The sequence below is a fragment of the Acomys russatus genome, chromosome 17, assembly GCF_903995435.1.
Source record: "Acomys russatus chromosome 17, mAcoRus1.1, whole genome shotgun sequence".
Lineage (NCBI taxonomy): Eukaryota > Metazoa > Chordata > Mammalia > Rodentia > Muridae > Acomys > Acomys russatus.
Genome location: NC_067153.1, coordinates 10,058,209 through 10,130,297, shown reverse-complemented (window position 1 = coordinate 10,130,297; position 72,089 = coordinate 10,058,209). Strand labels below are relative to the sequence as shown.

At 37.7% G+C, this 72,089-nt stretch overlaps 1 protein-coding gene across 1 annotated transcript; it reads right to left on the bottom strand.

Moving 5' to 3' along the window:
• Positions 1-17,724: 17,724 nt before the first annotated feature.
• Positions 17,725-50,838, bottom strand: Emc2 (ER membrane protein complex subunit 2). Its single transcript, XM_051159541.1, has 11 exons — positions 50,765-50,838; positions 43,535-43,648; positions 42,240-42,304; positions 41,769-41,854; positions 39,909-39,966; positions 30,056-30,141; positions 29,858-29,917; positions 27,400-27,481; positions 26,506-26,616; positions 23,793-23,897; positions 17,725-18,091 (listed from the first exon to the last, which is right to left on the bottom strand). Exons 1-11 carry the CDS (start codon positions 50,802-50,804, stop codon positions 18,005-18,007), a joined length of 894 nt encoding a protein of 297 aa, XP_051015498.1. The 5' UTR covers positions 50,805-50,838; the 3' UTR covers positions 17,725-18,004.
• Between the last annotated feature and the right edge of the window lie 21,251 nt (positions 50,839-72,089).

Below are 72,089 nucleotides of genomic sequence, written 5' to 3'. Positions count from 1 at the left end.
ACACCTTCCAGCCTACTTTTAAAATGATGATGGGAATTGAAACAAACACCATTTGGAGTTTGATTCAAAAGTGACAAGCCAGCCACTAGGAAAGAAACTGGCCTTACTTCAGCTGCAGACAGCATGCTGTCCAAAGGGAAGTTGACTACCATGCTTTGCCAAGACAAGGTAGAGAATCCTTCATAATTCCTGCTTCTCAAAAATTCTCTGTCATATATTGGTCCAGAAGGCAAAAACAATGCCCCAATGTTGCCAAGGAATCTTGGGTGACTGTCCAGGCAGTCATCTGTCTCTGTCATTTCTATACTTTTGGAAGTTGCTTGCTCTGCACTTCCTGCATATTTGGGTACTACTTATTCCCTCTTGGTTCTTTGATGCGGTTGAAAACTAGATAAAGTTTCACATGTAAGTGTAAATTGTTCAGAAAGACAAATGTTTTAAAGTCTAAGTAGACGTTTGTAGGTTGATAAATGTAAGTTATGATAGAAATTGATTGAAGTACAATACTCTGACTTCACCAAGATAGGATAGGTAGTAGAGTACTTTCTCCAAGATTTCCAAATACAAATGGACTAGACATTCTTAATGTAATTCTTACCTGATAGTTTTCATAATTTTTTTAACTTTTAACTTTTAAAAATTTTTTTTTATTAATTATTCTTGTTACATCTCAATGGTTATCCCATCCCTTGTATCCTCCCATTCTTCCCTCCTTCCCATTTTCCCTTTATTCCCCTCCCCTATGATTGTTCCTAAGGGGGATTTCCTCCCCTGTATATGCTCATAGGGTATCAAGTCTCTTCTTGGTAACCTGTTGTCCTTCCTCTGAGTGCCAACAGGTCTCCCCATCCAGGGGACATGGTCAAATATGAGGCACCAGAGTTCATGTGAAAGCCTTCACTTACCAGGAAACTGGGACAGAAGGGAGGATATCTTATTGGGACTCTAGATGAGAGAAGCATGGGAGAATAGCAAAGTACAAGGATCCAGAGGGTCCTAGAAACCTACAAGTAGAACATTATGATAGGCAGATTTGGGCCCAGGGGTCCCGCTCAAACTAGGGCACCAGCCAAGGACAATACAGGCGGTAAACTTTAAACCCCTACCCAGATCTAGCCAATGGTCAGAACATTCTCCACAGCTGAGTGAGAGTGAGGTATGAGTTTCATAATTGTTCTTATTGCATATAGTTTGTTATTGTGAGGGAAAGAGTTTTTGATTGGACTAAAAGGGTAGAAGTTGGGGGATGGTTGTGTGCACTGTGTATTCAGATGTTGATTTCTGTGCCCCTAGATCTGGTGGCAATCCGGACATGGGCATTATCATTTCTATGAAGAATATCTTATATCAATGTTGTGTAAAACTTGTTTCCCAATTATCTCTGGTCAGTTATAAAAACCTAAACAGATAATGACTGGGCAGAAAAGATAGAAAGGTTAAAGAAACTTCCATTTCCAGTTAGGGGTTTTTAGGTAGGGACCAGAGAAAAGCAGGAGAAAAGATAGAAGATGCCAGGAAGAATTCACTGTGAGAACAGAAAGATATGACAAAAGGCCAAGGTGAGACTGAGATGGGAGGTAACAATGGGCACATGGCTGGGAGGGAGCACAATTGGACTAGAATAGATAAATATCTGCCCCGTTGTAGAACTTAAATCTTGTTGAGTAAATCTAACAGGTCTCTGTATCAATTATTTGGGAGCTAGGATGGGTAATAGAAAAAACATATATTATTTTTACACAGCAGCAGCAGTAACAATAATGAAATTGCTGCACTAACAAATGAGAGGCAAGGCAGGAAATTTATTTTCCTTTGCAATCTACCCTGTTCACTGCCCATTCTTGCAGTGTCTTCATTCTCAGGTAATCCTTCCTGGAAATTTCCTCAGAGAACTACTAATAGGAAAACTACTTAGTGTGTGTTTCAATCCCATCAAATTGGCATCAAAATTACTAATTTGAGTATAAAAACAATAACTATGAAAGTTTGTTTTTGCTAAAATATCTTTATAACATGCCACAGCAAACCAGAAAGTAAGTTTAAATTCTTGAGGTATCAAAATCATGCATTATGAAAAAAGTTATTCATTCAAAAATAACCATCTAATCAGTAGCATATAAAAGCAATTGCAGGGAACTTTTAAATTTTAAGACTATTATATTGTTCCAGAAAATGATGAAGGTAGTGATCTGCACCTAAGATAACTATTATGAATTTTTCTGAACACTGTCAGGAAACTTGAAGTGTACTTCAAATGAGAAAGATAAATATTTTTTATGAATAACCATGGTTATTTAAAGTAAAAATGCAGAAATAGAAAACCAACCAATACTCCTCCATAAAAACGTGGTCAATGAGACAGGTTAACTCCTGGCAACACTCAGCCTACCTCACAGAAGATGATGAGCATCAAAGACCCTCCTTATGGAGATGGCTTCAAATATGGCAAACAAGCCACTGGGCAATATGTTCTTGTTTCTACAATGGGCAAGCTTGGATGCAGGCAGAGTCATCATCCAAACGCTGCCAAGACAGAGTAAGCAAGTCCTCAATAGTTCCTGCCTCAGAAATATGTCTGTCAGACATATTGGGCCAGGAGGCTGAAGATGATGCTCCAACGTTATAGAGAATTTTGGGTGACTATTGAGGTAGCAAACTTCTCTGTCATCTTCTCATTTGGAAAGCTACTAACCTACACTCCCAGTATATTCAGGTAATCAAGTTTATTCCTTCTCAAGTCTCTGATGCAGTTGAAGACCAGATAGTTTAGTTTTACAGTTAAGTTTAGTTGTTTAGGGGTTAAGATGTTTTAAGTTGATAATGATGAGATATGATAGATATTGATTTACATTCAGAAATTTAGATGTACCAAGATAGAAAAGACAGCTTCTTCAAGGCTGTCAAATACAAAAGCCCAAAACAATAAGAATGTAACATTTCTATAGTTCCTGTTTTGTCATGATTATTCTTGCTGTAGGTAGTTTATTGTATATATGTTTAATAATATAAATGTATATGTAAAATATTAAATAAAAAATAAAATTAGAAGAAAAATATGGTTGGTAAAACATTCTTACAAGATAAGGAAAAAACATAAGAATTGATATCACTTTTGAAATCACGTGTTTTATCTTTAACACAAATCTTATCACTTTTATTTAACTTTCTCTTTAAGTCAACAACAATAATAGTCTATAACAATAATTCCCAGTGCTTTTACTTATATATTTAAAAAACAGTAGTTATACACATGCTTTCCCACAGGAATAGATGAACTGAAAATTACACAGCTATCCCTTATACATTTTAACATGTGCTGGAAAGATCTGTTTTAATATACAAATGCTCTGCCTCATGCTGACCATTCCACTGCTTTTCTAAATGTTTTATCATAACAAGAAAGACATAAAGTCCATGCCTTTAAAATTTGTTCAGTTTTCTGGGACATGCCATGCACTGGAGGAGGATGCTGGGCTTTGTAGTGCACACTTTTAATCCCAGCACTTACAAGACAGAAGTAGAAGAATCTCTGAGTTCACGTCTAGCCTGGTTTACATAGCAAAGTCCAAGACAGCCAAGGACCCATAGAGAGACTCTGTCTGTTAAAAAAAAAAAAAAAAAAAGGCATAACTCTTTCCACAAGGAATGCAAGTGATCACAAAACCTCCCAACCTTAGGTGCCATCTTCATTTGAAGGTATTCATTACACATTATGAACACTAGTCCTCAAGACATTGGACTTTCACTCTTACATTGACATCCTGGAAAGCTGGTTATTTATAATAAAGAATTCTATTTCCCATTAACTGTCTTTCAAACTAAATGAAAGCTTCTTGAGGGCCAGATCATTATCGGGTACCATTTTTGCATATACGTACCACCATAACTGAGACAGAAACATTCTAAGTACATGTTTAATCAAATGCTGTCTCAAATATTGCAAACATTAAGATAAAAAGAATACAAAAGTTACAATGAACATAATTTATATATCTACAGATTAGTTCCTTATACTAAGGGCCCATGTTAAAGTGCTTCTGTCTTCTTGCTGGTTCTTGGGAAGCCAGATGGTAATCCTATGTAGTAGACAAAGACAGGTTTGTAAGAGTGGATTGAATTACAATCTATGATAAATCCAAAACACACACTAGAATTTGTTTTTAAGAAAAATTACCAGTCACTAATAAATGAATGGTTCTTTCCTATCTTGCTTCTTTCATTAAAACTGTAGGCAAGTTCATTTAGACTTTCAGCTGTGGTTGGATGCTGTAGCACATGCCTATAGTCCCAGAACTTGGAAGGTGAAGGGAAAAGGATCGAGCATCCAAAGATAACCTCAATTCTAGGGAAACCCTGCCTTTAAAAAGCTGGAAAAAAAAAACTCTCTTGTTTTAGGTAAAAGATACACTACATGATATTGATGATTCCTCTTCCACAAAACAAACAAAATTCAGGTATCCTATGTAGGCTCGTTTCTCATATTAAAGTTCCAATTAGAAGAAAGTGCCCTGTCAACTGACAGAGTGCAATGCCCTTTACCTTCTGAGATTTTAAAGAATTATAAAAGCCTGCCATATGTATAGAACAAGAGATCATGGCTCCAGTTACTTCTTGTGTTTTTGGAATGAAGAGATGCAAGTAACAAGAAGCTTCAGCGTCACTGCCAAGAAGTCAAGTTTAATTTGCTTTCCTTTCCCTTCTCTTCAACTGGCTGAAACACAAGTTCCACTGCAAATGAAACAACCAGCAAACACAGATGCCATCATAAATATATATCGCGCCAAGCAGAAAACCCAACATTGACGAACAACAGAGCTCCCCATGGCAACTGCAAGACATTCTGGGTAGCATGAAGCCCTAAGGCTATATTATAAATAAAATCTATATATCCTTTAGAACTGAAAAGAAGTAAGTTTGAGTTTAAGCTTTTTTTTTTTTTTTAACCACTGACATTTACTGTAACTTAGTGGATAATTTTTCTGTCTGGTTCATATTCTTAGCAGATTGGGAAATTTCATAAATCTTTCACTCTGAATTTCTGCAAAACGTAGCTGCTGTCAAGGAGTTCCTGCTATGTTTTAAACAAAATTTGTCATACTCAATTAAAAATAAACCAAACACACAACTTTCAAATGTTGCTAATTAAATTCATAGTCTGATAACCTCATTGTGAGTGTTGAGAAGTTTAGCACTTTTTTGATACTCCTCGTGGACATCAGTTGGCACGGAGACAAAACGTGCAATCAGCGCGCTTCCCTAGGTATTCACTTTGGGAGCAGTGGACGTTAAAGGACAGTGGAAACGGAAACGAGAGACGTTCTTACTGGGGGCTTTTGCTCTAGTTTGCAGAAAACATGGAGAGCAAAGCCCAGGGAGGGAAAGCACAGTTTCAGCAAGGATCTGAACTCTAGTGTGGATCACCTGGTAAGCAATAGCACTTGCCCTCAGTTGTTCCAATCTCGAAGTAAAAGATCCCAGTTGTTACACAGTGCCATTTGCAAGAACTATACGGAATAGAAATATTTTTCAAAGAAAGGACCAAGGCTCTTGGGAGACCTACAGAGCTTAAGTGCCAATTTTTTGATGTTTATGAAATTTTTTTTTATCACAATCACAAGTAAATATGAACGCTCTTTAGCATGGCCGAACAGCCTAGAAACTCAACAACTTAAGCAACAGTGTCTTCGCTTGAGACCTCTATTCCTACCACTCGAGTTTAAAACCACTTCTCTTTAGGTTTCGATTTGTTCCAAGTCAACATGTGTATCATGTCTGCCTGCATATTCGCTACTTTTCTCATTGCTGTGATGAAAGAAAATTCAAAAAAGTTTTTGGGCTTTTTTTTTAAATGTTCATGTTTTAAAAATAAATACAGCTCATCACAGCAAAGGCATGCCAGCAGGAACAGAAGGTGACGTCACCTAAACAATTAGGAAGCAGAGGACGGGCAGGAAGTGGATCCTGTCTATGGAACCTCAAGTTCCGCCCCCCAGTGACCCACTTCCTGCAGGGAGGCCTCCACAACAGGTTCCATGAACTTCTAAGGTAGCACCACCAGCTGAGCACCAAGTGTTCAACACATGAGCCTATGGGGGTTGTTCCACATGTAAACCACAACACTACTTGAAAAGCCACAGGGATCAAATAAAAGGGGTTTTAAATTGACATTGTATAAGCATTCGAAAACCTTTCCTACTGGAATACAGGCTGATGTGCATCCAATATGCAAATTCACATCAAAGCTTATTCAATGGCTATGGCCTCAATTAATACAATTACACTTATAAATCCATTGAACACACTAGGATAAAGGATGCTGCATTTGTTGGACATACACATATGTATTGTTTTATACACATTATTTAACTAATAGTCAATCATATATTAAAATTAGTCTAAAGTTTATTGAATTAAGCTTTAAAACTTGTAACTCTTGAACATAATTTGTTATTTATTTCAAGTAGGCATCGTAAGCGAATTGCTGAATTTGGAATAATTAAGTAAGAAAATAACCATCAAATATATAACAACTTTAAGAAAGTTTGATCTCAAAAAGCAAGAATACATATATAACAATACTCCATAATTGTTCTAACATCTGGCATGATTTTGAATAAAGCATTTTGTAAAGTAATACCAACCTAGACTGTGGGTCCTATATTTAAGGCATCTAACCTCTAGGTGGCGTACTTCTACAGGCTTGTGAAAGAAAACCAATAGACCTGAACATGAAGGTTTGATTATTTCAAATCAATGACTGTTAAATTATGAGTTTAAACTAGTCAACTAAGTTTCAGATTTGTTAATAAATTAATTACAAATATGGTGCTATTTACCTAAGTTAACACCACAAATACGCTATACTCAGTATTTTCCTGTAGAAAATTAAAGAATGTGATTAAATACGTGAAGCCTATAGCAGTTCCCATCTCAAAATGAGATATATCTTTTTCAACACCTTTGACTGTCCTATTTTAAACAGTTCTCTTTCTGTTCTATACAACAATGATTTTGTGCAGGCATCAGTGGAGGCAGTCATGTGGAGTACACTTCATTAACTGCTGCATTTTAAAATCATTCTGCAGATTCACAGGTAGCTGCCAGACACACTGTGTTAGAGTTTCCAATACTTCAGGGTGCTTCAGGGTATGTTTGCAACCCATACTTTGGATTGTTACTGGTGACCAACCATTTACTTGTTACCATGTAGAAGGTACTATTTGAGGTTCTTTTTAGTAAGACATTCATATATGTATATATGTATATGTGCATATGCACATGAGCATGCGCACGCGCGCCACGTGTGTGTGTGTGTGTGTGTGTGTGTGTGTGTGTGTCTGTGTTCGCGCGCGCGCACACACACACACACACACACACACACACACACACACACACACTACATTTTGTAACTGCCCTGACTCCCTCAATAAAATTTTTAATTAAAAAAATCATAGGCATCTGCATTCCGGTAGTTTGCTTTAAGTCACTGAGGAGTTCCCAAACACTGGGGCTGTATTGTCTCTGAGCCTCTCTGACCTACTAAGAATGACGTGTAAGCCAGGACACTGAAATTAGATCCAAAGTCAGCTGTCATTTGAGCCCAGTGTTTCAAATCAGTGGTTCCTCATGACCATTCTGGAGACTTTCAATTTGATTTCAGATTGATGTGGACAGCAGACACTGTGACCAAGGGGCTTCGCAAGCTGTGACACGCTCACCTTTTCACAGAATTCTTACCCATTTGCCTAAGAGGTGTTTGAAAATAAATCATAATCGCAAAGGACACTCTTACCACTGTATCTTAAGTTAGCCAGACGGTTCTTCAAATTTCTAATTTGTTCTGTTAGATTCTTATTTGCCTGTGACATGTAGATGTTTCTCTGATAGTGACTTTTTTGCAAAAGGATTGTCTCCAAAGTTACATGACAGCAATTTGTTGAAGTAAAAATGTGTTCACGTATCTAAAAATCTTAAACATGAATTTTATGACCTGGAGAGATGGCTCTGCCATTAGGAACACTGGTGCTTCTTTCAGAGGAGCAGGGTTTGATTCCCAGCATCCAAAAAGGCACCTCATAACCCTATGCAACTCCAAGAAGGGACATCTCTCGTGCTTTCTTCAGGCTTCCCCGGCCACTAGACATGTACATGGTGCACAGACATACATGCAGGAGACACACACACACACACACACACACATACGCATGCATGCGCACATGCACACACGCACACACGTAGGCACAATTTTTAAAAATAGATTTTAAATTCTTAATGTGTTTAACTTCTTCTTGTGAGTAATAGGAATGTGATATCTACTGGAATCCACTAATTTTTTTTTTTAATGAAAATGATTTTTCGCAATGAGCTTCTCATTTAGTTGTTTGGGTATTCAAATCCATTATAAACCCTAGAACAATGACTAAAGAACCCGATATTCTTGCTTTCTGCTGCACTATTGTTATGAATTACACACTGTAATACAAAGTATTTAGCTTCGGTACATCATGGTGATGATTACAATTGGTTGACAAAAATGCAAATATGAATGTATATTGATGTGTACTTATATACATGTAGACGGATGTTTACATACAAACCCCAGTATCTGCTTTATAAATACCTAAGGTTAACTATGCTATTGAGGACAGTCGACATAAGTCAAAGCAATTAATCTCAACTTCTGAGAAAGTAAATACCAATAAACTTACTTATATATGTTTCCCCGCCAAGACAGGGTTTCTGTGTGTAGTCCTGGCTGTTCTGGAACGCACTCTGTAGACAAGGCTGACCTGGAACTCTGTCTCTGCCTTCCCGGTGCTAGAACAAATGGTAGGACTGAAAAATAATACTCCAAAATATAAAATGCATAAACTTCATTTCTTATGATACTATCTAGAGTGAAAGGCTTGTGGCAACAAAGTTTGAGTTGAAAAGAGAAGGGAAAAAGACAAAAGCCAGAAAGAGAAACAATACAATGAAGACAAACATTAAAAAGTATAAGCAGCAAAGGATGTAAAATACAGATAGCTACCGCTTCATGTTCCTTCGGGTCTTCAACGTCCAACAACAGTTTAGTGTAACAATGGTCTTTCAATATCAGTGGCTCTCAAGACTAATGTACAGACATATTGAAACACAAATTGCTGTATTAGTAGGGTGTGGCTCACCTGATAAAGCATTTGCCCTAGTGTGTTAAAAGCCCAGGCTCTGGCTTCGAACCCTACCCAACTCTCCCCCGCAAAACCGCATGTAAACTACTGAACTGTATTTCTCACCTAGTAGATCAAGGCAGTAGGGTCCCTTCCGTATTCTCACATTTCTGCAGTAACTACAAACACATCCAAGAACCACCAATTAAGGTGCTTTTAAACAGTTTTAGAAGTGACTTCCCCTTGTCGTATCTTTTGATAGGGAACAAGTGAAGTGATTTTTTTTATTACTTTATACTTAAATGTGAATAAAGCATCTTATTGTTATTGCTGTGTGTTGAGTGCAGGGCTTTACACAGGATAGGTAAGCGATACAGGAGAGCTACCTCCCCTGTCCTTTGTTTTGTGAGAGAGAAGGTCTTACTGAGATGCTCAGGCTGACCTTGAACACAAGATTCCACCCACCTCCACCTCCGGAATGTTATTTTCCTAATTTATGCACATACGTACTGTATGCAGGCACCACTCTGGAAGGATATCATGAACAAAAATAAAAACTATCCCCAGTCATGGAATTTGGCAAAAACATTAAGGTGTAAATGCTCCAAATGAAATTCCGCTGGACATGTTCTTTTTTTACATTTTTTTATTATTTAATTAATTTATTCAGATTACGTCTCAATTGTTCTTCCATCCCTGGTGCCCTCCCGTTACTCCTTTCCTCCCACTTTCACCCTATTCCATATTCTTATTGGATTGTTTCTTCTTGAGTTGTGACAGTTCTTTATCTAAGTGGACACAAGCATTTTGACTACATGTTGCAAATTACATTTTTTGTTTATAGCTTCCATTATCATTCTACTTAATAGGGTCTTTTACAGACCAAGGTTTTAGTTCTGAAAAGGTTTCAATTTTTAAAAGGTATTTTGCCATCATTTTAAAGTATCTTAGCTTACTTCTTGCTTTGGTTTATTTCTTTTCTCCTATCCCAGAGATGCTCCCCTACCTATTTCCGGTCTCTCTTCCAGTCCTCTTTGCTCCCCCTTCCTGTCTCCCCATACTTGAGCCTCACCCCAGTTACCACCACAGCTCCTGTCCCACACAGCTCCCTCCCTCTGTCTACTTCAGGTGTCTATTTTATTCCCTCCTCTGAGTGAGATTCAAGCATCCTCCTTTTGGTCCTTCTTAGCTTTAATTGTTGCATGATTATCTTGTATATCATAGCTAATGTCTACTTATAAGTAAGCGCATACCATGCATGTCTTTCCTGGTCTGGGTTACCTCACTCTTTTCTAGTTCCATTCATTTGCCTGCCAACTAAACGATGTCTTTGTTTTTTAATTGCTGAGTAGTATTTCATTGTATAGATGTACTACATTTTTTTTTTTAAATCCATTCTTAGGTTGAGGGACACCTAGGTTGCCTACAGTTTCTGGCTATTACAGATAAAGCTCCTATAAACATAATTGAACAGGTGTCCCTGTGATATGCTGGGAGTCTAAGGGGTGACCCTAGCTGAGATTCCTAGCTGGCAGAATGGAACCTGGAGCTACAACTTCCTATAGTCCCCCTGGAGGGCTTCCAGAAAAGGGAGGGAAACACCAACCCACCCATAAAATCATCAACCTCAAATTTGCCCTGCCTACAAGATATATAGGGATAAAGATGGAGCAGAGATAGAAGGAATGACAAACCAATGACTGGCCCAATATGAGACCCACCCCATGGGAGAGAGCCAACCCCTGACACTATTAATGATATTCTGCTATGCTTGCAGACAGGAGCCTAGCATAGCTTTCCTCTGAGAGGCTTCATCCAGCAGCTGATGGAAACAGATATAGTGACCCACAGCCAAAAAAGAGACAGAACTTAGGGAGTTTTGTGGAGGAGTGGGAGGAAGGATTGAGGGAAGTAGAAGGGTCAAGGACACCACAAAACCAATAGAGTAATCTAATCTGTGCCCGTGGGGGCTCACAGAAACTGAACCACCAACGAGCTTGCATGGGCTGGACCTAGACCCCCTATACATATGTAACAGATGTGCAGTGGTCATCATCTGAGTCCCCTAATAATGGAAGTAGAGGCTATCTCTGACTCTGTTGCCTGCCTATGGATTCCTTCCCTCTAGCTGGACAGCCTTGTCTGGCCTAGGTGGGAGAGGATGAGCTTAGTCCTACTGTGAGGTGAAGTGCTGCCGGGTGGTGGTGGCGCACACCTTTAATCCCAGCACTCAGGAAGGCAGAGGCAGGCTGATCTCTGTGAGTTCGAGGCCAGCCTGGTCTACAAAGTGAGTCCAGGACAGTCAAGGCTACACAGAGAAACCCTGCCTTGAAAACAAAACAAAACAAAACAAACAAACAACAACAAAAAAGAAGTGAAGTGCCAGAGTGGGTTGGTACTCCTTAGGGGCTCCTCTTTGCTGAGAAGAGGGGGACTAAGAGGAAAGGAGGAGGGGTTGGTATCAGGCTATAAAGTGATTAAAGAAAAAAAAATACTAAATGGAAAAAAATTCTGTATTTTCCTCTAAAAGTTTTCTAGTCTCATATATATATATATATATATATATATATATATATATATATATATATATATATATATATATATATATATATATATATATATATAAATAGGTTTGGGCACAGGGGTCTTGGCTGTTGTGTTAACTGTCTAACTGTTTCAGCATACTTTTAAAAATTGTTTCCAACAGAATAGCTCTATAGTTTTGAACAGTACTGACTGTGAAAAATGTCCACACTACTCTGGGTCTATTTCTTGGTTATCTGTCCCATTGACCTGTGTTTCCCACCATGAGTCCTGTTTACTGTGGCCTCTCTCTAGTATATAGGATCATGTTTACTGTGGCCTCTGTCTAGTATATAGGACCACGTTTACAGTGGCCACTGTCTAGTATATAGGACCACGTTTACAGTGGCCTCTGTCTAGTATATAGGACCACGTTTACAGTGGCCACTGTCTAGTAGATAGGACCATGTTTACTGTGGCCACTGTCTAGTAGATAGGACCATGTTTACTGTGGCCACTGTCTAGTATATAGGACCATGTTTACTGTGGCTTCTGTCTAGTATATAGGACCACATTAACAGTGGCCACTGTCTAGTATATAGGACCACGTTTACAGTGGTCTCTAATATATAGGACCACGTTTACAGTGGCCTCTGTCTACTATATAGGACCACGTTTACAGTGGCCACTGTCTAGTAGATAGGACCACGTTTACAGTGGCCACTGTCTAGTATATAGGACCATGTTTACTGTGGCCACTGTCTACTATATAGGACCATGTTTACTGTGGCCTCTGTCTACTATATAGGACTATGTTTACTGTGGCCTCTGTCTAGTATATAGGACCATGACTCCTCAGGCCGTGGCTTCCAAGTGCTTGTGCTCCTCTCCTTCAGGCCTGCCATGTACTTTAGACTCAGCTTTCAACTGACAATATGTGTAGGGCTGTGGCAGAAATTACGTTAAACCTATAGAACCACTTGGGGAAACTGTTATGATTTTTTACATGTTATTTACACAAGTCATTTTCATTAAATACTTTTTTAAGTTTTTTAATTATTTTGATTTGGGGCACTGACCATCACTACTGACCTTACTGAATTCATGTGTGAGTTCAATCCATTTTTGGAGGTTGTTTGGAACTTTGTCTGTGAACAATCTTATTAGTTGGAAGTCGATGCAATTTTCTTCCTTTTCAATTTATAAGCTCTTTATTTTTGTATGCTAGGACATGGTTTAATGTTAGAAAACTTGTCTTTGTTCATTGAATAAAATTTGCCTTTGCTCTTAATCTGACAGAGAATATATTGAGTTTTTCACCATTAAGTTGCTATAGATTCTGTTCATCAAGTTGGGAAAGGTTTTTTGTTTGTTTCTGAGTTTTTATTCTAAATCATAAATAAAATCAGAAATTTGTCAAATGTTTTTTCTATATTGATCTAATATTTTTCTATTATGACAAGATACAATAACTTTCAAAAACTGAATCACACATTTCTGTTGTAGTTTTTACTCAGGTCCTGGATCTACATTTACAACATACTGGTCTTTAATTCCCCCATAGTAGTGTCTTTTTCTTGTTTTCTTATTTAGGTATCAGAAAAAATTTTTTTGCTGGCTTTATATAACAATTAGGAGATATGCACTACCATATTTTTTAGAAAAAAAAAAAAAAGATGACTTAAAACTGGTGCTATTCTTAAGGGACTTGGCAGTCTCTAGGAGTACTGGTCACACGCTTATCATACAACCCAAAATCCCATTTCAGGTATTTACACTACAGGAAAAAAAAAAAAAAAAAAAACTATGTTTGCCCCACAATTGCTAAGTAAATGTCCACAGGGACTCTGTCATAGCAGAAGCTGGAAACAACACAACTGTTCTTCCATGGTGAAGACAGGTAGTACATAATGTTGTTTAGGAGACCAAAAGGAACAAGTCATTAAAATGAGCAAGGTGAGTTTCTAAAGAGAATATCATGAGTCACAAAGAAAGTGAGTTTCAAGGTTACCTACTTTATGAATCCACATTAAGAGGACAGAATTAGTGGCAGATAAGGGCTTAACTATAGAACTACAAAAACTTTATAGGAAAGTTCTGGATCCTAACTGAAATAATGGTAACATAAACCAATTTGTATTATTTTACAAACAGTAAAAGGCATTTGAATTGTAAAATGTAAGGTCGGCACCTGAACCGACAGTTCTGTTGCAGTATCAATTTCTCGGTTGACAATCTACTGTCATCCCAATCAGTAATAGGGAGAATTCTCTGCCTATTTTTCCACAATTTCTTGTCTTTTTTTATTTGTTCACTTTACATCCCGATTGTAGCTCCCTCCCCCGTTGCCTCACAATCCCACTGTCCCTTCCTCCCTCCCCTAGTCCGGAGAACTATCATCCCCTATCAGCTGACCTCAGCCTATCAAGTCTCATCTGAACTACCTGCATCCTCTTCTGTGGCCTGGGAAGGCTGCCCCACCAGGGAAAAGTGATCAATGTGTGGGGGTTAGAGTCCATGTCAGAAGTAGTCTCTACTCCCCATATTATGGGACCCACAAGGAGACTGAGCTACCTATCTTGTACATCTGAGCAGTGGGTCTGGGTCCTCACCATGCACCGTCCTTGGCTGGTACATCAGTCTCTGCAACAGCCCCCTCTACCATCAGGACTTGTTGGCTCCACTGGTCTCCTTGTGGAGCTCCTGTCCCCTCCAGGTCCTTCTATTCCCAACTCTTCCTTCCATAAGACTCCCTGAGCTCCACCCCACTCTGGCTGTGAGTCTCAGCATCTGCTTTGATCCCTTGCTCGATGCAGCCTTTCGGAAGACCTCTGTGGTGGGCTCCCTTCCTGTTCCTTCTCTTCAACTGCTTCCGGTGTCTATTCTATTTGCCCTTGTGAATGAGAACTGAGCATCCTCCCTAGGGTCCTCGTTGTTATTCAGTTTCTTTAGCTCTGTGTATTTTAGCGTGGTCATCCTGTATTATTTGGCTTATAAGTGAGTATATACCTACCATGCGTGTCTTTCTGGGTCTGAGTTACTTCACTTAGGATGATCTTTTCCAGTTCCATGCACACCTGCCTGCAAATTTCAAGATTTCCTTGTTTTTAATAGCTAATGCTACTAAAGAAAATTACACGTAAGCAAACAAAGAAAAAAGTAAAAGACAGATGAGCATAGAAACAGTATGGAAGGAGAAGTGAGAAAGGCTTTGGTCCCCACAGAGCTCCGGAATGACAACAAGGCATGGGAGGAATGCATAGGGACTGAGATGGATTTGGGGGAAGACAATTCACTACAAAAGGAAGTCAGGGTGAGCGGGCAAATGGTGACCATAGGCTCAAAGCAAAGCGAGAGCCTAACAGTAACTACTTGATGAAATACTTAACTGATAATTTAGTTTAAAATCAAATAAATGAGAATTTTAACTTTATTATTCAACTAGAAATATTTTTACAAGTTAGAAAAATATATCTGGATTCCAATGAACACATTCTCTCTCTCTCTCTCTCTCTCTCTCTCTCTCTCTCTCTCTCTCTCTCTCTCTCTCTCTCTCCTAGATTCTATTTGTCATCCTAGAATAGGAAATGTGTTCCTAGGCAGATACATGCATCAAATATCACACACAGTGGTGTTCTGAGAACTTAGGACACCATGTTCTGTCACTGATTACATTAATTTTTCTGAGTTTCCAATTTATTCCTGTTTAATATTATTTCAATTTGTGTACTGGTGGTTTTCTGGCATGTATGTATGTGCATTCCTGGTATCCACAGGAGCCAGAACAGGGCACCAGATCCTATGGCACTAATTTCTAAGTATGGACTAACTTGTGGTGCTTGGAACTGAATTTAAATTCTCTGCAGGAGCCAAGTCTCCAAACCCCAAATTTCTTTCTTAAAATGGGTCACAAGTAAATCACTTCTAAAATATTAATTTTATGAGATGAAGTTAATTTGATAATAGATGAATACCCATTTTACACTAAAATTCCTTGAAATGTTTACTAACCTGTAGTTCAGTAATATGCTTTTAACATATGGCAACATCAACCTCACACGGGCTTTCTATTCCTCCTGTGCCCTGAATTTGATGTTCTCATTATTTAAGGGCTCAGGAAATATGCCCTGAAAAAGAATCCTCTCTGCTGGATTAGAATGCTAGCGGCTGATAAGCTGAGATACTCTTGTGTCATGTGTAACCGTCTTGTTTTAAGACTGCACTGTGAAGCAGCATTCCTGACATGTCAAAGGCAAGTTTCCATGAGCAGTGGGTAGGTCAGATGGGAACCCACCCACGCTCAGCGTCTTAAAGAAGCAAGTTTCCTGTTCTTGTGCAATCGTAAGCCCAGCAGGTGCAGCAGCCATGCTCTCAGGAGTGGCAGCACTGCCCACAGCGCTCCCTAACCCTTATGCCCCATCTCTCACCTGGAGTGGTCATTCTCACAGTCTGCGGTTCTAAACAGCTACTGTAACTCAAGGCATTTTCTCTGACTTCCGAGATCAGGAGGAGGGGGGAAACACGTTATGAAGCTTTACGTCACAAAGCTTCCTCTGAAGTAGAAGCCTTCTCAGTGAGCGTGCTCGTCTCCCTGGCCTAACCCATCAGCGTGTCACACCTACGATTGTTCCCACACGTCGTTTGTGCCTGTGTCAATGCTAAAAACGTGAGCACTTAGACTCCTCAGCTGCACTAGGAGTCCACACGTATGATAGTGCCACACTAGCAGCAGAGGCTGCCTAGCAATGGCTACCTTCAGGTGACTGCTGACCAGAAGGGACGAACCGTTTGATTCCTCAGTTACAACGCATCCTCTGGATTGTGTTCTAATCTTGGGGAAAGGAAATTTTGTCACTGTCTGAACAAAACAGCTCACTGTAAATAATGAAGAAACAGAAATCAGTATACTTCAGCTGAAAGTTATAAATTACTTCTATTAACAATGTACTTAAAGTTCTTGGCAGGAAGTTACTTTAAAAATCCCTTTAAAAATTAAAAAGAAGTCAAAGCTAGTAGCTACAGGAAGAGCTAAATTACTTACTACACAAATACAACTCCAGAAGTAAATCCTCACCCTGTGACTGGTGGGGAGGAAGTCAGAGGGAGAAAAGGTAGTGGGAGAGTATGCAGGCACTAGGTTCTTTATGGCACACATAAATGTTTCATAATGCTGAACATGCAGCTAGTAGGTTTGTATATATAAAGGTATGTCTTTGAGCTAACAGATGGGTGGTAGAAACAAACTTCACATGGGCAGCATAGCTCACAGGACAGCAGGCTTCTGTGCATGGCTCATGAGCTAAGCAATGAAAATACTTGTAACATGGAAGATCAGACTAAACACTGGAGACAATTTACTGCTACAAAGAAATATTTATGTGGTTGAAAGTAGCTGATAATGAAGATAGTTGGCAAGCTTTTCCACAGCACCCCACTCACAGGCCCCTAGCTCACAGAGCTGTGCACATGCTGCTGGAGGCAGAGTGCTGCCTACGCACTACACAAAGACGAAGCCAAGGACCCACAGTAAGGAGGTGACTGCAGAGGAGAACCACAATCATTTTATTTCTAGAGATAGTTTAGATTTTTCCTTTCCCCCCAAAACTAAAGAGATCCCAGTGATAACAATGTCTTTCACTGACATTTTTGTGATCCTAAATATATGTTATATAACTCACAATTAGAAGTTTTAATAAACACAACATTTAAAAAGGTTAATTCTAAATGTTTATCCCCTATCACCTTTAAAGAATTTTATGGATTAAAAATGTCTGCATCAAACAAAAATTTCACAGAGTTGTCACAAATTTTAAAGAATGACATGATTTAAGTAAGACTTATTATTAGAACAAGTTGGAAGAATAAAAATCCAAACAGCCCACTGAAATGTAGAACAGAATCCATCATGACACTATGAAACACTCCAAGTAACTTGTTTCCACAAGCTATATATTTTTTCTATCTCTACTCACCAATGAGAGCTCCTCGCTGACAAGTGAGCGCTACAACACACTAGTTACGGTACAACAAAAGAAACTGGAATTTCTATATATGAGTTTAATAAATCACGGTTTATTTAATAAAGTGCGGGGGGTGAAATGAGGACTGATATACAATCAATAGGTCTTAAATCTTTCTTCCCCGGACTACCTCCATCTTCCTGCTTATTAGCAGGACAAGGCAAGCTGAGGTTTATTTTAACACATTCTTTATAACTGCCCTCTCCAGAGAAAATTAGAATACAAATAGCAGTAGGCATTTAGTAAATACGTCACAGGCAAAGAAGTTCAACTGTCCAGTTCTGAAGTCTAATGCCAAGGAGCTCTGAAGCCTTAAGACTGAGTGATCTGCAGTGTTTCCAACATGTCTTCAACTGCCTTGAGAGAGTATTTGGTTTCCTTCTTACTTCGACCTGCAAACTAATTAAAAAGAAAAAGCAGTTCAATTAGGCTCAATTTCATCAAAAAGTTTAACCACCACACCTCATCTTCATATTGATGGTGAAACTATTATTGTATTATTTGTGTGAAATCACATGTGCTTTTCAATATGAGCAAACTGAGTTGTGTGGACATTTGTCTTAGGGTTTCATCTGTAATTGAAGTGTACAAATACTTCACTACATACTTGGGCAGTTTAACCTGATTTTAATTAGTATGATAACTTACAAAAGCTTAGGCTGGACTTTAAAACTACCTTAAATACAGACTCCCAAACACTTATGAAGTACTGCATAACTTAGATGAAGTTTAACCAGATACATAGAGGAATATACTTGATATTTACTTGTCTGCCAACACATGCTTGGAATTTCAAGCAAGGTGCAATATAAATTAAAGTGCTTTAAACATTTAAAAGTAAAAATGTACATACATTGACATTATTTATAACAGGTCCCATATTTAACATTTCAGATTTGTTGGTTAGCTGGATGATTCACAACTTGTCTATTAAGTTCTAATTTAATTTATAAAACTACGTGGGATTAGATTTTATAATGAAAGCACAAAAATAGTACATCTAGTCCCAGGTTTGTGTATAACAACGCAAATTAGTAGCATATAAATTCAAAACTCATACACTTCACCACTGGGCAATCAGTGCTGAATACCCCATGCTGATTTCAAAATGAGTTTTCTAACTGTGCTGACAATCACCAGCATTTGCATCAGGTCTGGTTTAACACAACAGACTTATCAGTTAAGTCAGTGTTCCTGTGAGGGTAGGGGTCCATCTATTTTATCTGTAGTTCTTTCTTTCCCATGGTCTATGTATTGATTAAAATGTGGTATTAGCAGCATCTCGTATTTCTAGTTAAGACATTTTCCAGCAACTGTCTTTTGACAGTAAGTGCTTAATAAGTACTGGATTTACTATGTGTTTCTTTTCTTCTGTAATTACTGATTTGGCAAATTACTCATGACCTGTGCAGAAGATGAAATTAGAGCTCAGGTAACAGGAGCACAGGCCTCATGACTGGTACCCTCCTCCAACCTGACTACACTCAGCATGGTAATTCCTACAGCATTAATTGCTGCAGCTCAGTGACTATTTGATGGGAGACAACACAAGATTATCTTAGAGACAGAGTGGAACACAAGGCACCTTGTCTTTCATAAGGCATCACAGCCTAAGTTATCAAAATGTTTAAAATAACAGTCATGTTTACAAATGATGGCAATAACACCGTATTTAAACCTTTCTGAAAATTATTTCTCTTGACAAAGAGAATTAATAAATTTACCTTTGTGGGATTTACAAAGAACACAAAGGGTTTCCTTTACCTCTGTTTACTCAGTGCAAGCAGCAATGGCTCTTATCAAATAATTTACAGATTAATTTTGAGGAAAACCTTTGATGGGTTGGGAGCAAGGGTATAAAATAGGATGCCACACACTAGTAATTATTCTAATTTCTCAAGTGCAAAGTAAAAATAAAAATTTTGTAAAGCTTTAAAATATATTTTTAAATACAGGATTTTTAAAATGTTTATGTAAATATACTTTTAGAAGTAAAAGTATGATTTTTCAAAGTTAGCTAATAAAAATACACACCTAGCCTAGTGTCACCACTACTAACAACCACTGCAATTTGAGATAAACCTGTCAGAACACATTTAAAAAGTTGAAAATATAAATCTATCATTTCAAATTCTGCGGGATATGCAATTATTTCTGTCTATCCCAGAATTATATGCCAGTTGAACTGATTAGGACAGACTCTTATTTTCCTTCAAAGTAGGATTTAGTTTTCCATTTCCAAAGAACAGTTATAGACTCACTTCTACAATCATAATAACATACAGATCACTGACAGGCAAATTTAACAGTGTAAGAAAGGAGTGTTGATCTGGAAAATTGTCAGTAAGTTTACAATAAACTTTTCCTGAGCACTAAATCAATGACTGTTCTGCTCAACATGCTAGACCAATTACCTAATTAAAGAGAAGGTAGTGGCCACATTTTGTTTAAAGGGATGCAAAGAAAAGTTGATGATAAAACCTCATTTTATAAAGTTTATAAATATGTTTAAAACACCAAAGAGTATTTATTTTATGCTTTACAATGGATTATATGCTTAGATACAAGTTCCTAGATTTTCAAATGGATCTACAAGATTTTTGTCGTTACAAAAATGGGAGTCTGGAAGCTACACTTCTGATATCATTCACAGATACTTATTTATCCAAGTGATACTTGCTTGAGCAAACTATTCATACCTATCTTATCGATCTTAAAACAGTAACAACAAAAGTCCCCAGAAAGAACACAAAAACAACCAACAATAAAAAATTTCATTCTCAAATGTACCAGTGTGATAGCCAGTAAGAGTGAAAAACTGAGGGACATGGAGATGTAAGCTGTAACCCAGCCCTTTGGAGGCTGAGTCAGGAGGACTGTCACACAGTCAAGGCCATAGCCTGGCTTTCCCCAGGCTGCATATAAAAATCCAGACCCTCCTACTTCCACAAAAAGAAAAGCAAAACACAACAAAACAACAACTATGGTTGCTATGGAATTTACAACGGCGAACCCAGAGGTTCAAGCATATAAGCAATTCTCTGAGAGCCCTTTCTATGGATCAGTGAGAATTTACAAAACTTTATAAAAACAAAGTGGATCTAATAACATAATAAATGGAGGAAATATAGACACTGAGCTAAAAGGAAAGGGAAGGAAGGAGGACGGAGGAAGAAGGGAGAAAACGAATATTGAAGAAAGCGCAAATGTTACCAAGAACAGAGTTTAGGTCTATGAACAATGGATTAAAACAGCAAAATGATGTCAATTAATGAAGTGGTTCTCACACAGTAGGAAAAACATATGCATCGCAATATAATATATACATATAAAATGATTAATGCACTTGAACACACTGAACTTCAGATTTTTTCAGTCATTTGAAAGAGAAAATAAGCAGTTATAAAAATGTGCCGTTCATACATCCAAAAGTGGACATCAAAAATTAAAATTCATATTAACAGATAAGAAGACAGACTTTATTAAAGTATCTAAGTAGATAAGAAATATATGAAGATGTTCAACCTCACTGCACATTACAGAAACGCAACGTAAAAACAGGAGCTAACACTGAGCACACAGCGAAGAGCCGCTAGCAGGATGACAGTTCTCTGAAGATGTGGAGTAATAATAATATTAACTTAGAAAATTCTTCTCTAATAAACATACATGGATTATAAATCAGTGTTAACAAGTGTAAAAACGCATCAGATGCACACACACACACACACACACACACATAGACAAAAAAGTTACAGAAAGTTAACTGTAGGCTTATCCTTAACAACTATATAAGAGACTCTAGCACATAAATGAACAGACTTCAGACATATGTAATCTCAAACCTAGCACTGAGAAAAATAAAAAAGGCAAAATGAATATGGCATGATTCCATAACCTAGGAGGGACTAAGCCAGTACTCCTGAAGAGGACACAAGAATGAAAACTGGATGGACCTACCAGAACTAATGTTAGCTCTTACTCTCCTAATACATGGACTGTGTATTGTTTACTGAATGCCTATTTATAACTGCGGTTCTGGTTTCCACATATGGAATAATTTAATAATAGCTGATTTTAAAAATGTATTCATGCTATGTCAAAAGATCAGTTTCTCAGTAGCTTGTTGTTTCTAATAAAATCTAACATACTCATACATTGTACATACTATTAGTTCGTGTTGTTATACTGGTGCTTTCTTTAAAACACACACATACACACACCACAGATCTGGGCTATGCCAACTCCATTTGAAGAAACACAGACTAGCTATTTATGAGCATTTTGAGTCTTAATATGCTAAAAGAACTAAGATTTTCTGTAATATATAATATACATAAGTAAAAGTTATTTTCAATGATATAATTAGGGGCACAGAATTTTTTTTAATGGCCCCAATCCTATCCAACCAAAGAATGCTAAAGCAACATGAAAACCAAATGAACAGAAGGAAAAACCAGCCCTCAAATGACATATTTCAAGAAACCTGATCATAAGCAAGTTTCTAAACATTCCAATGTGATCATGTGGCCAATGGCAGCAGGACTGCAAGAGAGAACCAGCTCAAGGTTGGAGCAAGAGAAGGAGAGAATACATAATTCCTTATATTAATTCAAAAAAAAATATGAACATTAATCCCCCAAAGAGATAGACCTGAGCTGAAGAATCTACAAATAGCCTAAAGTTTACTTCCAAAGAGGCTCATCTGAAAGCTTTATGTACCAAGTATGTAAGACCTCAAACATGCAGCCACCACCTGTTTCCTAAAGCAGAAATGGGTCAAAGCATGAAGAAAACCACTAAAATCCAAAATCAAACTATATAGGACAGAAATGTTGAAAAACAGGAAAAAAATGGTCCGAGGCTAAGGAGGGACTAACAGCAGAGGAAAAGCAATGGTAGACATCGCAGAACATGTCCAGCTCAGAGTTCCACCTGAGAAGTCCAGGCCTACAGAGCAGGCAAGCCAGGTTAATGGGGACAAAGACCAGACACACAGAGCAGTATAAAGGAGTTCCTGGCAACAAGGGAGGAAGGCACGGTGAAGACAGGAAAGCCACCCTACCATATCTCCCATGCCCAACCCACATACGCTTCCTAACAGCCCAGGACCTCATTCCAACGTGGAAAACAAGAAAAAGAACAGGACCAAACTCTATAGTGAATTATTAGGTTAATACCTACAGATTGACAGAAAAAAGATCAAAAACGAGTATAAGGCAAGAAAAGAAACAGCAATGTATAACTGCAGTCTTGCAAAAGGAAATAGTAATTCCAAGAGTATCTTTTCTCAAATAAGAGAACTAAATCCTATAAACAACTGTTCTGTGCATTTAGAAATACTGATCCAAAACCAGACTAAAGATGTCACATATTATTAAATATAAAGATAAAGAAAAATGTCCTTTGTACAACCAAGCAAAAGTGTAAATCGCTTAGGAACATCAGGATGGTTTTAGGTTTCTGGACAACATTCTATCCAAAAGCCATTGGGAAAATATGGTTAAAACACCTAAGTAAATGTTAGCCAAACAGCAGATAAACTGCTACACTGTCCTGTAAATATAAACGCTGTCAAAAATATACAAGTGGGTATTCTTCTCATGAACAAATTTACCATGAAAAAGTTCCCTTGGGGGCAGGGAGGGGAGAAGAATCTCCTAGAAAGGAGCCAAAAGAAACTAAGCAGCAAAGTTCAATATAAACTCTGATATACACACAGACAGTACAGGCCTTAGTATGCGGTCTGGTTCGTTCGCCATCAGGCCTTCCCTTAGCCTCTTTTTATTTGCTGAGATATCTTTCATCAACATGCATTCTCACATCCAAATTGCTTCCAAGCTGCATCCTCTAGTTTAACTTCTAGCATTTAAAATTCCTTCATAGTTAACAGATGAGATTTATAAATTAAAGGTTAATTATATCATTAAGCTAATAGACTGCTTTGTCAGGGAAAGGTCATAAAGGAAACATTTGTTAAAGGGCCAAGGCATCAGAAAAACAACTTTTAATAACAAACATTTGGCTTTATAGTTTGCAGAGACCCAAGTGACAAAGAAATATATCAAGTAATCTACATGAGAAAATTGTCAATACTCACCTGATAAGCTCTGTTTATTTGATTAGCAGCCCAACTAGCATATTTGATGTTGTCTTTTTTCATTTTTGCACTTGCTTTTGGATTAGAAGCGATATGACTTGCAGACTAAAAACAAAAAAGAAACATCAAAAACAAAACTCTCTCTTCTATTTAAGATAATAAAAACATGTAAAAGTCATACTCTAGGGACTTGATAACAAGTTTTAAAATATTGAAGCAAAAAATATCTAAAATTACTTAATTATGTATGTATATCAGCTTTTAAAGCTAAAATCTCTATCACATAATTTATAAACCACAAGTATTTTACTTAGGTTATTGTTGTTTCTTGCTATTGAAACATATTTAATAATCTCCAATGTTGGAATTATCAAACATTAACAGAGAGATCTCAAAAACACTTTAGCACAACTTCCTATATTAATAGATGAAAATATTCAGCCCAATAGAACTCATCAAACTCGAACAAAACAAGTTAATGGAAGTCTCTGAATCAAAGAAGATGTTTACCTCTAACCAACTGGTCTTTATGCTATACCAAGACCTTCCAAATTATATTCTACAGAACTCAATTACCACTGCAATTTGATCTACCTTTAAAAGCAGTGTAGTTTAATAAGAGATTCTTAGTCCAATTGCTATAAAAAAACAACCCGTAAACAAGAGGCCGATTGTAAAATGTGTGTTCCTAGGTCAGGGAAGGGAGCGGCTGAACTTTGGTCTTACTACAAAGCTGTTTTTTTTTTTTTTTTTTTTTTTTAATTTTTTATTATTAATTTATTCTTGTTACATCTCAATGGTTATCCCATCTCTTGTGTCCTCCCATTCTTCCCTCCCCCCCATTTTCCCCTTATTCCCCTCCCCTATGACTGTTCCTGAGGGGGATTACCTCCCCCTGTATATGCTCATAGGGTATCAAGTCTCTTCTTGGTAACCTGCTGTCCTTCCTCTGAGTGCCACCAGGTCTCCCCCTCCAGGGGACATGGTCAAATGTGAGGCACCAGAGTACATGAGAAAGTCATATCCCACTCTCCACTCAAGTGTGGAGACTGTTCTGACCATTGGCTAGATCTGGGTAGGGGTTTAAAGTTTACCGCCTGTATTGTCCTTGGCTGGTGCCTTAGTTTGAGCGGGACCCCTGGGCCCAAATAGAACCTGCCTATGAGACTTAAGAAAAACTAAGGCTTGCTTTACCCCTGCTCTCCTTCAGTCTCTGCTCTCTCCTCTCAGGCAGTGGGTCATCCTGTAGCAAATGTGAATTATTATGACATTTTGAGTATGAACTTCAGCAAATGTAGTGGCTGAAAGACTGAATAATCAAATTCTGGGACTGGAATCCAGCTAACCAAGAGGGCTGATGTTCATTTTTGAGTAAATTAATTATGGTTGTGTCTTAGTTGCACCATTTGTGAATTTCAGGTAACAAACAAATAGAGGGTTTACATTCTTGATGTGAATACCTACTGATTTAAAATGAGAAGTAGAACTCAGAGCAATGTCCAGCATAGAAGGAGTTCCATATAAGCCAGCAATTGTTAGTAGTATCTGTCACGGAGCTTTAAAGACGGTTTGATTTATTAGCTCCTGCTAACAATGGTGCATCTCCAAGCCACTGAAATTGTTTATAGTAGAATCAAAGAAAACTTTCTTCACATTTTTTAAAGAATACTTTCTTTCCTAAAAAAAATTATTTGTTTGTTTCTTCTTCTTATGCCTGTATTTTTAATCAGTTCTCTTTCACTGGCTTCAAGAAGAAGACATTCATCCAAGAGTCCACTAAAAAAGACTAGTAAGGTAGACGTGGTGGTGCACACCTTTAATCCCAGCACTCGGGAGGCAGAGGCAGGCAGATCTCTGTGAGTTCGAGGCCAGCCTGATCTACAAAGCAAGTCCAGTACAGTACACAGAGAAACCCTGTCTCAAAAAATAAAAACAAACAGAAGACTAGTAAAATATTGACAACAGTAAATAGACTCAGTAAAATTTTTTTTAAGAGTATATGAATTTGAGAGGGAAAAGTGATGGGGAGGATATGGAATGAGTTGGGAGGAAATATAAGGTGAATTTTATCAAAACATACACATATTGAAATTCTCAAATAATAAATATTCAAAAACAAGGGAATTAAAGTAAATAACAATTTCAAAGAACTAAGGGACCTGTTAAAGTTTGTTTCCCTAGCCTTTCTGATGCAAACAGATGCTTATTTCAAAACTATTCTAAAGCTCTACAAATCTTCCTGCTTCTCATAGCTCTTGTTAATTGATTCTCTAAGCTCTTTGTGGGGCATGCATAAGTGATAACTATATAATCTCACAAATAATTTTCAAACTGTTTTTCACACCTTTAAAAATGATTACATTTTGACATACTAGAGATTTATTTTCTAATATTTTTTGTTGACATAGCTTAAAATGCTCTATATGAAAAAAGACATGGGGCACAAACCCAAGAATATCAAAACAAATCAACAATACATATTATACTTGGTGTCTAACACTGCTCATTTCAGATATGCCAAATACATCTCAAGCAAGGTGTCAATGGGAAAGGATGAACTAAAATTCACAATTAAAGCATGTTACACCTTCTTGTCATAACTACCTACTCATCAAGAGAATACAAGGCAAGCAGGGACAGACTGGAAGGTCAGTTAAGTGCATTTTGAATGACAGACTCTGTAAAGTAACGTTGAACACGCACATCAACTCACCATATAAAGCCCAAACAGAGCTCTCATGTTTCTGTTGTTGAGTTTTAGTGCCTGTGCAAAATACTTTCTTGAAAGCTCGAGGTTTTCAAGTCCACCTTGGGTGTATTTGACCTGTTAAAAGTTGCAGATTGCTGAAATCTGTTTATTTGACTACTTTGAAATGTAGCATGCTTCATCTTACATAGGCACTATGTAATGAGAACAGATATTCTTTAAACGAATGCAACATGCAAAACGAAGTCACCTTAAGGCAGCTAATCCAAAACGTAAGACACACTCTCGCTCTTGCTGAACTGTTCTCTTCCGTGATCATCAAATCACTGAGTTATGACCAAAATGTCGTAACACTACCAAGTATAGCACAGTTTACACTCCAATAGCCTCTATGTTCTATTTCTTGTATATAAACCGACACTTTGAACACAAGTTCCCTGTTTTACATGTGCACTTTAGCAATGCGAGCAATTGTCTTTTTACATTCTTTTATAATGAGGTATTTGTAATCTTACAGCATTCAGTTATCCTGCGATTCCTAAGAGTGTGCAAATTAAACATATACTTCCTACATCTCATAAGTTTCCTAGAATACATATTCAAAAGCAAGCAAATTTATAAATGTCTCAGGAGCAATCAAATATTGATAACTGTGATGTAAATGATTCACAATTAGGAAAGAATACAACATAAATAGTGTACTAAACCACACAGAATTTTAGTTTACCTAGGACTTTTCATTGAAAAGTTAGTATTTAAATTCAATATGTCAAGTTTTTAGCTTGAATTCCCTCACCACTCATTAAATAGCTTGTGTAATGTGAAAACAGACTTGGTAACATAATGAGAGGCAAAAGCAGCGAAGTCAACTTGCGCCGTGCTGCTGCTGCAAACACTTACCTCGGCGTACTGCTGGCAGTATAAGTGGTTATGTGGATTCGTCATCATTAGTTCCTCTAAGCAGAAGGCTGCTTTTGCGTAGCTGCAAAATATTGATGCGTCATACTGATTTTAAGTCACAACTTTTTGTAAACACACCTTAAAATAATTTTAAACCCTTAGTGACATTAGATATTTTATTTTTAAAACTATTTAAACAGAATTAAAGCATTTACTGAATCAAAATACGAATAACATCAAAACTTTTATTGAAATGAATAGGCAGATCTATGTTTAAGTCCCAACGTAATCCTTAGAGCTATGTGCTCATCCTCTCCACTTCTCCACTTACGGAGAATCCTAAATACTTAGATATTGCCACATTTACCCAGGGAGGCAGTGAGTACTCAAGAGACCAAGGTAAGGAAGGTTATTTTTAGTATTTGTTATCAGCATGCGACTATTAACACTTGGTATCTTTCTTGAAATATATACAGTCTAAATTCACACCTTCATATAGAATAATATATGATTTTTGTAAGTGCTCATTATGCATTCTGCAGGACTCAAGATATTTATGTGTACTAACCCATTTTATCTTACCAAAAGTTAATGTTATGATTCCCTAGCAGAGAGCCGGAGCCCGGAGGGGTCAGCTCTCAGGCACGCTGCACCACTGTAGAGCGCCTACCTGTCTTGTCTTACACAGCTCCACACACAACAAAAACTATGGCAGCTTAGGAATGAAATTGCCAGTGGGTATAGCAGTTTAACAAACACACAAAAGAATCAGCTTCATCCTGAAAATTCCCAAAAATTGTATTTTAGATTTCTGGATGGTCTTACATATATATTCCCATCCAACCAAGCTTTTCAACACTTATTTTTACACCTAAAATTTAGCATTTGTTCTTGTAAGGTATCCACTCAATAAGTAGCTAAATAAATGACTAAATGCAAATGTAAAACAAAACCTAAAACATCTATTTATCTAAAAGATAAGGAGAAAGCAGTCTTTATCTTATTCAATAGCTAAAAGTGTTCCTTTATCTAAGATGCCATCAAAAATTCAAATTAAGGTTAAGATAAATTGTCCTTAGAAGACTGAAATGGGTTTGTGGTCAAACACTTAAATGGGTTCGACTGAACTCTGGAGCTGATGCAGCATAAAACAAAACAAGGCAGGGAACACTGAAGTTAGGAGGATAGACATAAGGAAATTTGTCATGGCTTTATGTTTTATTGAAGTTTCTAAGTTTTCTGCATTAGGTATTTCTTTACTTTTAACAAAAAAGATTTCCTTGATAATATGAAAATTTTTAAATGCTTTTTTTAGTTACAGAAGTATTCAAAAAGTACAAAGAAATTGTAAATGATTGCCCTTTGTTTAAAAAAAAATCTAACCTAAAAGTCATTGTAAGGTCTGCTGAAAATCTAGTGTTCTATTGAATTATATGTGGTCTCACATGTCTGAGAGGATCCTAAACACGAATAAGCCTATACACACTTATTCTGAACATAATTCAGTAAACAAATTCCTCACTCTAAGAAGAAAGTCTGGCAGAATCTGACAGAATGGAAGAATGGCTCTCGAATGTACTATGCATTTCATTGTGTGCCAGCTTTTATTCTAGATACCACTTTCATGTACAGGATTCCCACAGTCCTTTGTATAGACTTTAAATATATAGACTTGGGCAAAGGCAACATATAAACTTCTTCATTCTATCTTATTTCTGGTGTCACCTGTATATGGTATCAGAACAACATTAACTATCCACACCAACAAAACACATGCATGGGAATCTAAGTTTGTATTTCAAAAAGAAGGGAAGATATAATGTGATTGGTATACTTCAGACTTAGAGCTAAGAGGGAAAAGAGCTATAGGGAGGCTGGTGCTAATGCTGTGTTATCTGCAAACCTCCACTAGGACTCTGCACTAATCCTTTCACACTGGGATTTCCTCTTGTCACTACAGCAATAAAAAAAGCTAACAAAAACATTAAATATCCAATAACCAAGTTCCTACAGCATCCAACATTCTTGATTACACTTCGTCTTTAACCCAGGCAACAGAACACTCCTGCTCTGGAAGAATTGATTCTCTTAGTGCCCAGGCTAATAAATGCATACAATTGACTGCATTTTTAAACAGCAGGGAGCATAATACTCTTTGTGTATGAGAACAATTTGAACTCAAAAATTCACAATTTTGATTCCCCAAAAGTAATAGCTTTGCAAAAGGTCATTCGGATTTTAAAGGACCCCATTTCTATTTGAAAGAAAAACTTATTTCCTGAACAAAAATAAGTTAGTAAGACCAGATGATGCAGTTAAAAACTATTCACATATTATAACTAGCAATTTTATTATTTTTCATTTATTTGCTCACTTAGTTTTTCACCTAAAACAAGGAACTGACTTCTTTTCAATCTTCTGAAAACAAGTCTACTAAACTTTATAATTTCATTCTTACTCATGTTCATTGATATAAAGTTCTGCAAGTTCATGCCAGGCTTCTTGGTCTCCAACAAACCTGACAGGAGGCAAAAGGAAAAAGAGTGTGTGTAAGTGTTCTATAAATGAATACACTAGAAAATCAAATGCAAATTCCATTTTAATTAAAAAAGATTTATCAGAATAACAAAACACAATCCTCTTGTAAAACACTCACTGTTCCAGATACTCATTGAGCTCTCGAATGGCCTCCACATTTCTCCCCTGGGCTTTTCGAATGGCAATCTTACGCTTTCTGGCAGCCTGTGGGTTGACATTAATAAAGGATTAGGTCCTCACGATTCCCTGGGTTTTGTAAAGAAAGTAATTTGACTGTGCAAATTATTATCTCAATGCCAATGAAGTTCCATTGTCGAAGAACTGCTTTAGTGAGAGTTTATAAACATACTCCATGACATCCCACTGGGGAACTCAGACATTCCTCCAGCAATCACACATGCTTTACTTTTCATGCATGCAAAAATGTATGCATCATTTCATCTAAATAATAACCATCCAGAGTCCTGTAATTACAAGCCAGCAGGGAATCTTAATCTCCACCCAACCTAATGTTCTTTACTCTGCCTCATTTCTAGGATTGGTATCTTAAGAGGCAGTGGAGATTAGAGGGAAAAGAAAATCACACAACTGACACTTGAATGTCATTACACAAATCTGGCTTCTGACAACTTTTTCAAAATTTTGAGAGAAAAGCTCTCTCTCAAGTTATGCTCTCAAAGTTAAGCTCTCTCAAAAGTTATGAACCTTTGAAAAAATAAAACAGATGTTGATAAAAATATTTTATAATAAAATGATTTAAAACTTATAAAGTAATAAAATGATAAATGTTGAAAATAATGTTATAATTTATGCATTCTTCAAATAACTATTAGATAACTGTTGTTTGCCAGAGACTGTGCCAGACAATGAAATGATAAAGATAAAAACGAAATAAATAATTTTTATCAGAAATCTCATAAGACATATACATTTAGTACATTTTTAATGTAGTAAGAGCAATGACAGAGATATCTCAGATGTCATGAGAAGGTATCCCAATAAACTGTTACATGATGGATGAGTTTTAGCAGCAGAGAGGATTCTAGATACAGATGACAGCCAAAGCAAAGCACACCAGGGAGCCACGGTGGGACACTGCACCCTGGCAGAAACAAATAAGCTAAGGTGGAAGAAAGAGCATCATTATATGACTCGAGGTCAAGAGCACAGTAAGCTGCCAGGAACAGACAACACCATGAACAGGACCACATGTGCACTGCCTCTAACTCTGTCAAATTCAAATACAGGACAAACAAAATAAAATATGACTAGGGCCAAGTGGATTCTATTTATTATGAACATGATTTATTGCCTTATGGAATATATTCTCCACAAGAAACAAGCAGAAAAGGGAAAATGAATGAAACCTCTTTAACAGAGCTGGGATTGGAGCTCATTGGTTTGGCTCTGAAAATGAAAAATTAGAATATAATGCTGCTAAGCTAACAATCTTTAGTAATTACATATTTAAATATATATATTTTAAGAAGACCTTGACTATTCAGCTCATGGTAAAGGCCAAGCACACAAAACCACATAGTAGGTACATTCAATTGTTCAGCTTTTTTTTTTTAAAGTGGAGTATTATGTAAAACATGAAAATAAATATAAAATTTAGAAAATCTTAAGAATTCACAAGTTAACGTTTTGAAAGTAGTCAAGCCCTAAGGCCATTGGAAGACTACCACACAGTGGGAACCTTATCTCAAGGACTGAAAAGGAGGCATAAGCCAACTCATTCTGTCTCTTAGCTCTGCGCCCTCATCACACCCCCCTATCTCTATGTTTTTCTTTTTTTTAGAGACAAGAGTCTCGTTCTCTAGCTCAGGCTAGCACTGACTTCATCATCCTATCTCATCCTCCCAAGTCCTCCATTATAAGATTATACTATCAAGACTGGGTAAGAAACCTTAAATAAGATATCCAGCATTATTTGAAACACAGTCAAATTGGAAATAAAATCCAGCCTATTTTTTCACAACACTATTCCTTCCATATGCAGAGCAAAAAGTCTAGATTTTGAAATTAAAAAGACAGGCTGATTCTCACCTGTGACTTATCAACTTTCTAACCTGTTTCGAACCGTGCTCCCTCCCCTTTCCCCCAGCTGCCAGCACAAAGCGACTAGCAGAGTATGCGTGCACAGGGGGCGACTGACACTGTCCCTGAGCCTCTGTCTATGAGAAACTTCTAAGCCTTACCACAGCCTCTGGCATAGATTTGCTTTGCTCATTTACACCTTGACCCAAAATCCTTCCAGGATCAGTACAAAGAAAGTATGATACCATTACACAAATACACTGAAAAGTTGTTGAAAATACTAGAGTCAAACTACAAATTAGATAATCAAAGAACAAATTAGAATAGCATGTGATACACCTAGATTATAGTAAAGGGATTGTGTGAATGGGTTCATGAAAAGTATAATGAAAACACCTAACGATGCTGTAACTTGTTTTCTCAGTTAAATTATTGTTATTGGGATTATATTACATTATACATCACACACACACACACACACACACACACACACACACACACACACACACACACACACACACACACACCTTTTCCTTCCTCGAAACCATCCCATGGGTAAGTACTAAGTTGGTGCTTCATTTCTGATCAAAATGGAATGAATAGACACTACAAAATGTACTTTCCTGCCTAAAAACAACTAAAGACCTGGGCTGACTAACTACATTGACTAAGTATGTTTGAAGAGCAGAAGGGGTCAGGTGATAAAGCCCTGATCCCTGAGGAGCAGAACAGGCAGGCGGGTGCTACATTTATTCTCCTGCCTATCTTTAGAGAGATTTTTAAGGCTGCTGAGTATAAATGGAAAAACCAGAGTGAGACCAAAGGAATGCTTGAGTTCAAGTTTCCGGGAAGACCAAACGTGGTAGAGCGCATGAGGTGCAGTCCTGCACAGGAGAGCACAGAAGAAGGATGCACGGCTGCAGGGCTCCAGGAAGCACCCAGCTTTGCACTGATTAGTGATGTCAGCGAGGAAATGAACCACTGCCAGGCAGAGAACCGAAAGGAAGGTTTAGGGCGGTCAGTAGATAAGTACTCAAGCAGACTAAATATTAATCTAAAATGTCCATCAACTGTCATTTTGCATTTCTTGCTCCTACCTTTTTTTTTTTTAATCCAGTAACATATAACAATACTCTGAATTTTTGTAAATTATTTATTTGGATAAATCTTGGCAAAAGTCAATTGAAATCTTAAGATGTGTTATATAACTTGAGTGATTTGAATATCTGGATTTAAATTTCTATTACTAAAAAAAGAAAACTTCAAAACATCCTCCTTTTTTGGTATGGAATCATCAAGGGAAAGCTATTCAGGTCTTGAAACCCTGTCATTTGCTTTAAGTTTTAAGTAGAGAGTATACATTGTATCATATGGAAAATATTCAGCCAATTGTACTAAAGACAGTAACTGAAGCACACAGGTCAGGGTGCTCATTCACACTGACCAGGGCTGGACACTGAGAGCCTGCAGATACGCAGGGAAGACAGAAAGCAGCTGCCTTACACATTTTACAATGGGAAAGAACCTGAAAAATGGGCAGTGATAATTAAGTCTCTTCACTTTATATAAACAAAGGCAAGTCTCAGCTTACACAGCAGCGAGGCTGCAGGCTCCTGTGCACTCGCCCGCTGCTTTCCTGCAGTTTCTTCTTCTCTGGATACTTACCACTCAGCTGTCCAATTACAGTTCACAAACTCTCACTTAGAGTCAAGCAATATATCTTCAGAGAGCCACAAAGATGCCGTGGTTTTGAATAACTACCAAGCAACCAGGATATGGTTCAAAAAAGGTTTCTCTTGCCCTTTGACGGTTACTCAGAACATATAAAAATGTAGGTGAAAAAAAAAAGTTTTATTTTTTCTATCATGACGTCACTAGTAGAAAATTCACTACAAACTATGTTCAGGGACACAGAGGAACAGAAGCAGTGGTTTACCTTCCTGTGCACTCTGGAGAAGCAACTACAGTCTAGCTGAACAACGTCTTCAGAATGAAATTTTGTACAGAGGATAAAATGGAATCTCAACTCTATTCACGGCCACGGCTTATTTGATCCAACTCCCAGAGTCTGTGACTCGCTAACTGCACGATGACACTGGCTAGGTTTCTTCTCCATGATCTGGTTCTCTCATAAGTATAGTTACGTGCGACAAAATTGTGGGATAACAGTAACAATAATCAGATGACACACGTGATCAGCTCCATGAGGACTCACAGTAAATATTCTAAAACACTACATTTCGTCATCCTTGGCCTTGGCAACTCTATTACCCATCCTCCTGTCATCTGAGTTCACTTATCACACCTCTGTCTGGCAGAAAGTTGTGGCTTTACTCTAAGTTGGTGACAGAGCAGAAAATATAACATAAACTATTCTTCTACATATACACTCCTTACATCAGAATTAGCAAAGCCAAAACACATCAAATAAGTAAGACTTTCTTTCAGTCAATTCCAGCACCTCAGTTTTTGTCTTCACAAAGGTTAGAATTTTAGGGGCTGGAATGAGGGCTCAGTACTTAAGTGTAATAGCTGCTTTTCAAGAGGACTTGAGTTAAGTTTCCAGCATCCATATCTGGGGGCTCACAGTCACATGTAGGCTTCTGCAGATTCCTGCACTTAAGTGTACACACACACACACACACACACACACACACACACACACATACACACAAACATGGGGGGGGAGGGAAGGGAGAGAGACTGATTTTCACGTAAAAATTAAAAATGAACTTTTAACAAAAGATTAGAATTTCAGCCTGCACTAATTCTAATAATTTATCCCTTAATCTAAATCAATATTCTGATTTAACAATCTGGATACATTATAAAATATAGAAATAGTTCTGAAACTATGTGCAACAATTGAAACTACTCTATTAAAAAATACAACTATTTAGTGCTTATAAAAGAATAAACTGCCCAACAACACATCCTATACCTGATTCTGTTTTCTTCTAAAACAAACAAACAAACAAATAAATAAGGTCCAAAACCTGGTTCAGAGAATTGACTCTTCTGGGCTAACTCTGGTTTAGCAAATATAATATACATACCTTGGCATCATCAATAGCACATGCAGGATATTCTAATTTTTATAGAAATAGTAAAGGGGGAAATGGACACCAGAAAGCCAGACTTGGAAACAAATAGAATTTGAACAGAATTGTTCCTGTAAGATTTTTCCAATTCACAATACATAGAAGCTATGTATAGATACAGTTTTACATGTCTGCATCCCTAAACATGGGAGGCTGATTCAGGAAGACTGAATGTCCAAGGGCACTCATGGGATACAAAGTGACCTCTAAGTCAGCCTGTGTTACTGTACTGGCTAGTTCTGTGTCAACTTGACACAAGCAAGAGTCATCAGAGAGGAGAGAGCCTCAGTTGAGAAAGTGCCCCCATAAGATCTGGCTGTAGGAAAGCCTATAGGGCAGTTTCTTAGTTAGTGATTTATGGGGAGGGCCCAGCTGATGGCAGGTGGGACCACTCCAGGGCTGGTGGCCCTATGTTCTACAAGAAAAAAGGCTGAAGGAGTCATGAGGATGAGGATAGTAGGTAGCAGTCCTTCATGAGCTCTGCATCACTGCCTGCCTCTAGGTTCCTCTTTTGAGTCCTATCCTGACCCCCTTCAATGATCAATAGTAATATGAAAGTATAAGCCAAATACTTGCTTACCATGTTACTTTTAGTCACGGTGTTTCATCACAGCAATGCTAACTCTAACAGTTACACAGAGACCCTGCCTAATACAAACAAACAACAGACACACACACTCACACTGCTTTACATTTTAAGATCATGAACAAACCTTCAACAAATTAGTTACATATCTTCTAAAAACTTACACATAATTAGGCTAGGTAGCAAGTTTTGTGGAAAGACTGGAGACAGGAGACATCTTTTCAAAATAGATGTAGGCAAGGTAAAATTTGGGTTGAAGTTTTTGTGAGTGGGTTGGTGTTCCCCTCCCTCCACTAGTGTCCTGTCTGGTAAGAGGGTGTCATCTTCAGTCTCCATGACCCCAGCTACTAGAAGGCTCAGCTAAAGTCACGCTCATATCATCCCAGAAGCCTATCCTGTTGTAGATCTCTAGCTAGTCACAGCAATGCCCCCACCCATGGTTTCTCTTCTCTCTGCAGACCCTCTGTCCTCCTGCCAAGATGTGCAGGGATAAAGACAAGGCAGAGATTAAGAGAATGTCCTACCAATGCTTGCCTCAACCTAAGACATATGGAGAGTCAACCCCTGACACTATTAACAATACCCTGTTATGCTCGCAGACATGAACCTAGAATAGCTGTCCTTCGAGAGGCTCCACCCAGTAGCGGATCCAAACAGATGCTGAAATTCACAGCCACATATTGGACAAAGCATAAGGAGTCTTGTGGAAAAGTGGGGAGAAGAATAGCAGGACCTGGAAGTGACAGGAGCTCTACAAGAAGACCAACAGAGCCAAGTAACCAGCACCCAGAAGGGCTTACAGAGACTGAAACACCAACCAAGTACCATGCATGGACTGGACTTAGGACCCCTATACAGATGTAGCCAATAGGCAGCTCAGGTTTCGTGTGGATCCCTTAGTAAGAGGAGCAAGGACTGACTCTGACTCTTTTGCCTGCTTTTTGATCACTTCCACCTGACAGGGCTGCCTTATCAGGCCACAGGGGAAGAGGATGTGCCCAGTCCTGTTGAGACCTGAAGTGCTGAGATAGGTTGGTTGCAGGGGGGCTCCCCTGGGAGGAGAGGAGGGAGGGGGCTATGATTGGGATGTAAAGTGAATGAATGAATAAATAAATAAAATAAAATAATAGATTACTTACAGAGAAATAACTCTAGAAATAGATTAAAGAATTGCCATATCCCACCCAGTAAAACACAATCTATAATTCCCCAGTCTAAATTTCAGGATCCAAAAAGGAAAGAAGAGTTGCTTAGCAAAGGGAGAGGAGATGCAAGTTCCCCTGCCACAAGGAAGAGTGATCTCAAAGTAGCCTCACAAAGGCACAGAGACACTTCTAGCTAGTTACAAAATAAAACTTAAATTACTTACAACACACACACACACACACACACACACACACACACACACACACACACACACAGAGACAGAGAGAGAGAGAGAGAGAGAGAGAGAGAGAGAGAGAGAGAGACTCAGAGAGACTCAGAGAGACATATGCCTGTATGCATCTTGTCTATGCACTGAAAAAAAAAAAAATCAAGCATTTCTCCAGAAGCACACCAGAGTAAGTCAACAGCGTATGCCTAAAGCAAGGAGGACTTGAGCTCAGGAGCACAACTTATTTTTTTTCCCATGTATCATTTTCCCATTTATAGTTTTTAATTTGAGTATCCAAAATTTTAAAAATATATATTGCAAAAATTTTTTAAATTAGATAAAAAGAAAGTATCCCTTTTCATCATTTTCTCAAAAGTATGAAAACTTCATTCTAATTATCATATTCTTCCATTTCCTAAGGAGCCTTGTACTTTATAATGTGAAACCTTGTACCACCATTCACTTGGGATGTAATATCTTTCTCCAACTCACTGCCTTTGTTTCACTTAAGCTACGTTCACCCTTTACTGACTCTGAGGGTCAAAACTCATATAGAAAGTCACAAAAGAATCAAAATTTAATAAACCGATTTCAAGGTCCAAAAGATGTTTGTCATATAATGAAGTCTGAAAAACAAGACAAGGCCACATTATGTAATGCACCCTTCTGCCTGGCACCGAGCACAAACACTCAGTGTTTCTGCAGGAAGAAGGAATGTGCTTGAGTGAGAAGGAGCGTCTTTAAAACTGGACACATGGATCCATTTCTTCATTAAATGGAGAAGTAGAAGACAAAAGGGCCAGACAATCACTTTTAGACAATGCAGGACTTTCATCTTTGAGGGTATAGCTCAAATTTGCTTTATAAAAAGGAACAGTGATACCTTCACCACAGTAACCCAACTGTTCAATACTACGGTGAAGTCTTGTAGTCGATACGTTAGCTTTACATCCTCAGTGCCTAGTACCCTGCTCCCTACGGGTAAAAGAGCAGAGCTGGGTTTATAGCTGAATCACAAAACAGCTCAGTGGCTCATGAGAAATACTCAAGAGATATCTGTGAAAGAAAGGAAGCACTGGGAAGAGCTGATAAGATTTCATAGCCAGGAACAATATATTTAAGAAACCTGAATCCAGTCATCACATTCAACATGTCTAACTAATGGGACCTACTTGCTGTCACCACACCCATACACCGAAAGAAATAAGGTGGATTTCTCTTTAGTCAGTCTTAAAAAACACAAAACTCCATAAAATATGAAAAGCAAGACAAAGATAAAGTCATACTAAATAATAAACTACCAACTCTCTTGCCTTTAAGGGAAGTAATTTATTAAGTATGTCCCCACTTAAACCAAAGCAGAAGTAACATGTTTGATTCGAAGAAAACAAATTATTAGCTACTCATATTAACTTATGTGTGAAAAGCATAGGAAACTCAGAAACTCCAGAACCTAAGTTTACTTTTTTCAATATATGGCTAAGTGGGAAAGGAAACTAGTAAATTCCTAAGTGACTAAGTACTCATATAAAAGTGACGAAGTGCTCATATAAATACTGGAGCAAAAGGAAAGTGGTACTTTATAGTTTATTTTATGTGTATGGGTGTTTTGTCTGCATGTCACGCAGGTCTGTGTATCATGTATATCTCTGGTGCCTACGAAGCCAGAAGAAGGCATCAGATCCCCTGAGACTGGATTTACAGAGGGTTGTGAGCCACTATGTGGTACTCGGAATTGAACCTGAGTTCTCTGGAAGAGCAACCAATGCTCTTAACCGCTGAGATTCTCTATAGCCCTAAGTGGTACCTTTTAAAGGTAACTTTTTCTAAAGCAAGTAAGCTATTAAGAAGTTCAGATTAAAAATTATTTAAAAACAATTTTTTAATCTCTGAATATTAATAGTATCCAGACAAACAAATGGATATTATTCTTGTTTTGTTTTTATAAGAGATAGGCTTGTCATAATCTGAATGCTTCCCTCGGCTTCCTATATTCTCCTTTCACACAGTAATGAAATATTTCCACTCAAATACCTACAATAGCAACAAACAAATAATAAACAAAAAGCAAAGCAAAACTCCTTACAAGTTTCTACAGGAAATTTCCCTAGGATAACACTAGAAATATACCTTATACATATCAAGTATTGTAATGTTTTTCCTTTTATAAAATAAAAAATTGATACTTGTTTAAAATCCCAAAAGTAGGGTCTGGAGACACATCTTAGCCATTAACAGTATTGGCTGTTCTTCCAGAGGACCCAGGCTCAATTCCCAGCACCACATAGTGGCTCACAACCATTTGTAACTCTAGTCTCAAGGAATATAATATTCTCTTCTGGCTTCCACAGGCACTGAACACAAGCTGCATACATATACATGTGGGCAAAACACCCATACCCACAAAATAAAGCAATTTTTAAAACATTTTTTTAATTCTAAAAGTATTTCCTTTTGGTGTCACATGTGTACATGCAAATACAGAAAGGCATAAAGATGACTATTAGCTACAACTCCCCTGTAATTATCCATTTAGAGAAAGACTAAGACAAGCTATGATGTCTACATAATAAGTTAAGCATTACCACAGTTTTGTTTTGTTTTCATAAAGGGCCAATTAGAGAATTTTAAAACAAATAATCATTTGCATTTGCATTTACTTTTAATTCAAGTAGTAAACAGGATAAAGGCAAAACCAAAATGATGGAACAGGTGCACTACTCCCAGGTAATAATCACTGAGAAGACCGCTCACTGTTAACTAGGATAACTAAAAACATCTCCACACACTAAATAAGCTGGTCCTTCCTAAGCTTCATAACATTACAGAAATCAAGGCAAGTCTCCTCCCGGACAATATACAAACTTACAGTATTAGTTGGATCTTCCTGCAAAATTCGGTCATATAGTTGTGTAGCATCGTCATATCTATTTAAAAAGAAAGATATATCAAGAACTATTACCTCAAATTAAAGTGGCATAAATACACTAAATTTGAAACAGGGTTTTACTTCATTTGTAATTGCTATGCAAGTCTTCCTATTTTCATTTGACAGGATATAAAGATACTTAGTCTATTTTTTAAGAAAATAAAATCACATTCCACAAAAGCTATTAATTTCATCTACATACAAAGGCAAAACCTAGTAAACAAGGCTAAAATAATGGGTTGGGGCTTTTTGTTTTGTTTTTTGTTTCTGAGTTTTGAGATTGTGGCAATAAAGTCATCAACTGCAGCAGTGAACACATGAATACAGTAGATGAAAGAAACTGAAGGCTCTGTGGACAAGGTGCAAAGCCGAGGAAAGATACAAACAAATGGAGCAACACATATTTCTCTGTTCCTAACGATCAGGAAAACCCCAGGATAGTCCAACACTCTTGAGCACACAGGCACAGGCGCAGCGGCTCGCGTTCTCACTGTCTATTGGTTCGATGACACTGTCCTACCAACTCAAGCTGACCAGTCTAAAGGGAAGTTGTCTCCAGTTTGGCCCCACCAACACATCTCTCAAGAATCTATATTCAAATTGCTCCTTATTCAGTTTGATATCCGTGATGATATACCAAACTCAATTTTCCCACCAAAACCTAGTATTTCTTATTTTTGTTTTGTTTTCTTAGATTAAAGACAACAGCATAAAAGGCAGAAAACCAAGTCATTTTTATCTTCTCCTTTTACTTCCAAAATGTTACTGGAAGTCCACTTTCTATCTCTGAACTCATCTTCCCATCCTCTATGTTCTGCTGTAGTTTACAAAAAGTAGTACATGAGGATCAAAACTGTTCCTTGTTAGACTAATCAGTGGCAAAGAAGGTTTTTACAGATAAATTCAAAGGTTGTCACTTTCCTTAAATAACCTAAAGTGGCTTTTTCATATCTTCGGTAGATACCCATTAATAGGGCATATTAGTGGCGTATAACCATCAACTGCCTGTGATCTCTACATCAATCCTTGTCAAGAACTCCACCTCACCTCACACTCTAGCCACAATGAACTCTTAATTCTTCTGGGCTTCCCCGCAAATGTGCTTCTGATGTCTCAACACAGGCCCAAATGGGTCCCAACCTGTGCGCCAATTAAAATGAAACATCTCTCCTCTCGATTCCTGGGCTAAATGTATTTCTCAAAACAGAGTTATTTTTCTAAAAGGTTAAAAACTCTTGGTCTAAATGATGATCATGCCTTCCATTACTATGGTGAGTACATGTCCCTCAAAGCCTAGGACGTTGATAATAAGCGGAATAAAGCTGAAAAGCCTTAATATTTACCTGTCAAGTCAAAAACTAGAAAATGCACCAGGCAGTGGTGGCACACACCTTTAATCCCAGCACTTGGGAGGCAGAGGCAGGCGTATCTCTGTGAGTTCGAGGCCAGCCTGTTCTACAAAGTGAGTCCAGGACAGCCAAGGCTACACAGAGAGACCCTGTCTTGGAAAGCCAACAAAACAAAACAAAAGAAAAAAACCTAGAAAATGCTGTAACTGAGACCTAAGGTCAGCTCTTCTGGTAAAGCATGACCTATCTTCACTAGCCAGAAGAAGCAAGTGGGTCACATGCCATGTCAAACAGTACTCCTAGAAGAATGGGTGGTTCTGTCTTGAGAAGCACTCTGACATTAGACACAGGGCAGGAGCACAAAGCCCTTCTCATCAACAGTGCACTGTGGATGTAGCTTCTGTGTGCACCATGTTCAAGCGAAATCACATTGCTCACTAGATATGCTTACCTTTCCATTGCTTCAAACCGCATGCCTGTTAACCGCTTAACTCTGTGACTACCAGGGAACTGCCTTCTTAACTCCTGAAGACAAAACTGAAAACATGATGTGTTAAAACAAACCAACAAACAAAAAATCAAAAACAAACAGAAAACAACAAAAATGAACAATTGTAATTATATTTCACAAATGATTTATTTGTGCCTCAAAGAATGTGGTTTCATTTGTTGCTCCATTGGTGCAGTGTTTTTGTTGTTTTTCTTTGTATGCATGAAGCTAGAGAGGGAGCCTGTAGCCTTCTACAAGCTAGCCAAGCATTCTACCACTGAATTACAAGCCTAGCCTTGCACTTAAAGGAGCATTCAAAACTTGTTACAGAAAGCATTTAGCACACGCCCTATAGTAAACTTTAAACTTACTAATATATAACTCATAAATAAAGCAAATTAAATATAGGGTAAAATATAACTAAATACTTACCAATGCCAAGTCATCCCGACCATAGTCTAGGGCTGCAATCATCACCTGTTCATATATGATCCAAACTAGATACATGAGATGGGGGGAGGGGGGAAACTGATTTCAGTGTAGAAATTTCCCAAGCAGAAATTAATAAATTGTTCCATTTTCAAATATTTTAAAGAACGTTATTTATTACAGAAATTAACAATATTACTTCTAAACATACAAATGCATCTTTATAAGTATTCAGCAACATAAAACCTTCTGAAATAAAAAATCGATAAACATTAAACACATACTAAATTCTAAAGTTCTCTATGAAATACATTTTGACCAGATTAGAATGCCATTCGGAATCCTACACTGGCTAAACCTGTACCAGCTTTGTGAGCCTTTAAAACAAAAGTGCCTGTGCAGTGGCTTCGCTTCTGTGGGGGTTTGGGTAAGACTGTCCCCCACAGTCCCCGGCACTTGAAACCTTGGCTCCTAGTTGTTTGGGGAGCTGTAAGAGATAGGGCCTTGCTGGGGAAGTATATCTTTGGGGACAGGATTTGAGGTTTTAAAGCCTTTGCTTCATGATGTTGGCTCAAGAGGTGAGTCTGTAGTTTCCTGCTCCTGCCTGCACTATGGACTCTCACCTCCAGGAAGCATAAATCCAAATAAACTGTCTTAGCTGGAGTTTCTGCTGCTGGGATAAAGCACCATGACCAAAAGCAATCTGGGGAAGAAAGGGTTTAGTTCCATTTACACCTTGAAATTTATCTTTCAGGAAAGTCAGAGCAGGCACTCAACATAGAAACATGGAAGCAGGAACCAATGCAGAGCAATGGAGGAGTGCTGCTTATTGCCTCCCTCAGCCTGCCTTCTACAACCCATAACCATCAGCACAGAGGTGGCCCCACCCACAGTGAACTGGGCCCCCCATACACATCATCAGACCAAAAAAAAAAAAGCACCAGGGGCTTGGCTTGCCCACAGGACAATCTGGTGGAGGCACTTTCTCAAGTGACGTCCTTCTTCCATAAAGACTCTCGCCTGTGTTAGGCTGACATAAAAGCAGACCACTGACCACTGACTCTTCCTTCTATTAGCTAGCACAGCCACACTGCTGTATCACCGCAATAGAAAAGTAACGGCTACAACTACTACGAATATCTGTAAATCCTCCTTAAGCTAAAGTACAATTCATTACACATCTCCTGAAACAAAGAAGTGATATAAGTAAGAGGTAAAAAGTTACTGAAGACACACTTAAAAAATGGACAGTCCTAAATAAGACATGCTGAGCCTACAGATAACAACTGAAAACTTACTGTCATCCCCAAGCTTAGAAGCATAATCATTAATTAATTCTTCTCCAACTTCCATAATTTGTTCACTATTTCTGGAGTTTTCTTCTCTCCATTTTCTCATTTTATCTCGCATTTCTGAAAAAATGTAATATTCAAGTTCTTTATATATACACATATATGAACATATGGTAGACATCAAAATATTGGCTAAAGGAAATCAACCACTTATATAAGGAAATGAATTTAACTTGTAGGCAAATCTGTGATATGGCAACCATCTTTAAATGTAAAGAACACCATGCCATGGGTTTGCTACATAGGCCCTGTATCACCTTGGGAAACTGTAGGTCTTAATTAGAGGGTGAGGGAAATATAGACTACTTTCAAGGGTTTGATAAAAGGCAGAGATATTTTCTTTTTTAAAAAAAAAGCACACAATACAATATAATTATATGTAAACATCTCAAAATATTCAACATATTTTTGTAACATATGGATGTAAATTTTTTCAATAATTTTTATAATTAGAGTATTATATGGGGCTATCACCAACAAAGGGGTATTCACCCCAAATTTCCTAAATAATACATTGCCATGCAAGGAAGTAAACAAGAAAACAATTGCAACAAAGAAATCTTTGGTTGAACTTAGGAGACAATACGAATAATGTCAGTAAAATCAACTGCATTGTTAGCTGCATTGGTAACACAGAACAGCTTTGCAAATTACAATTCAATAGGAAACTGGGCTAAAGAACTCTGCTGTGGTTTAAAAGTCTCCCAAAGCTCGTGGGCTGGAAATGCGATTCCTAATACAAGCAGATTGTGGTGGAACCTCTAAGTGCTTATTAGATCCCTAGGCTCTGTCCTAAGGAATGGATCGATATCATAAGCACAGCAGTGACTTGGCAGGAGTATCACTTATCAAGGTGGGTTATTTAAAACAGAAGAGGGCTCCTGATTTTTTAAGAAGAAAAATAAATTCAGTCCCTTATGTCTTGTCTATATATACAGACTGTTGTCCTTCCCACAGGAGTTGAGAGGCAGAATGCCTTCATCAGAACCACTGACCCCGCCCCCCCCCCCCAAAAAAGCCCATTCTGGAGTACTAATAACTGACTATAAAGCAAAAACAACAAAGTATTTTAAAAGCATATCTAATCTGGTTCCTTTTACATAATATTACAGGCTAAATACAAACTAAATACAAATACAAATCCTAAGTGGTGATGGACCCCTGTGAAGTAATCAGCGCCCTCACAAAACCTAAGAGGCTGTTAGCCAGGTGGTGGTTTAATCCCAGCACTTTAATCCCAGCATTCAGGAGGCAGAGGCAGGTGGATCGCTGTGAGTTAGAGGCCAGCCCGGTCTACAAAGCAAGTCCAGGACAGCCAAGGCTAAACAGAAAAACCCTGTCTCAAAAAACCAAACCAAACCAAACAAAGAGGCTCTGTTTTTTCTAGGCTTTTGACCACTAGCAATCCTCAGTAGACACTGGGTCTGTCAGGACTGACCTCCCCACTTCCTACCCTCCAGAACAGGATGGGAACAACTCCTGGTTAAGACACTTACTGCAGTGTACCTGTCATAGGTAAGGCACCGCCAACTGTCAGCTGCGTACATAACACGCTTTCTTTCGCACTTCAATGGTCTCATCTACCAAGTGAAGATGAAAATAATACTTGTATAATTTGGCTATTGTAGGGAGCATTCTTAATTAATTGTCTGTGTTGCAAGCAGGACCTGGCATAATATGAACTTATAATACAATGGTTACTGCAAATATTTCAGCCCTTAGCAGCTCAGATTTGATGCCGACTACTCATTCTCTTATGGCCAGTCAGCAGAGTTTGAAGCTTCTCCCTAGGTGAGTGCACAGTCAGTGCCACCTGCAAACACTACTCTGTTCTAACACAGCATCTCAGGCTTGCTCTTCACTTTGCATTTCTATCAGAGAGCTTAAACTTGAGTGAAGAAATTACCACCTCCTGGTCAAAATTTAATGCCAATTGCTTTGCAAGCAAATTTTTATTAGAACCTACCTCCCCCCCCCCCCTTCTGTGCTGCAATGTTACAAGAAAAGCCAACACAAGCCAAATAATACACAAAGCTGCTAACATTTACTATCTGGTTCTTGACTGGAAAAAAATATGCTGACGCCTGGCTGAAGGCACGAAGAAGAAAGAGCATGAGCTCTAGTCAGGGGACTAGTATTAAATCAGCCGTGCCTCATCAACCTAGCCGCGGTGACTGGGGACTTAGCATTTAACACGTCTGCCACTTTGGTTGTTAAATGCACAGGATTACAAGCTTTATAGGTCTCTCAAGAAAGTTAAATACAGCAAAACCGAGAGCGCACACGTTTGGACATTGCTGTGATTTGGGACTTTTGTGTTGCTTCTAAGCATATTTTCATTTCTATTAAAAGGTCATGCACTTGACAACTCCTCATAGGCATTACTATAGACTCTCAGCCAACTTCACACATATGTTGCCCCCATTTATGTGGTCTGAGTTTAGGGCTCCTAAGATCAAGTAATTTACATAGAACTTTCTAGCAAGTGTAAAATACTACAAAAATTTTGGTTACCTTAACTGTAAGTAAAATAAGATACAATCTCTTGGTAGAAATAAAATTTGGGGGACAATCTCCCTTGAATATACTTCCATTTTAGGCTGTTCCCCAAAAAAGCGTGCTCTTCAAAGACAAAGTCATTTTATTATATACTATATGTGTAAGCTACTCACCACTCTCTTGTACATGGTATTGACTACTGTCTCTGCCTTGGGCATAAAGTCAATATGAGAGGCTGCAAATGGGACTGTCCTTTTCATCCTTCCCTAAGGACTAGGTGCCATTGTGCTACGACACCTGGACCTTGATAGATGAGGAAACAGCCTGCTTTCTACTCTGTTTCTTTTGTCCAAAACTCCATTCTCTACCCTTGTATTTCCTCCTCCCCAATATGAATTCTGAAATACTACTTAGAGATTCACTTATGTGAATCAGCATATACTTTTTAAAAATTGTTTATAGTCCCACAAATTTGGATCAAATCAGCTACAGGATAATGAAAATTGCCATGAGGCTTAAGGGCTCGGGCAGGTGTGTTTCAATGTACAGAAATTTCAGTAGAAGTGTTCTTCTAACTATGTACCGCAATGCACTAGTGAGATGTGAAATCAATCTAGTGTCTTCTGGCATTTGAGAGTAGACAGATGCAGAGAACCCATCAAAAGAACAGTGTGAAGAGTGGGAAGTGAGCCAAGGGTGGTGTTAAGAAACAAAAGCAAGGGGCTGGGGAGAGAGATGGCTCAGCTGCTAAAGTGCATGCTACAGAAGAATAAACACCTTAGTTCCAACCCCTAGAAACCTTGAAAAAAGCTGGACATGGTAACACCATCTCAATCTCAGTAATGGGAATAGAGACAAGAGGATCCTGAGAACCCACTGACCAATCAGTCCAGCCAATCAGAGTTCAAGGTGTAGTGAGAGAAAACGGTTTTGAAAAATTAGGTACAAATCAAAAGACAAAACACCTGGCAGGAACTTAGGGCATCTACACCCACACCTATATCATACACACACACGCACACACACACACACACACACACACACACACACACACACACACAAAGAAAGAGAAACAGAGGCAGAGAGAGACACAGAGACGGAGACAGAGAGACAGAGCCAGAGCCAAAATCTAGCTCAGAGGGCATAATCTGTAACAGCAAGCATAACACACAGATGTATAAAATATAAACATTCAAATTGGCACAGGTCTTCCTAGCACCTTAAAAAAAGTAAAACATAGAAACCAAACTGTTGATAAATCCACAACACAGACCCTGCACCTAAGGCCCAGGGAAAATCCTGGAAAAGGAGGCTGAAGCGTAGGTGGAACAGGAAGTCGGCTGTGAGCCTGTCTTCTAGAAATGAAGAAGTGACATCCATGAAACCTCAAAACTGTAACTTCTTAAGGGATGAAGTGAAAATGGGAAAATAAAATTCTATACAATATTTTAATATTGTTTTATAATTTATTCAGATTGCACTCTAATTGTTATGCCCTCCTTTGTATCTTTCCGTTGCCACCCTCCCTCCTTCACCCTATTCCCCTGCCCTAGACTTCTGACAAAAGGGGACCTCCTCTGCATATGACCACAGACTCTCAGGTCTCATCTTCATCCAGATAGCCTGCTTCCCCTTCCTCTGAGTGCCTCTGGGCCTCTCATTTTCTATCTCTTATATGTTAGGCATTGCCCAAGATAACCTATCCAGCCCTGCTACATACATACTCTCAAGAAATCTGACTACTTTCCTTACAACTCTTTTCTATCTGCAAGTTCCTAAATAATATTCTACCTGCCAAATGCTTTCAGGTGGATTGCAAAAAGACCCTCCATTCTATTCCTTTATGGCATCGTAAAAGAGTGGTAGGCTTACTACAGTCTTCTAGACAGACTCTTTTTTTTTTTTTTTTTTTTTTTTTTTTTTTTGGTAAGTTTTGTTTCATTCTGTTTTGTTTTGAGACAGGGTTTCTCTGTGTAGCTATAGCTGGCACACTCATTTTGTACACGTCTATTACAAGAATTACAGGGGAGGGGAGGTGCTCACGGGCAGGGGAGGTACTCAGTGCCTATGAGCTCCAGCTGGGTAAGGGTCCTTGCTTAGCAAGCACAAGAACCTGAGTTGAATCTCTCACATTACATAAAAAGCCCTGCCTGGCTGCAAGCCCAATACTGGGAAGGGCAGAGAGGGAGATACCAGGGCTTGCTGCCTACTAGCTTCGGGTTCAGTGAGAGGCCCTGTCTCAAAGGAATAAGGTGGAGAGTGAAATAGTAAGGCACATAACTTCCTCTTCTGGCTTCTCTGTGCCTAGGCACACCTACACTCTCATGTATCTCAAAGACACACAGAGAGGCCCACACGTGTGCGCGCGCGCGTACACACATGTGTACACACACACACACACACACGCACTATAGTGTTCTTTGGACCAGCTTATGATGCTAATGGAATTCCTAAGGCTACAGCTGACACTGTCCACAATATTGAAACAAAATACCGTCTCTCAATGTCCTCTCACCAACTGCTCACATTCCAAAAATTTGTTCTTACAAGTCTCTGAAATAACAACCTACAATTTCCCCCCGCATAAAACAGAGGCTTTGGGGAAAGTTAAGCCTTCATTTTACAAAATAAGGAAACTGTGTTCTCATCATCAGAGTGCCTAAGTCTACCTAAGATAATAAATGGCCAGAAAGCTAGAAAAATCATGGACAACTTATTAGTGTTGATTATCAACCCTTTCCACATTTCAATCAATAAATCGTTTCTCCCATGTGTCAAGCACTAGTTACATAACAGTGAGTACAGCAGACTTAGTTCCTTTCATCTTAATAGAGGACAAATTCTGAAGTAATGCAAGCAAGTGAGTGCTTCAGTACAGTAAGAAGGCACACAAATCCAGGAGCAGCTTTTGTTCCATTCTGTTGCTTGGGTATTTTGGGTATTTTATTTTCTTGTTTTTCCTTTCTTCCTTTTGTAAATACGGTGGCAGGGCTAAGAAGACGCATGCTTACGAGTTCTGCAACATGTAATATTGAACCACAATTCTGAGAGATTCAAGTTTAACGGAGGGAGAAAAGGGAGGAGTGAGACTGTGGAGGGGAATGCAATATCGGTGGAGGGAATTGCATGTGCCTACCCCAAAGACAAGGACATGGCAATTTAGGCAATTTGGGAGAGACAAGCATAGCCAGCTCACAAGTGTAGGGCAGTCTGTGGCACAGGCTGGATGCCACCAAGAGCCAGATCTTTCAGCAGACTGACAATACTATTGACCAATAGCACAATCTTTTATCTCATGTTAAGACTTTACCGACCAATGTAAAATGATTTCTTCTTTTGTTGCACAACAAATTTGTACAGTAGTAGCTAGTCCAAATCTAGTTGCATCACTGTATTTTAGAAGGCCCACAGGACAGTACAAAGCTACACAGAGCCATTTTGCTTGCTGGTAGTGACATAGCAACTTGTCTCTTGATAGTACACATGTTAAAAAACTTTTAAAAGCTATTCTCAAAGGCCTTTATAATTTCACTTCTGAAGGACCATGAAATATTTATAACATATTTAAAAAGCATTCAGAAGAACACTCATTCACCTATGTCATAGCTGAAGGGTACATATTGACACAGGCCTTTTAAAAATGAATTGATAGGTTTGTTGGTCCATTAAACTGTAAACTCTTTGAAGGCTTAGACTGTATCTTACTTGACATATACAAGAACTACAACTTAAGATCTTTATCCAATATAATAAACTTCTGGCCCTTATAGTTGAGATTTATTCATGATAAAAAAAAAATACATGTAAATTTCACTTTACATGTTAAAGTTCCCATGAAAGCATTTGAGGGGCAAATTAGCTATAGTCGTATAACCGTACGGTGCTAACTACTGGGACTGTCCATGAACACAAACTCCAAGCTTTAATAAAACTCATTTATTTTCTTACCCCTAACTCCCACCAACGTGTTTGAGAGAGGTAACAGTTCACACAGAGCTGATCCAAGATGTGGATGTTTATTTAAAGATTCTCCACTCTTGATCAACCAAACAGGAAAAGACTACATGTGAACACATGCCTCCAAATTAACCAGCTCCAGTTCAGGAAATGAATTAATTGGTAGAAATTATGTAGGAAGCTATGTTGTGCGCACTTTGAGTAGATTTGGTCCGTGAAATTATAAGGGGAAGACATTTGAGAACAAATTAAAAAGTGCATGTTGAAGAATCAAATTTGTTTATGAAGCTCCCACACACCTTTTCTACACACTTTAGCCCTTCCAAACACTTAGAAGAACAGGCCTCAGTGGGCCTATTTCTTGGCTTCAAACAAGCTTCCATAAGTCGTTCCCGCCTCCTCCACGCCTCCCAGAAACCACATGCAGTGTGACAGTCGCAGCCCCGCGTTCCACCTGCCTCCTACATAGAATACGACAGCACCGGTGCGGAGGGAGGCAGGTGGATCGGTGTACGGATGAGAAAACACGACAGGGTACACCGCAGACCACAGCCGGGCCCAGGAAGGAAGCGGCCTCAGTCTCCACTCGGTTTGGCCCGTTCAGGGAGAGCAACCCGGCAGAGGACACAGCGGAGTACGAACCTCTTCCGGGATACCGGGTACTTCTGAACCATTTCCCAGGACTTTGGGACTTCCTGCACCCTCCCCGTCCGAAATTACCTTCCCATGTCACATCATAACGCTCTGTGACCTTCGCCATCTTCCTAGAACCCAGAGGCGCTGGGGAGAGAGGGCGGGGGGAGGGGGGAGACGCGTACGTCACCCGCGACCTGGCGGTGGCAAGTGACGAAACCATTTTTTATTGGTTGACAGAGGGGAGTGGGCGGGATCAGTCAAGGGTTTGTACGGCGCCGGGCTTGGTGGGAGAGGAAGAGGGCGGAGCCAGCGGGGCAAGAGCGGCCAGACTAATAGGGCGGGGCGAGGGGCGGGGGCGGGGCGAGGGGCGGGGGCGAGGGGCGGGGCCTGAGAGGGGCAAGCTGTGCGAGCTGTGGAGGCTGTGGGTCGGACATAGAGCTGGTTTGGCCTGAGGTAACTAACTTTTTTTTCCCCCTGAGATTTTTAACAAATGTAATGTCTTTGGTGTCCTCAGCTCCTGTTTTTCATTTATTTTTACATGGATGTATTCATTGTCTCATGATCCTTAGTCTGTATTTTATCCTCAAAGCTCCCTGAAACTCAACATTCTGGCTAAATATTTACCCCACTCTTAACTTAGCTCTATACATAATGAGATTGGCTATCTATGGGCTTTTGGTGTTCAACTAAACAGAACAACAGCAAAGTTTTGTGAATATTTGAAGGAACAAATGGTAGTCTCCACTTGCGTTTTCCGTCCCCAAAGCCAAGGAATTCTGTGTGCGCGAGAAGGCGCTGCTACAGACCTACATCCATAGTTACGGCTCCCATCTTGTATTTAATTTATCCTTCAGACACAAGTCTAGATTGGAATCGTCATAGGGGCAGCCAGTGTGTAACTACTTACGAAGAATGAATAGAGATAAGAATGAATATCCTTCGGCGGCTAACAGTTGCTTCTGTTCACTCCTTCAATGAGACCTTCCCACCCAAACCCTGCTTTCAGGGAAGATTGGACCTCCTCTCCTTTAGGAAAGGTGAAATGCCTGGACTTCGAGCAATAAATGTGAGGGTCCCCAACCCTGTATTTACTATCAAATAATGAAGATTTTACATTGTAGAAAGGGGCGTGTTAGATGAGGGGATAAATAGGAAAATAGGTTGAAAATCACACAGAGTTAGGAGTTAGTGAAAAAGAGTCATTAGAGCTGAGACTGAGAGACTGATAGCCCAGAGCCCAGTGTGTGAAGGGTTTTTATTCTTTCTTTTCCCCAGCTTTATTGCAGCATTATTGGCAAAAGTGTATGTTTATAGTGTGTAGGTTAATGATTTGAGAGTATTACCACAATTAATTAACTCATGCATCTCTTCTAAGAGTTACCATGTTGTGGAATAGAGAATACCTAATAGCTTTTACCAAAATATCAAATATATGATGTGATACTAGTGTTGACTGAAATCTCCATGCTACTCATTAGATTCCCATAGGTATTCCTCAAAAAAAAAACAAAAAAAACAAAAATGTCCATCTTTGATCAACATCTCTCCAGTATAGCCCTTGGCATTTTTTAAGGGGAGATGGGGCAACTTATTGCCATCTGCCACCAATCAATGAGTCATGAAAAGATAGAAAAGGCTAGGGAACTTATGAGTGAGTTTCTCTTCTGTGCAGGTAGACTGAGTATGCTAGCACACAGGTAGCCATGATGTTAGAAGTAGCAGAGAGTTCGACGTCTGGATCCACAGGAAGCAGTAAGAGAAAGCCTGGCTTGGGCTGTTGAGATCTCAGAGCCCACCTCAAGTGACACACTTCCAGCAGGCAACAGCTACCCAAACAAGGCCACACTTCCTAATTATTCTCCAGTAGTGGCACTCCATGATGACTAAGCATTCAAATCTATGAGCCAATGGGAGCAATTCATATTCAAACAGCCACAGAGGGTGACTTCATACAGATAAAAGGAACAAGACTTCAAGAGGAAATTATAATTTTAAAATATAAATACCAACTATAAGCTCAACCAATTTTGTAAAGATAATTTTAATAGATTATTATCATAGATTTACTATAGCACAGTACTACTGGGTGATTTCATTAACCTACTTTCGCCATTAAGGAGATAACTATAAAACATGAATAAGAAACACTGGAATTAAATAACATTATGGGTCAAATGGACATAATAGATGCTTACAGAACAGTTGACTCAAACACCAAAAAATACACATTCGTCTCAGTACCACCAAGGAAATATCCCTAAAATAGATCACATTTTATGACACAAAGCAAGCATCAAGAAGTATATGAAAATTGAAACAATATTCTGTCTTCTATGTGACCATAATGGAATACAGCTAGAAATCAACAGCAGGAAAAACTACAGAAAATATGCAAACTCATGGAGATTGAACAACACTATTGAATGATGAATGGAGCAATGCAGGAACCAAGAAAGAAATTAAATATGCTAGAATTAAATACAAATAAAGAGCATACCTAAACCTAAGGGATAAAATGAAAGATGCTCTGAGAGGAAAGTTTATAGCTCTAAGTACCTATGCAAAAACAAAAACAAAAAAAACAGAGAAGTTGGAAATATACAATCCAATGATGAATCTTAAAGTATTGGGAAATCAAGAATGATCCAATCATCAAAGTTGTAGGTGAAAAGAAATAATGAAGATCAAGGAAGAATTTAATGAAATAAAAATGAAACAATAAAGCAAATCAATGAAACAGTTATTTGAAAAGATAAATAAAATTTACAAATCTTTACCCAAGCACACAAGCACAAAAGAGAGAAGACCCAAATTAATAAAAGTATAGATAAAAGATAAAGAATAAAAGAATTAAGAAAAAATACAACAGATACTGAGAAAATTCCAATTTCAAGAATCTTGTGTACATACTTTAAAAATACATATTTCACCAAATTGGAAAATCTTTTTTAAAAATGGAAGAATTTTATAACCTATCAAAATTAAACCAGTATGAAATGAATAACTTAAACAAATCTGAACAACCAATCAAATTGAAACAGTAATCAAAAGTCTCCCAATTTAAAAAGCCCAGGGCTAGATGGATTCAGCATACAATTATACTAGATTTTCACAGAAGAAGTACTACTAACACTCCTAAAACTATTCTGTAAAATAGAAAACAAGGGAACCTCTCCAAACTCTTCATATGAAATAGGCATTATCCTGATAGAAAGAAGATAAAGGAACAAAGGAAATTAGAACCATGGGCTAATCTCACTGGTGAACATTGACACAAAAGTTCTCAGCTGTTTACTTACAAACTATATTCAAGTACCTATCCAACCATTCAAGTTGATGGTGAAATTAGCTTTATTCCAGTGATGCATGGAGGGCGCAACATACATAAATCAGTGAATGTAATTCATCATATAAATGGACTCAAGAACCAAAATCATATTATGATGTCAGTTGATTCAGAAATAGCCCTATGAAGACCCCAGCCGCCTTTTTATGAGAAACCCCTTCATAGACTTGCAGTAGAGTGAAGATATTTCAACATGATAAATATTATCTGTGAAAAACCAATACTTGCTATCATAAAAGTTTTTTTTAAGTGACAATGGGAAGAACAAGAACACTTAGGAAGGGGCTGGATAGATGGTTTAGGGGGCAAGAGCACTGACCTCTTGTCCAGAGTACCAGGGTTCAGTTCCCAGGGCATGTGGCAGCTCATGTAACTCCAGTTCCAGAGGATCCAGTCTCCCCCTTGGCACTACACATGCGTGGTCCACAGACATACGTGCATACAGAAAACACACATACAATAAACATAAAATCAGAAAAAGCAAAGAAAACTCAAGAAAAAAGACATGAAGTAAGTACATATTAGAGTATAAGAGTTTATGAGAGAATAAGTGGAGATGGGATGGATGGGAGGGTAGATAGGGTATTTTTTTCTTTATTTTTTGAGAAGTTTGTACAAAGTGATTTGACCATATTCTCCCCTTCCCCAATTCCATCTAGCTCCTCCAACTAGGAAAAAAATTGTCTCTTCTTTTTTCATATTTTGTTGTATACATGTTTGAAATTCTTAAGGTAAAAGAAAATTATTTTTAAAAAGAACACTTACATCTTCTTCCAACCCTCGCCATTTAATAAGTGGATGACTTTCAGCATGTGTATCTTTTGAGCACCAAAGATGCTCATACGTAAAAACCTAATATTACCTAAGCTGAAAGAATACACTTTTAGGCTTAATGATTGTAACGTTGATTGGATCTACAGTCACCTAAGAGACAGTGCTCTGGGAAGATATGTGAATTGTGCTTACAGGAAAGATAACTTGGGGAGAAAAAGACTCTTCTCAGATGTGAGTAGCACCTTCCCAGAGCTGCACACACACAAAGGTCCAGAGGGGGAAAGTGCCTGCCTTCACATCTTACATATGAATGCTTCTGTCCTGTCAGCACTGCCGCCACCCTCTGCTCCCATCGGCCTTCCATGTGCACTGAAGATGAGACTGCCTCTTCACAACTCCTCCATGTCTTCAGCACTAAGGCTACGGCTACAAGGTCTATTATATCCTGATGCCTCCTACATTCATAAGTCCTCCAATCCCTTGATGTACTCATTAGGAATGTTAACTATTCACAGTATATATCCCACACAGTACTTAGGGCTTCTATTGCCACCTCCTTCACCTACCATGGTATTCCTCATCACAGTTTATTAAACTACTCACTTCCCTGCAGAAGCTAAATGATAGGCAATAAGAGGAAGTACGTTTAATTTTCCTCTTTGATACCTCTCCATATCTACTCTTTCAGCAAATTCTACATTTCTTTTTTAATTTTTTATTAATTATTTCTTGTTACATCTCAATGGTTTTCCCATCCCTTGTATCCTCCCATTCTTCCCTCCCTCCCATTTTCCCCTTATCCCCCTCCCCTATGACTATTCTTGAGGGGGATTTCACATTTCTAATCCCAAACATTCCCAAATTGACTTCTTAAATACTTCTACTTTAATCTAAGCCAGCGCCTTCTCTTGCCTGAATAACAGACATCTAATCAATTTTGTATTCATCTGGCTATGTAAAATCTGTGTTATATATACACCAGACCCCATATGTTCTTTGTTTGAAGCCCTTAACAAATAGTCTCTCATAGCATTAAAAAATATGCTCCAAAGGTTTTATATGGCTGTATGGTTTCATACGCATCTATGAGGCTTTGCATAATGTGGCGTGTATGTATCTTACTTTCTATTTTGTCTCTCTTAACTAGACCCCGGCTATTCTTACCTCTTCTAATTCCTTAAATATGTCATGCCCCTATGTGTGTTGGACCTGGCATTTGCAAGTCTTTTCCTTAAATGGTTCTTTCCAGTGCTTCCTCTGCCTTTTGTCATTTAGATCTCATTTTTAAATGCAACTATGTTACAGAGGTCTTTCTTGACCAACCCATGAAAAACGGTTTCTAGTTGATGACTACCATGACAACACACATCACTGCTTAATGTTTTTCTCTCTGTTTACTTACTTTCTGTATTTTCTATGCTATGACTCCTACTTCAAAATATTCTGATAAACATTGTATTTCCTTATCTGGGACCTTAAATAAAGTGGTATGTCCAGATTCTCGGTACTAACAGTAAAAAAAAAAAAGTTAGATTATTCATATCAATGTTATAGAAATGCTTTTCTAGATGACATATATACAAGTTGAAATATCTGAGTTATACTGTATGTGCGTAGTGTGTGTGTGTGTGTGTGTGTGTGTGTGTGTGTGTGTGTGTGTGTGTGACATGAACGTAGAAAGGCTGTATGGCCAGGGTGGAATGGCTTAAGGAGGAAGGCAGAGGAGGAATCAGAGAGGATAATGGGTGGAAAGACAGATGCTACAGATTTTTCTCTGTATTCTCAATACTTAGAATAGACATCTATTTCTATATATGCACATATAACGTCAAACATATGACATGAAAACAAAAGTACATTATTTACTCTTAGAAAGACACTAGTAGCAAAGGCAAGCAAAAATAGTTGGGAAACGAAAATGAACAAATATAATGTGATGTTTGTATGTATAATAATGTAACCTGTTATTATTCATAGCATAATAACAAATTATGAATAATGCAATTTCAAGGGAAATTTTATTACAAGTAATATTCCTTGAATTAAGGAAAGGGACTGTTTATCTTCTGTAACCCTTCATATATCTATTGAAATTTGTTCTAATTAGGCACACTCAGGAAAAAGTCTGTCCCATCAGTAACCATAATTTCATATTCTGTAATATTACATAAATATAACTAAAAATTCTCATTCTATAGATAAAGTTGTAACCCTTAAGGAATAGATATGTCTTACTTGCAATAATTCCACTGTATAGAATATTCTCAAATTTCTGCTTCCTAATTTCTCATTATTTGAAAATGAGTTTTTGTTTATTTATATTAAGAATATTTACCTGACTGTACACTGGCCCACAATGGTGGTATATATGAACAGAATACCTAAACATCTAAATATTGAATTGTTATATCACCCACATTATGAGTCAATTTGTCTCACATAATGAGAGGTAACAGCTCCCTTAATTATCTCAACACAATGAAAAACAACAAATAATTACAACCTACATCATTCCTTTTAGGGGAAGCTAAATTTGGCTTTGTTCTTCGACTACATGAATTTTTTTTTTAAGTATTAGAATGATAATGCATCAGAATGAACCAGGATCAGACAGGGATAACTTTGAATGAGCCCATTTTTTTTTTTCAAGACAGGGTTTCTTTATGTAGCTTCAGCTATCCTAGACTCACTTTGTACACCAGACTGGCTTTGAACTCACAGAGCTCCACTTGCCTCTTCCTCCCTGAGTGCTGGAGTTACAGGCATGCACCAACTCACCCAGATGGGCTCAAATTCTTTGAAATAGGATAAACTTTTTATTATTTATCAAACTGGATCCAAAGAGTATTAGAACACACCTATTTTGTGGTTTATTTAATCAATTTGCTATCTCCTGACATTATGGGAGATTAAACCAACTTCTTAAATTTAATAGTCTTTATGGCATTTATACGGTGTTCATTATTTAATAGTATAGAGAACAATACTGTGTTAATTGATTTTGTAATACATCCTCCTCAAATTATTTATGTGGGATCTATTTATTGATGTTCTATCTTAGTCATAGTGAATTAAAGTGCCCCATGTTGTGTAGCGAAATAAGTCATGTGCAGATTTACCAAATATTTTGTAAATCATGATATAATTTTTGATTAGTGGATCATAACCATTCATTATTATTTATTTAAAATCATAATCCAATTTGGAACAAAAAAAAAACCCAATTACTACTTAATCGTCATTTCATGTCAATAGATTGTTCACTCTGACACAAAATATTTGGAAGGAAACTTCCCTTAGAGCTTTATTTACCAAAAGTCAAATAGACATGGAATTGTTGCAGGAATATATTGAACATTGGTTTTTGTTACATTTTTAAAGAATCGTGTATACTTCAGTATGAGCCTTTTAAACACAAGAGCCCAGCTCTCTTTTCAGGCTAAAATGTAACATTTTGGGCACTTTTAGCATTTTCGTGTTTTCTGTCATTTGCAATGTGTATAGATTTAAATGCACTAGCCATCGATTTCATATGCAATTACTTCAGAAAGCAAAGAAGAATCTCTGGGAATCATTTTCAATGAGGTCATTTCAGTCTTTTCACAATAGAGTTCATACTGGTGATTGCTGCTCTGTGCCACAGTTGTAAGAGTGAGGAGGAAAGTCATCCAGAAAGAGTACACCCATAAACCTCTCCCATGTGGGCCATAAATTAGAGCTGTTTCTTCTCCTTGAGATTTATAACTATAGTTAAGAGTCCACTTTTTCTAACAATTTTTGTTAATTTCCCCATAGTGCATATTCTGTTCAGAGGCATGCATACATCTGTGTAAATGTTACAATCATTGCTTAAAATATTTTTCACAAATACCATTTTACATACTAAATATGCAGAAGTCCCTCAATACTAGTACCATGACCTGGTGGTCCCTGGAGAAACCTTCACTCTACTTTCCACAAAAAAACAAACAACAAAAAACTACAACAACCAAAAAATAAAAATAAAAAACCCATAGCTTCATAGCTTGAAAAATAACCATAAAAGTACTTATTTCAGAAAAGACTAAATATTAATTTATACATATGCTAATAATTATACATTATTGTGTTACAGATGTAATTTTTATTTTTGAGTAGTCCCTTTCATTAGTGGGTTGGTACTAACTAGCGTTCTACCTACAAGTGACTAAATCATTTTCTAAGACCTATAATTGTGAGCTGGCCACCCTGGCCACCTGCCACAAACCACTTACTTTACTGGTCATCTTTTTCTTTCACTGATCACACTTTTGCCTAGAATTAGCTTAAAGGCCAATAGCCACACTGAGCATAAAGTCTCATCTTTCAGCTCATAAATTAGATGCCATTTTGCACGTAAGAGAGCAATACTTAGTCAACTCCATGAATTTATTTAGGTAAAAGGCCAATTTCTTGGTCAAATATTTCCAGAAAGTGAGCAGCCACCTACTAAGTCCATTTCATCTCCCCAGAATGCTTCACTGCCTTCTCTCCTGAACAAACAGCATGTTTTCAAATTTTAGACATCTCTATGCAACATAACTTTTACTTAAAATTGTCAGAGGTCTAGAGGAGGGTAATAGGGTGAAAGAGGCCATGGTAAGATACAAGTGAGTGGATAACAGGATGTAATCTGATAAATCATAACAAAAAAGAAAGAAAAAACAAAAAATTATTATAAGTTTACAAAGTGAAAACCAACATGAATGTGCTTTAAATGCTACCACATGGTTCAGATTGTTGCCACCTCACTAGAAATCAGCTTGACACTATAACATCCCAGTTTCCTTTTGTTCTTTGTATTTATGAAATGTTTAAAATAATAGACAAAGCATTTGTCCAGCAACGAAGAAGAGCGAATATAGGAAGGGTTCCAGTATCTATAATTTTATAGCAATATTTTGACAGTATTTTGGGATTTTTATTATAAGTTCAATCTAATCATGAGAGAGCATCAAAGCCAAATGGGGAATCATCCTTCAAAACTTAGTAAGTGGTAGGCATCGTGGATAGCATTTGGTTCATTGAAGCTTTTAGTGGAAGAGTTGGTCTTGAGCATGTTGACAGACTCTAATTCTGTATGTTTGGTGAACTTGAGATTATAGACTTACATTTATGAACTAGTTGATAGTAAGTCACTAACGACTCTGCATACCATGCCAAGTGGATTGGCTTCTTAGATTCTGGGAACTAGCAATGGCTTATCAGCATACTATTCTTCTACCGAGCTTGTGCATTTCAATCCCTATTCACACGTTCTAGCTATGAGAAATTTAGTAAATAGGACACTGTGTTTGCTGAGCCCTAATATCTGAAATGTAAAATAGTTACGATGATATTTATTAAGTATGAGAAATATTATATAAGTAGCAAACACGTAGTTTCCTGTTTTGTGTGGTAACATTTATTTTTGTTTTATGTTTTTAGATGTTGTCTGAGACAAGGTCTAATTAGGTAGTCCAGGCTAGACTCTAAGTCTTAGTCCTCCCACCTTAGGTTCTCAGATGCTGAGCTCACACGGATGCACAACCACACTGAGGTCAATGACGATATTTTAAATGTTAGATACTAGTTGTTGACTGCTCTCAGTAAAGCCATTGTTTCTGGATTACCTTGTTCACTACGGTATTAAGGACAAAGTAGAAGAGTGAAATAAGTTCCCTCTCCCTAGACATACTTATCATGTTTTCTTATAAATATTACTTTTCTATGCTTTCATTGAGCTGTAAGTTCTTCCTGATACTGGCATGTCTTGTTCAACACTTATGTTCAGAGACTCTGTGACTATTTGTGGAAAAACAGAAGCTCCATCCAATTTCTTTGCCAATTTGGGGGCTTTTTGGACTGGTGGAGTTATGAGGAATAGGACATAGAGGGATTTGTCAACTTTCAAAAAAAATAACAGTCACTATTTACTGTCACATCATGGTATCTTAAAATTGCAAGTTCAACACCAGGGGCGGAGGATTATAAGGACTCACTGGAAAAATCCTGGAAAAGGAGTAAGTTTAACTTTCCCAGAAAACAGTGCCAAGTTCCATCTGGAATGACATCACAGCACACTTGCCGTAATGCTGACAAGGTTTCTAAAAGATGTTTGATAAAAGAATTGAGACAGCATGACATATCAGTTCACCTGTTCATCCCAGTGAAAATCTCAGGAGTGTCTTTCTCTGGATAACACTTCCAAATAAGTGGATTGATGCTTATTCTTATTTTCTGTGTCTTTAAAGAAAAAAGTCACTAACCGTGTTGGCACATGGTTTCCAGGTGGGACTTATTTAAGACTTTTTTTTCCTCTCTCTTTTCTAAGCAAATCTCTGAAGGAGTGAGCATATCAGAAACCAAGAACTACTGTAGTTTTGTTTATTTTAAAAACATGGTTGGAGAAAGATTACTCCAGTCTGATCTAGGAAGAAAAATAAAATTATACTTCAAGTATCTCATGACACAAATTTGTGGCAAATTTGATTTGAATATAGCTCTTGTCTCATAAATTCAACAAAATTGAGTTTCTTAAATTTTAAACTGGAGAAGAGAAAGTGTCTTACACATAGCTCACAAGCATAAAAATGGCTCCAGTAAGCAAACAGCGATGATATAAAAACATTCTCATTAGAGTAAGAGCAGAAGATGCTATTATATCTACAAATGCGGATGCTGTTAACCAATGGGAAAGACAATGAAATGTAGTGAGCATGTTTCTATTTTAAATTTCACTTGTTTTTAAATTACTGTGGAATAAATTACAGCAGCCTTTGGGAAGGCAGAGCCATTAAAATTAGGAGATGGAAAAGATTAAATCAGTGATGTGAGCTAAGCAAGACACTTGGTGATACAGGAACCTCCCTTGTAAGTCCCGCCTGCATGTGATGCCTGTTGTAATAATTCAACTCTGACTGCTTCTGTCGTTACGGATCTATATCCTCTCCTTATTTTCTTCCAGTTTTTGTTGGAACTTCCTTGCTGTAATTATGGGGGAAGGGGAGAGATGCCTTACTACTTTCTATTTAGCCAAGTTTTACAATACTAATGTTAAAAATAAATCATGTTATTTTCTGTTATAAAATAATTTTGTAGGTAAATTTCCAAACTAAACTTGTAACTACAAAAAAATAGTAAACCAATGGATATCTTTGGATAGGAATAAAAATTGGAAATACTATGAATTTAAAGCCTCTTAACACTATGGTCTTTCAATGTTACGTATGTTTTTATTACACGGTGGTGTGGATTTTGCATTATCAGAATTCTTTGAAAATATATTTAACTCCATTTTGAAGTGAATGTCATGTACAATCACACTTTTAAGAAGTGTTTTAATATATTGACTGTAATAATTAAGGAACTACCTAATTTGTATTTAAGTGACAATTTAATAGTCCAAAGAGGAATTTATGAATATAGCCCAACTCAACATGAGTAAAAGACACAAGAAATCAGGTTTGTGCTGTATAGTTTTACAATGTGAATTGGTCTTGTTAGTTTTTATTTAGCTCATAAATAGACTAGTGAAGCCTCATAAGTTTCTACATTCTAAAAATATTAGAAAATGAAAGGATGCAAATATCATTTCTGAGAAGTGTTAATTATTTTTGAACTATCAAAAACTAAATTTTGTTTATCACTTATAAAAATAGTTATAATTGGCAGCATATTATCAATGAATAAATACTGAAGTGTCAACACAGACAAGACTATCAACAGTAAGCTGCATGCTAAGCACAATTAAATGAAAAACAGCAGTTCAACCAGAGTGCACTGGTCGGACCTTGAGAGCAGTTTTCTGCCTTTTCACGTTGTAGTCACGTAAGATTAAGCTACATAAAACTAACATGAGAAGTAAAATCACTGAAACTAGAAAAAGACTTTTTTTTATATCTGGGAGGGAAAAAAGGCATATTCATTTAAAATAAAAATATTTGCTGAAACACTTGGGTAGCTCAGCTTCTTTAGTATATCTTTGGTTTACTGGAAGACAAATATATAAAGAGAGTTGTTTTTGAAAAATGTCATTAAAAAGTAGGTGTCCAAGTGAAATTATAGTCATGCAAGTAAATTGAACAAACAGATGGCACAAATACGCTTGCCTGATATTAGCCCCAATCACTGTCTATAAGAAACTCTTCTGTTGGTTTTGCCTTTTGATTGCATCTGATATGCCCCCATGCTGCTGTTCCTCAGAACTGTCAAAACTTTGGCTCAAAAACCATAAGCTCATATGAGTCTGACTGTCCTATTTGATAGAAGGTAATCCTACTCACCTTAGGAGATACTTGAAAAAGTTAAAAGAAGAATGTCTAAAAATGTATCACAATGCCTAACACATGAATAAATCTTAAGTGCTGAAAATAATCACTACAATGAAGTCATCATTTCTTGGACTGTTTCTATTCTCTTTTCCACTCATCATCCCGTTCTGGTACAGGATGATCTAGAAAACTCTATAATACTTGCTTACTGACAGTTAAATAGATAACTAATGTAGATTTAAGAACATCTTAGAAGGAGCAAAGGTAATTTTTTATTTGCTACTATACTTTATTAGTTTACATATTTTAATTTGTCCAATATATAGACAGTTGTCTCGAGAATTCATCGAGAGATCAAAGAAGCCCAAATGTTCCAATAAACTTATGAAAGCATCGAGGAAACCCATGAAAATGTCAAGTGCAGAGGGATTATTGTCACATCTATCTCTCTCATCTCTTCTTATACATAAGCAAAACTATTACCTTTTTAGCCATAAAATTACCAGTGATAAATCTTACTAGCATACAAGATTTTTCTTCTGTCTTTTCTATTTAGATTTTCCCCTCTATGTTCTTAACAGTAAAAGGCCACAATGCAAGTGTCAAATCATACACCTTTAATTCTTTTAGTAGCTTACAGTGTCAGCAGGAAGTAAAGGCAATTAGCAATAAGTGGACATAGAAGGCTCCTTCATGGCAGCAGACATGCTAGTTCAGGTATTTTGGATTCTAGGATCTGTCCCTCCCATCACTCATCTTCCTTGTTCCCTGATGCTTACCCTTGGAAACATAGGAAATGGCTTCACATATTTGGAAATACAAATGTAAATTTAATCCTTTAATAATAAGCAAATCAGTAATAGCATGAATATGAACTTCTGGATAATGACCTAAGACAACAGGGCCTTTTCTCACACCAGTGGCAACCATAACAAAATCCACAAGGAACAACTCACTTCACCAGGGACTTATTTTATTCTAAAAAAAAAAAAAGAAAAAAGAAAGAAAGAAATTGGTCCATTATGGTAATGTCAGTAGAAGAACACCCAGGACTGTATGGTTTCCTGTAACAGCCTTGATTTAAAATCCCAGTGCATACACACGAAGAAAGTAACTCAAGAATGAGAAGAGAGATGTACATTGTGTTGTGTATGTTTTATCCTTTGCCACCTCATTTAGAATTCCCATCAATCATTCCATGTTTATTTATTCTTCACTGTGTTGAAGAATTGAGCTAAAGGTGGAAAGAAACCATTTTTGTCCATACCAAATGAGCTTAAATAGCAAACTAGTTCGTCGATGTGCCCTATTTTTCCCATGAACTCTTTACTGCTCATAGCCTCTAAGAGTATCAGATCCGATCAGGCATCCTCCTTACCCCCACCAACACACACAGACACAGGTACACACACACACACACTCACACACAATCACATACACATTTATGCACACATTTGATTAAATCAAGTCTAGAAACTTCTCTAATAATGAGCTGCTCAGATCCTTTTTTTCTAACAATTTAACTTAAGAATCAGAAATTTTAGACAGTAGCATGGGGTCTTAGGACATCACATACAAGTAGCCTTGGAATGGCTGTGTTTGGACTTATGTAATGACACACACACACACACACACACACACACACACACACACACACACACACACAAAATCCTTAAAAAAAGAGTAATGATTTGAGTACAGAGTAGAAGTGTTCCTACAGAGACTAAAACCAGGCAGTAACCCTCTTGACTTTTGATGGTCCTCCATTTTCTTGTTCTAGCCCCATGCAACCTTCCCTTAACAGTTTCTCCACTAATGTTCAACCAGTTTGAGTCTGTTTCTCTTTCTTATTTCCAATGGCTACGCTACCATAAGAGCTGATTTCTGTGTCATTTTAAAAATGTTTTATTTTTGAGATTATAATATAATCACATTATTTTCCCTTTCCTTTCTTTCCACAAACCTCTCTTATGCCCTCCTTGCTCTCGTTCAAAATCATGCCCTATTTTTTATTAAATTTGTTATATACATATATGTATGTATGTGGTATGTATACAAAGCAGGGTCTTATTAAACTCGTATTAAATTAAGAAAATGAAATTAATTTTCTGGAAATGGGTGGATCTATAGAATGTGGACTAAGCCTCATTCATACATTTTTCTCAAATGTGATCATATTTATCATTAATATATTATGACATGAATAAAAGAATTCTTCATTCCTATTGGAGGACTATTTGGGGAAAAGAAAGATAATTGAGAAGGGTAGAGAGAAGGGGGAATATGGAGGTAAATACAGTCAATGCACATTTTATGATTGACTTTATGAAACCCATTACTGTGTGCATGACTATATTAAAAAGTACAGTGGACTTTGAGTTTCTATTTCATGGCATGAGGAGAAAACTTCTAGTTAAAAATGCTTCTGTTTCATCTTCCTCCAAAAGCCTCATAAACCAAATAAACGAATGAAGAAATACCAAAGTATAATAAAAAGGAAAGGAAACAAAGAGACTGAAAGTCTGTAATGAAATTCTTTGAAAGAGAAAGAAGTCAAGAATGGTGCTCAGCAATAGAAACTACAGCCATACAGGAGAACACACATGAAATGTATGCTCCCTTGCTTTCTTGTACGTAACTTCTTTTTATTTAATTTCTCTTCAGAGATTTGGAAAGATTTTAGACTTGTAAGGCCCAAGTGCTTGGGGTGTTGCTTTAAAGTCAGGAGTGAGAACAAAGAGCAGTATGTTTCCAAGAATTGGGGTTTTGTTTTTTTTTTTTGACCAATATCCCAAGCAAAGAAAATTCCTTTCCTATCATCAACTTAGAATATCCCAGAATTTGCCACTGTCCTGATTTGCTTTGGCTTTTCATGGCTTCTGAATGAGACGCATAAAAACACGTGCAAGGGAAAGCCTTTTTTTGCTGCTATTCATGTGGGAAGGAAGCAGATCTACCCCGTGATCTAGCTATAGCACTTATGAATATTTACCCAAAGGAGTCCAAGTCAGTGTATCACAGGGATACTTGTACATCGATGTTTATGTAAAATAGCTAAATATGAAACCAACCTAGGTGACCAAGGACAGAGGAAAGGATGAAGAAAAAAGCACGTATACACAATGGGATTTTTTTCAGCAACCAAGATTGATTTATATTGTTTTCAGGAAAATGGATGTAATTGGAAACAATCATATCTAAGTATCACATAATTCTATCTCATGTATGATTCCTATATTTTATGTAGGCACATAAAATCGTATGTATAGACGTGAAGTAGGAGTGAAATTACCTATTGAAAGAAAAAGAACAGGAGGGAATGAAGGAGAAAAGTCAGGGATGCAGATAGACATCGGGGAGAGATTATGTTCCACACCCCCTATATGCTTGTATGAGAATGTCCTTTTGTAACACAATACCGTGTACAATGAGTGCAAAATGGATTCTTTAAAAGATCTTTGAACAATGTAACTTCAGAACCCACCAAAATCACAAATATAGCTATTACTAATACACTGAAGCAAAACTCTCTCGAAGCTCCTGAACCCTGTCTTGGGCAAATACTGTCTTTTCCTAAGTATCTCGCTCTCTCATAACACTCACACTTAAGTCTGTGTTTTAGCCTTTTCAAATTTGAGTTTTTATTATTTTTACATGTGCACACGTATGCATTTGTATGTATGTGAGCAGGTTGGATATGAGTAGAAGTCAGAGGCCACCTTGCTGAAGTCATTTCTCTCCTTTCACTGTGTGAAATCAGGTCATCAGGATTGGCAGCATTTACTCGTGACCTACCTCACCAGCCTACGCACCTGTTCTTATATGACTGAACGTTGGCTTCAAAACTCAAAAAGAAAAAAGGAGCGAGAGAGAGAGAGAGAGAGAGAGAGAGAGAGAGAGAGAGAGAAGCAACAAAAGTTGTTGCTCCCATATAAACCTTGTAAACCATCTCTTCCATTTTCCAAGTATATAGGTAACAAAGCTGCGAATGACTGCTCCTTCTTGAAGAGTGCTGGTTCACTTTTAGTCCTCATGTTACTTCAGCTGTAATCATTTAAACAGTGACTTCTAGGACAATCTAGTTTCTGCTTTCCTTTCTCTGTGGCAGTCTACTTCTCATAGTTATTTGTTGGTTCTTCCCATACCTCTCTGGCCTGGAAATATTAAAAGTCTCAACTCCTACGTTAGTACTGTGGACTCCACCAGGGATGATATGACAGGTGCGTTCTTGGAAACAAAGCTGCTATGATTACTCACATACGATCCTTACAAGATCAGCCCAAGATTTTCCCCTGTGAAATGGAGGAAGGACTCAAGAGGGAGCAAAGGTGAGGCCCAGGAGGCCATAGCCCTCTATTAACAGTTGCTGGTGATGGGGGTCATTTTCTTTAGCGATGTATTAACTCATACGTTCCCCCACTTTTGTAGGTAACTCCTCATCTATGCTAATGTAGGAAATCCTAGTTAAACTCATTGGTTTGGCCAGCTAAACTTTGTTAGACATGTGTCTTGGTCTGTGTTGTGCTGTATCTGAGATGAACAGACATTAGATCACATCTCCCGAGACAGGTTAAAACAAATTCCATCAGCATCTCTGTACTCAATCTTAATAGTCGCATCCAGTTCCAGAACGTTAAATGCCACTCTATTCTGATGACTTCTCAGCATGAAGAGCTCCTTTGTGACTTCAGACTCGGATCTGTCTGCCTACTCAGTGCCCCCAACTGGATGTCTAATAAGCATTTTATATTCACGATGATTAAAACTAAATTCCTGATATTCTAATCGTTCATCCATTCTGACTAAGCCAGCTTCCCCAATATTCTCCCTTTCTCAGCAACTGCATCTCCACCCTTTTAGTTTCTCGAGCCAAAACCTTATCATCTTTCTCTCACCCTTCAAATCCTATTTGTCGGCATTTTCTGTTGACTCTATCTTTGAAAATATATCCAGAATTTTACCACTTCTTATCACATATCTCTCATCTGGATTATTACTGCTACTTTCTTGTTGACTTTTGCAAAATTCCTTGTCCTCTTACAATTAATATAAAAGCAAGTAGGCTTTAAAAAAATAAATTATAATTCATGTTTTGTTGCTTTTAAGACAGGAGGATCTCCTGTGTACCTCAAGCTGGCCTCAAAATCACCAATTGTGTAGCAAATGCTAGGCACAAATTTATAGCATACCTCCTACCTCTCCCTTTCAGTTCTGGGGTTACAGGTGTGTGATACGATGCTCTTTCACCATTTCTCAGTTAAAGTTCATCCCACAGCTCCCATCATGCTCTGAGCATATGACAGCACAATGACCTAATCATCCAGTGCCTTGCCATTTTCACTGCCTATTAATTTCTCCCTTTTTTCCAACTTCCAGCCCCAGTAGCCTTCTCATTCTGGCCTGTTGCTCATGATACATCCTAGAATGATTCAACCTCTCTTTAAACATTTCCCTATCTTCACAATATCCATCCCATTCCTGTATCCACTGATGGACCTTTTATTAACATGGTGCTAGTGGGACTGAAGAGATGGCTTGCCATTTAAAAGCACTGATTATTCTTCCAGAGGATCTGGGTTTGACTGCTTCCACCAACGTGACAGCTCACAACCAGGGCATCTGACTCCCTCTTTTTGTGGTGTGCAGGCATACATCAGGCAAACACCCATATGCATCAAGTAGATTGATTAATAAAAAATAAAAACTATCTAGATTCATATGCTTAATATGCTTATGCCTCATTATGGCCTTAAATACCTTAAGACCAGCCTTGAATATAAGAAAATCCAGGTTCAAAGATCATCAACATTCTAGAAATGTCATAATGAGTGAGTTAACCCAGAAGCAGAAAGAGTCAATTGGTATATACTTACTTATATCTGAACTCTAGCCGAAGAGGCATGTCCCATGAAAGTCTTCACTTACCAGGAAAGTGGGACAGAGGGAAAGACTTCCCACTGGGACTCTAGGGGAGAGAAGCAAGGAAGAATGGGGAAATAGAAGGATCTAGAGAGTCCTAGAAACCTACAAGAAGAACATTATGACAGGCGGATCTGGGCCCAGGGGTCCTGCTCAAACTATGGCCACAGCCAAGGACAATATGTGCAGTAAACTTCGAACCCCTACCCAGATCTAGCTAATGGACAGGAAATTCTCCACAGTTAAGTGGAGAGTGGGGACTGACTTTCACATGAACTCTGGTGCCCCATATTTGACCACGTCCCCTTGATGGGGAGGCCTGGCGGCACTCAGAGGAAGGATAGCAGGCTACCAAGAAGAGACTTGATACCTTATGAGCATATACATACAGGGGGAGGAGGTCCCCCTCAGTCACAGTCATAGGGGAGGGGAGTAAGGGGAAAATGGGAGGGAGGGAGGAATGGGAAGATACAAGGGATGGGATAACAATTGAGATGCAATATGAATAAACTAATAAAATATATTATTTTTAAAAAGATCACCAACATTACTTTCTTTAGATAAACTGACTAACTTCTCTAATTTTTATAGGTATAAAACCCTTATTTGATCTTAATATGAGCTCATAGTTGTATGAGCAAACTACAGGTTATTATCCAAAATGCTTTATAAACTACAATTCACTGTATCAATATACTATGCTCAAATAGAAAAACTTAAAATTAATGTTATTTTATTAATTTTAATGAAAGAATTATTTTAAATTATTTCAAATGATTTTATGGGTTTTTTTTTCTCCTTTTAAAATATATAAGGTCTAAATAACTAACATTTATTTTCTTCTATTTTTAAATTTTTTACATACATGTGTCTGTGTAAGAGTCTTTCTCATGTATAAAGGAATTGAAAAGGTTCAGAAGAGGGTGTGGGATCTCCAAAGTTAGAACACAGGTGGTTACTAGCTACCAAATCTTGACTGTGGGCATAAAATGTGGGTCCTCTGGAAGAGCAGCAAGTTCTCTTTCTCTTAACCGTTGACTCATCTCTGCAGCCCTGTATTGACATTTAATGAGTTACGTGCTCATTCTATCACTTCTGGCGTTACTGTTTAGCTTCTTGGTGGTTTTAAGCAGTAACAGCGTAGCTAATTGGTACTGAGTGAGTCTCTTCAGGTCTTAAAAACAATTATTAATGGATGTAATTATTAATGGATGTAATGAATTCACATATTATTTTAATTGTAAGAGAAAATAGTTGGAAATTACAAATTTAAAACCTTTCATTTAAGAAAACAATATCAAATTTCCATATTTTCAGCACAGTCCTCGAGCCTTGTAGATGTATGTAACTCCTAAGTGTGTACAAGATCCCATAAGAGGGAGATTGTAAGTTATATAATAACATTGCAAAATAATCTTGAGGATAGTTGAGTTCTTTTTATGTCTGTTTACTGAATAATGTACTTAAGAAACATCTCTCCATATCATTTCTTTTTCTGCCAAGTTATAACATTTATTTTATCTTCTTATTTTAATCCTGATATGTCCCAAGGCTCATTTAGCAGACCTTCAAAACAGAATTCTACAGGGCTGATGACATGGCTCTATGGACTAAGTGCTTGCTGTGAAAGTATAAAGACCTGAGCCTGAGTCCCCAGTACCCACGGAAAGTCACTATAGCTTTGAGCATCTGTAACTCCATCCCTGCTGGGGAGGCGGGGTGAGGATGGGAATGGGGGCAGGGGTAAAGACAGGAAGTTCCCAGGGCTCAGTGGACAGCTAGAGGAAATGACAAGGCCCAGCTGCAGTGAGAGATCATGACTCAAAAAATAAGGTGGAGAAAGATAGACCTGATGTCTGCCCTTGGCCTCCACATTCATACACATGCATGCATAAAGACATTACTCCCTGTGGACACTCTAAAGAATAAAAAATAAGAGGAAGAAAATTGAAGTCTTTGATTTGAGTTTTGTTAAATGTCATTTTACTAGTGCCTTCAAGCCAGCAGTCTAGTTGCATTAATAACTATTCATCTGACTTTTGAGTCAATGCTTATAAAGTGCCATTGAAAGTACTGCTAAGTGGGTATTTCTACTGATCTCCCAAAGCAATGACCTTTATCAGTGACTCGGGAGCTCTGAGGAGAGATTCTCTGATTTTACAAAAGTCATCACTATATAATCGTTTATGTTTACTTCCTTCCCAGACTATGTTTGTTGATAATAGGTTGCCATGAGCTCAAGGGCTACATTCTCTTAAGCCCAGGAGAAAAGAGTCCCTTTCCCTAGTAAAATTCTCAGCAAAATCTTCCTGGAAAGCCATGGACTTTATGAATTACAAGGTCTTTGGTTTTTGGTTGTTGTTGTTGTTGTTTTTTTAGACTATAAAATAATTATTATGTATCTAAAAAATGACACCCATACCTAAGACTCAAGTAACATTGTAGAAGACAGGGTAGAAAAGCTTTTAAGAGTCAAACAACTAGAGAGTTATGAGCAGTGAAATTTTGTGTCCTAGAAATGTCAGAAGCTACATCCATAAAGTTTCACCAACATGACTGCCTAAACAAGGGATGACAGCAATAGACCAGTCAAAATGGACAAAGAAAGCTCTCAAGACCTCAACCCTACACCAAGAACTAAGGCAACTATGGAATGAAAAGATAGGAGAAATAGTTACCCAATGCCAAGTATATGCATGTAGCAGCACTAATGGGGGGAAAGGGCCATGAATTTGAAAGAGCAAGCAAAGGTTTATGGGAGGATGTGGAAAGAGGAAAGAGAGGGGGAAAATAATATAATTATATTAAAATCTCAAAAATAATGTTTAAAAGGTCATAAATTTGACAGTTAGAGAAGATATGAGAGCGATTTGTGGAAGGTATCTGGGAGAAGCTAGAGTGAGAAAAGATAAAGGAAAAAGTCATGTAATTCTATTTCAATTTAAAACATATTTTAAAACAAGTAAAAAAAATAAAAAAGACCAAATTGATTCCCAGCTCAAAATATAATATAAATTTCAATAATGTGTGAATTTACTTGTTAAACCCTCCCTTACTAGTGCAGATGTTTATTTGTTTGATTTTGAAATTTATAAGAACT

Bases quoted from the DNA above. Each gene is read 5' to 3' on its own strand.
- Emc2 (XM_051159541.1), bottom strand. From the start codon at position 50,804: ATGGCGAAGGTCACAGAGCGTTATGATGTGACATGGGAAG. The intron at 39,967-41,768 runs GTAAGCATATCT...CTTTTTAAATAG, and splicing joins CGGTTTGAAGCAATGGAAAG to ATATGACGATGCTACACAAC. The intron at 27,482-29,857 runs GTAAGAATGAAA...AATATTTTGCAG, and splicing joins CTTTATATCAATGAACATGA to CTACGCAAAAGCAGCCTTCT.